This window comes from Lathyrus oleraceus, chromosome 7, assembly GCF_024323335.1.
Source record: "Lathyrus oleraceus cultivar Zhongwan6 chromosome 7, CAAS_Psat_ZW6_1.0, whole genome shotgun sequence".
Taxonomy (NCBI): domain Eukaryota; kingdom Viridiplantae; phylum Streptophyta; class Magnoliopsida; order Fabales; family Fabaceae; genus Lathyrus; species Lathyrus oleraceus.
Genome location: NC_066585.1, coordinates 190,294,474 through 190,366,562, shown reverse-complemented (window position 1 = coordinate 190,366,562; position 72,089 = coordinate 190,294,474). Strand labels below are relative to the sequence as shown.

General features: G+C 33.7%; 4 protein-coding genes across 6 annotated transcripts; 2 read left to right on the top strand and 2 right to left on the bottom strand.

Annotated features, from left to right (window-relative positions):
• The first annotated feature begins 7,323 nt into the window (after nucleotides 1-7,323).
• Nucleotides 7,324-7,728, top strand: LOC127102831 (secreted RxLR effector protein 161-like). Its single transcript, XM_051040159.1, has one exon. It carries the CDS (start codon nucleotides 7,324-7,326, stop codon nucleotides 7,726-7,728), a length of 405 nt encoding a protein of 134 aa, XP_050896116.1.
• A 30,054-nt stretch (nucleotides 7,729-37,782) lies between these two features.
• LOC127106145 (secretory carrier-associated membrane protein-like) lies at nucleotides 37,783-42,519 on the top strand. 3 transcript variants are annotated; one of them, XM_051043435.1, is made up of 14 exons: nucleotides 37,826-37,914; nucleotides 38,096-38,157; nucleotides 39,324-39,389; nucleotides 39,515-39,634; nucleotides 39,754-39,816; nucleotides 39,913-39,946; nucleotides 40,084-40,206; nucleotides 40,804-40,866; nucleotides 40,976-41,069; nucleotides 41,200-41,245; nucleotides 41,335-41,402; nucleotides 41,769-41,817; nucleotides 41,998-42,063; nucleotides 42,183-42,519. In XM_051043435.1, the coding sequence occupies exons 2-14, from the start codon at nucleotides 38,101-38,103 to the stop codon at nucleotides 42,267-42,269; spliced, it is 936 nt and encodes a 311-aa protein (XP_050899392.1). In that variant the 5' UTR covers nucleotides 37,826-37,914; nucleotides 38,096-38,100; the 3' UTR covers nucleotides 42,270-42,519. The 3 variants fall into 3 exon arrangements, with proteins under 3 accessions (XP_050899391.1, XP_050899392.1, XP_050899393.1); XM_051043436.1 differs by having other exon boundaries at nucleotides 37,909-37,971; XM_051043434.1 differs by having other exon boundaries at nucleotides 37,783-38,157.
• A 71-nt stretch (nucleotides 42,520-42,590) lies between these two features.
• Nucleotides 42,591-43,594, bottom strand: LOC127106146 (leucine-rich repeat extensin-like protein 5). Its single transcript, XM_051043437.1, has one exon. It carries the CDS (start codon nucleotides 43,509-43,511, stop codon nucleotides 42,846-42,848), a length of 666 nt encoding a protein of 221 aa, XP_050899394.1. The 5' UTR covers nucleotides 43,512-43,594; the 3' UTR covers nucleotides 42,591-42,845.
• Nucleotides 43,595-43,793: 199 nt separating this feature from the next.
• Nucleotides 43,794-45,651, bottom strand: LOC127106144 (PAP-specific phosphatase HAL2-like). The gene is made up of 3 exons (XM_051043433.1): nucleotides 45,148-45,651; nucleotides 44,391-45,072; nucleotides 43,794-44,274 (listed from the first exon to the last, which is right to left on the bottom strand). Exons 1-3 carry the CDS (start codon nucleotides 45,533-45,535, stop codon nucleotides 43,971-43,973), a joined length of 1,374 nt encoding a protein of 457 aa, XP_050899390.1. The 5' UTR covers nucleotides 45,536-45,651; the 3' UTR covers nucleotides 43,794-43,970.
• Between the last annotated feature and the right edge of the window lie 26,438 nt (nucleotides 45,652-72,089).

Sequence of the window (72,089 nt, the reverse complement as noted above, 5' to 3'; positions counted from 1 at the left end):
GTGGGGGAAATAGATATTTTATTACATTCATCGATGATTTTTCTAGACACATACATGTTTATCTCTTAAAGCATAAAGATGATGCTTTTAATGCCTTTAAGCTGTATAAAGCAGAAGTGGAAAATCAATTAAGTAAAAGTATTAAAGTTCTTAGGAGTGATAGGGGCGGTGAATACTTTTCTACTGAATTCAATGCATTTTGTGAAGAACACGACATAATACATGAATGTTCGGCACCTCGCACACCTCAACAAAATGGCATGGCCGAAAGAAAGAATTGAACATATCAAGAGATGATGAATGCCATGTTGATGCATTCTGAATTACCCCTCAATTTATGGGGTGAGACTCTATTATCCTTTTGCCATATAGTTAATAGAATTCCTTTCAATAAAACAGGTATTTCTCCATATGAGGCATGGAAAGGAAGAGCAACAAATATCAGTTACTTTAAAGTGTAGGAGTGTGTGGCTTACTACAAAAATATGGATCCTAAAAGAACCAAGTTGGGTCCTTGAGGGATAAGATGTGCTTTTGTAGGATATGCACAAAATAGTAAAGCAAATAGAATCTTAAATTTAGAGACTAATGAATCCCAGGATGTAGAATTCTTTGAAAATCTTATCACCAAAGATAAAGAATCAGAGTCGGCTGCAACTAAAGAATCTTGTGGAAAAGATTCCTCTCAGATTGTAGAAATGAAACCTGAAGGCACCTCTCCAATCATTGAGTCATAACCCGAGCCTAGGATAAGCAAAAGAGTTCGGAAAACAAAGAATCTAGAACCAGACGAAATTGATCCTCAATTTATTTCCTTTTATCTAGTTGAAGGAAATTGTAAGAATTTCGTACAAAGTATTCCGGTCATTCTTCAATTAGGAGATGATCCTAAAACTTACAAGGAAGAAATAACTTCAAGGGACTCCTCCTTTTGGAAGGACGCTATCCAAGATGAAATGGATTCAATTGTTTCAAACCACACTTGGGAACTTGTTGACTTACCAAAGGGATAAGGGCTCATTGGATGCAAGTGGGTGTTTAAAAATAAATATCATAGTGATGGTACCTTAAACACTTATAAGTCCAAATTAATGGCAAAAGGATTTAGACAAAAGGAAGGTATAGATTACTTTGACACATATGCACCAGTAGCAAGGACAACCACAATTAGATTGTTATTTGCCTTACCCTCTTTAAATGACTTTATAGTTCATCAGCTGGATGTTAAAACATCATTCCTAAATGGAGATCTTGATGAGTGTAAGACCCCAATTTTTTCCCTAAGATCCCTCATGACATCATATCATATCATACCATTGCCTCAAGGATCATCGTGCACCTTGCCTCCTTCCCTGTGGGTGAGTTAGCTTTTGAGAGTGGTTCTTGATCACCAAGCATGTTTGGCATATGTATATCATTGCTTTTCATTTGTTTACTAACCAAAAGTACAAAAATATGTCATCTAACCTTGTTACTTGCAGATGAAGCAACACTAGGTCAAGCAGTCACAAGCAAGCATTGAGCCAATAGATGGTGGCCATTCTTGAGAATTTGGGCACCATGATCATTCACAAGAGTTCATATGAACCATGACATCATTTTGAATCAAGATCTCAAGTGGTAGAGGCTTGAACTTCATCTGAGCATAGCTAGGTCAGTTGAAACCCTAGAAAAGTCAACACAAGTTAACTGTGCATTCAATCATGGATTTGAAGGTGGGAGATGGTTAGAGAGACCTTATTCATGTCCATACAAGTATCATTTGACATTTCAAACATCAACTTTGGAGAATTTGAGGTCAGATGAAAAATTGCCAAAAATAGTAAGTGACCTGTAATTTCAAACTGCCAAAAATGGAAAGGTCTTCTCCTCAAGTTTACATCACCAAAAATGCTTCAAATGAAATTTTGTCCAACATGAAAGTTGAATATCTTGCTCTCACCTTTCCAAAAAGTCCAAGAACATCCATTTCTCATTTGTGGTTGAAGAATTATGATCAAATCATTGCCAAGGAATTTTGAACTTCAAGAAGGCATAACTTTTGAACCAAATGGCCAATTGGAATGGTTCTTTTTGTGACATTTCCATCTTGATATTCTCTATCATAATCATGCATCACATTTCATCAATTCTCACCACAAAAATATTGCATTTTTCACTTGAATTTAATTTGAATTTTGGAGGGAAAGTATCAATTTGAAAAATGTGCATTATTTTCAATTCCAACCAATTACACTTGCCTCCAAACAGATTTTTAAGCTTGCTCCAAGTGAAATTCGGTACTGTTCCATTGCCATGCATGCATAAAGGGTGATTTTGCCATTTTGCATCAACATTCCAATTTCACTAATCCTTGGAGTTTTGGCTAATTAGGATTAAGAGCTTCATTAGTACATCATATATAAAGCTAATCATAACAGAAAATGCTGACAACAACTTCACAAACTCAGATCTGAAAATTCTCTCTCCAAATTCTCTCAACTTTTTCATCAATTTTCTTCATCTCTTTTGCTTGGTTCTTGGTTTGTTCATCCTCCACGAGCATCATTGAAGGTTTTGGAAGCAAGATCAAGGAGAATTCATCAAGATTCGTGGACTGTTGAACCTTGCATCATCCATGGCAACTGGAATTTCTGGACGAATCAAGCACAATTGAGCTACAATTCATCATCCATTCACCTATCCAAGCATTGTAGAACTTCTGTTTCAGCTTTTCCAAGCCAGAATTGCACGATTCCACTTCTGTTTCTCCAGCAAGGTTAGAATTCGATGCTCATAGTTCTTGAAATTGTTAGATGCATCTTGTAGATCTTTGAACATAGGTCACACTGAGCTTTGGATCTCTTGATTTCATTAAGTATTGAAGAAGTTATGTTGATTTGAATTTTGGCATGTGAAACTTGTTGTGCTCGATCTGTTTGATATAGTTAGAATTAGGTTAAACGAATGCTGGATTGATGATGTATGTTGAAGGATGAATCCATTGGTATGCGTTTCATGAATTTCTGTGATGATTTGTTCTTGAGGTGATGAACACGATGAACCGTATGAAGGTCTAGGGTTTTGCATTTCCAGATTTCATTTGATCCTCATAGCGCGCTTATGCATGTGTTTTGTTGTTTTTCGCTCATGTGTTGGTCCAAATGCCGGCTTCTGATTGGCCAGCGTTTCAATTAAATGAAACACGGCGTTTAACCTGGCGCCACAATTTGAATGCATGCGCGGTTCGAATCTGAGCCAAGGCACTTTCCAATTGGCTTTTGCATTTTATTCACTTATGTCTTCCATGTTCATGTATTACTTCATTCATGGTTTTTATTTTTTCTCTTCATTCAAAAAATCATAACTCCAAAAATAATGATCCAAATCACATGAGATTTTTTGCATAATGATCTTCATGATGTCTCCTATTTTATGATGATTTTTCCAGAATTTGTGCTCGGTTGGATTTTTAATTTGCCTAGGGATTGTTCATGCATAGGCTTTCTTGCACCTTGCTTGCCATATTGGTTGTGAAATAATGATGGTTGATCCAATGAATGTGAAAATTGACATGCATAAACTAGACATCCTTAGGGATCTTTTGGTGTTGATTTTGGATTTTTAGCATTTCTGGATGTTGAGTTATGATGTGATTAATGTAGGTGTGACAATGTGTGTCACACCATTTCTTGTCTGATTTGCTGATTTTATTTACCATGCCAAATAAATGCCAAATCATCTGAATTTTTGTGCGATACTTGATATACATGTTAGGATTGATCATGAATTTTTGTAGAATTTTTAGATTCATTTCCCATTTGTTTGAGATTTTCTCTTCTGGCTTGTCATGTTTGGACTTTTGATGAGTGTTGAACTTAGATGATTTGTGAAATGCTTATGCCTTATCATATGAGCTTGAAATTTTGCACATGTATTCTAGACACATTGAAGTTTGTCTTGGCTTTGGTTTGAGTCATTTATCACTTGTCATCTATGTTTTAGGATTGCCTTAAGTTGATGTATCAATTTGTGCTTCCTTTGAGATTGTTTGTGCATACCTTGACTTAGTGAATTTATTTGACATGCTTATACTTGTCCAAATGCCATGATTTTTGGTATGCTGATCATTTTATGTGTGCTGTTTTGCCATGATTTTTCTTGAGATTTATTGAGCCATTTTGGAATTAATATGCTTATGATCATTCTGTTTGCATCATTGAGCTTCCAACTTGCATACATTGACATGATTGATTTATGAAATGAATTTGATGAATGATTTTGACATGAGACCACTTAGATATTGTTCTTGATTGATTAATTTTGATTCTTGTAAATTTTCATGTTCTGTTTTGAATTATTCCTCCTTCTTTGACCCTAGGCCTTGTCCTAGTGGTTTGCTTCTCATTGTTGAGTTTGTTTTCAGGACAAGAAGCATATGGCCTTGAGGAGTTTGATTCACTTGCTCATTTGGATTGATATTTGATTGTTATTGGCTAGCCTTGACTTGTTTTGTAGGATGCTTTTAGCTCCCTTTGAGTTGAGCTTGTGCTTTGCTTGATGCATTGCTTGTGTACAGTTGACTGTCTGTTGTCTGTTGACTTTCTTTTTTGAGTTGTATACTGATTGTGTTGGATTGTTTTCAGGTACCTTAGTTTCTATAGTTCATTGTGAGCTTGATTTTGCTTTACTTGATAGCTTGAGCATTGAGGTATAATGTCTCTAACTCCATGTAGTCTGGAAGACCTGGCCTGTTATGTGGCCAGGCACCTGTCTGAAGTCCTCCTTAAGAGGCAATGTTTGTGATTGTTTATCTTTGTCCCCAAGCAGGAAAATACCTCATATGAGGCAATTGGTAGACAAAAGAGATGTGTAGTCCATCTCCTACTATTCTGTGTGTCATCCCTATGCTCACATTACATGTTGTAGCATTGTGGATCTTAACCCAAGATCTATAGAGTCATTAACTTGTGGAGAGAGTTCCAACTTTCTGAACTCCCACACCTTCTGATATTCAAAGCTCTCCCTGACCAGGGATAAGAGCTATGAGGCACACCCCTCATATCCTTTCATCTGCTTCACCTTAACTCTCAATGTTAAGGTTAAGAGCACCACTTACCCCATTCCAGTTGACTGTAAAGTCTAACCCTTGCTTGAGCCTAATTGCTTGTATATAGTGTGTGCTAACTGAATCATTGATTGCTTATTGGTTCATCTGTACATGTTTGCTTGTTTGCCTTTGTGCATTTATCATCATTAATTGTTTATTATTGCATGATCATCATTTCATATCTTCGTGACACATCTTTGTTTGTCCATTGAGGAATCAATAATAAGTCCATTCATTGGCCATTGTTCCTATGATTTGGAAAGGATTGAGTGTAGGACCATTTCATTGGCCACTTATGTCCTCTTTGCTTAATGCTTTTGTTTGTTTGTTGTATGTGAGGATGCAATTGTAAGACCATGTTGTTGGCATTTGTATTCCCATGATCATCTGTTGGAGATTAGAGTAAGCCCAGATAGATTGGCATCTGACATCCATGTTTTGTTTTGCTTTAGGAGATTGGAATAAGTCCATTTATTGGCATCTGATATCCGTGTTTTGTTTTGCTTTAGGAGATTGGAATAAGTCCATTTATTGGCATCTGATATCCTTGTTTGTTTTAGGAGGCTGGTGTAAATCCATTGATTGGTATCTGGTATCCACCTTTGTTTGTGAGATTGGTGTAAGTCCAGCAATTGGCATCCGATATCATTTGTTTTGCTTGTTTGTTATTGCTCATTGCTTATTCCTAAGGACACACTTGAATCATCTTCTATATGATTTCGAGAGGTGAACCTTTCTGAGAAGTTTTACACTCCATTCTCCATACCCTCTTTGTCCTAAACCTTTTCACATTTTGCTTTCAAACTTGAAAATAAATGTTGTGCAAACATCTTCATGTCTTTTCAAATTAGAAACCTGGACCTTAAGTCCTTGATTTTCAAACTCATTTTCTTAACACTCCTTTCTGAATTGAATCTTAATCATACCTTGACCATACTTTGTGAATACTCATAATCAATTAACTTCACCCATTCAATTGTTTTGATGGCTTTGTCCATTCTTGTTAAGTTTTTCATACATTAGCCATAGGTTTCAATTATCATAGTGGTTGATGTAAATCTTACCTTATCCTTAGTGAGTTGATTGTAAGTCTTCCATACTTATTATAGGGTTAACCCCTCACTAGTATGTTGAAGCCGTCCTCGCATGGTGGATTGTTGATTCAGGTTGAGTTTTCTCCCATTGGTAATGAAAAACCTTAGGGCTTGTGTTTTAAAATGAATTCACTAATTTTTGGAAATCTTTTAGCCGAACTACGGCGTTTTGATCCTTACCTTTCATGGAAGGTACGTAGGCAACGGGTTCATCCGTTCAAACACAAAAATAATAACTTGTATATTCTTTTCTCATCCCTTCCATCATTGTTTGCACAATATGTCATAAACAAATAAACTTTTTTATACAACAAGTGTGAAAAGGGCTCCCTAGGAGTACCTAGGACGTTTTGGGTGCCTAACACCTTCCCATTGCGTAATTAACCCCTTACCCAGATTCTCTGATCTTTTCATTAGTTTTCTATGTGTAAAACTTCTTAGGCTTTTGTTCGCTTTTTAGCCATTCCTTAGGATAAATAAAAGTGCGGTGGCGACTCGATTCTTTGTATGCTTTGCTTTTGATTTAGTCAATAAATCATAAAGTGACGAATACACCGCTACAATGAGGAAATCTACATGGAACAACCAGAAGGCTATGTGCTTCCTGGAAATGAACTAAAGGTGTGTAAGCTTGTCAAATCCTTATATGGCTTAAAACAAGCACCAAAACAATGGCATCAAAATTTTGATTTCATGATACTTTCAAATGAATTTATTCCTAATTCTTGTGACAAGTGTTTATACACAAAAGTGTGCAAAACCACTGTGATATTTCTTGTCCTCTATGTTGATGACATGTAGATAATTAGCAATGATTTGAATGGAATTCTAGAGACAAAGAGGTTTCTAACTTCCACTTTCAAAATGAAAGATCTTGGACTTGGTGACACAATTCTAGGGATCAAAGTTAAGAGAAATATTGGGGGTTATGAACTTAGTCAAACACACTATATTGAGAAAATGCTTGATAAGTTCAAACACCTTAAGTTTAAGGAAGTAACCACTCCATTTGATCATGTCGTCAAACTTCAAAAGAACAATGAAAGAGCAGTAGCTCAATTGGAATATGCAAGTGCAATAGGGTGTCTTATGTAATTAATGTAATGTACCAGGCCTGATATATCATCTGTAGTTAGTAAAATGAGTAGATTTACTAGTAATCCAAGTAATGGACACTGGAAGACAATCACGAGGATTTTTGGCTATCTACTAAAAACCAAAAACCTTGGCCTTCATTATGGTAGGTTCCCTGGCGTATTAGAAAGATATACTGATGCGAGTTGGATATCTAACGTTGGAGATCATAAATCTACAACTGGATGGATATTTACACTAGCTGGAGGAGCAATTTCTTGGAAGAGCAATAAACAAACATGTATTACTCTTTCGACCATGGAATCAGAGTTTGTGGTTCTCGCTTCCGCTGGTCAAGAAGCAGAATGGTTGAGGGATCTTCTGTTGGAAGTTCCATTGGCTAAAGACAATGTTTCAAAGGTGATGATACACTGCGATAGCCAAGCCACTTTTGCAGATACTCAGAAGTAGAGTTTACTGTTGTAAATGTAAGTTAGCTCTGAGAGTTACACTGTTTAGTTTCATCATTGTTTTGAAGTCTTGCTCTGATCCTGTAACATCGGGGTTGGAAATGTTTGTTTGCTTATTATGTTTTGTTGGAGCTCATTTACTTTATTATATTTATGTTGAAGTTGTTGAGAGTTTGTCATGATAACTCCATAATTTGATAGCAGTTTATATAATTTTGAAGTTGAAACTAAATGTCTAAGTTATATTGTTTTGTTTAATTGAAATAATATCGATACTGCCATAATGATTGAAGGTGGAAAGAAACACAAGAAATGGGGGTTTAAATAGGGTTACTAAAAATGAAATCTTTTTAAACCCAACACGATAAAGAGTAAACAACGAACAAAAATAATGAAACAATTATTTTCATCTTGGTTCACTGATAAATAAGCTACCTCCAGTCCACCCGCCAAGGCGATTCCGCCTAATCAACAAGGACTTAATCCATCATAATCAACTTATTACAGACATTCAAATACTAATTGTCAATATCTTCTTGAGTAATTCTAACTATACCCTGGTCACTAACGGAAAATAAACTCAATCAATGAGATTACAAGAAATGTGTTTACAAGATTGCTTCTAAGAAAGCAGATTACACAAATTTCAGTATAATGAATTATCACACAAAAACAAACAGAAGCTCTATGTGTGTTTTCTTTTCTCTATAAACAAGAATAATATTCAGTTCAACAAAAGTGTTGTATGCAGTAACGTAAATTAGTAGCTTGTTCATTCTTCAAAGTCTCCTTTATATAGGAAATTAAAAGATCTATTGGGGGTAGAGTTGGAATATCAAAATGCAGTTGTATCCTTGCATAACGGCTTGTGAATATGGGAAGAAAAATGGTACAATAATACAGTCTTTAGCCCACAAAATCAAGGTAGTGGAAGCAACATTTGATCTTGTACTGTGTACTATTTTCCTTACGTAAAAACTTTTGATCTTATCTTCTAATATTCAGAGACTTCTAAATGAATGTTGTTGAAGCATGTTTAGGAGGATCAAGAATCTGGTTGAGAGAAACTTCATAACCTTGGTCTTCATAGTCTTGACACAATTCCTCATAACTTGGTCTTCAGAGTCTGGTGACACAGTTCAGAATGTTGAGAGAGTAGAATCTTGAGAGCTTGATAAATCTTCAGAGGCTCTTCTATCAAAGTCATATTCAAAAGCTTTAGCAAAAAAATTCATTAGAACCATTGTCTAAGAGTGTTCCAGAACTTGACATAATCTTGTAAAGTGCACTTTTGTATCTCTTCAGAGTCAAAGTGTGTAAGTCAAGAATCTGATGACGTCACATGCCAAATCTTCAGAATCAAAACCTGTTAGCAAAAGCTACACACTAGACAAAACCATTAGGATACAAAATTAATCTCTAATGAATAATGTATTATTATCATCAAAACTAAAGGCCAAATGCAAAACCAAATCTTGTTCTTACAATCTTTCCCTTTTTGATGATGACAAAACCATGTATTTTGATGAACAATTTTTACTTGGTTAAATCACATAAAGACATCAAAGCGAGGTTTGTAAGCTCCCCCTAAATTTTATACTATTAAAATTACTTTTTCAGCTTAGAACTTCAGAGTTAGGTTTGCAAGCTCGCCTTGAATTTTAGATTTAAAATAATCTTAACATATAACATATCTCAATCAGCATGAAAGAAATAACTTCCCAGGACGTAGAAGCCTGGTTATTGAAGTATTTTAGAATTGACTTTGCTTGAGTATCAGAAAGTCTGGTTATCAACCTTGTATCAAAGTTTGATTTGTCAGAACTTGTATATGCTTGGTTATTGTCAGAGCTTGTATACGCCTGGTTAACTCAAATGCAAATCAGCTTGGCTAATGTCTTCTGAAGAAAAATATTAACTCCTGAAAAGCCTGGTTAAATAGAAGCATGATGAACTTATTCAAAGTTCCCATAATAGTTAATCAGAGTTAAAAATATGAATATTAAAGACAAATGTTTGGGTGTCAGAATTCCAACTATAAGCCTGGCATAGAAGTGCCTTTGAGTATCCTTAAGCACATGAATTCCAACTACCTACAACTAAAATTAATCCATCTTCTGAAGTTGTTACACAGAGAACTAACTTCATAGAGGTTTGCATTAGAGGTGCAAACTTCAATGAGAAGGTTCATTCTGGAAACAACCTTACTTTCAAACTGCAATAGTAATTCATCCAAATGTGTGGGGCGGATGTTGGTTTGAAAGGGGATTTAGTCAGAATAAAGACAAGATGTTCTATCAGGGACAACAATTATCTCAACATCTGACTCAAGATCAGAATCATTATAATTTAATTCTAGAAAGAGAGCGTCAGAGTTAGAGTCATGGGGTTCCGAGTGAGTGGTGTTTTCTGGTTGTTGGTTTTTAGATGGAATTGGTGAAGAAGGGTTTTATGGTTGACTAAGTTGGGATGGAAGGGATAGTGGAAGTTATGGTTGAGGTGTTGGTATGATGATGGACATAAGAGGTTCAAAAGGTGATCGTGTGGGAAATGGAATGGAACTATTTGGATTAATGGTTTGGGGAGAAGAAACAGGTGGTTCAACAAGAACTATTTCAGAGAGAACTTGTTCAGACTGAGCAGTTTTAGCATGAGTAATTATGGAAGTTGTTTGACGAGGATTGGTTATAAAACAAAAAGTATTTAGATTGGGGGTAGGTGGGAGAGTATTTGTAGATGGAAAGTACGAACTATTATCAACCGATTGAAGATGAGTTTTAGAGGGAATAAACTTACTTGAGACAGTTCCAGCAGAAGGTGTAGCACCAGCAGCTCTGGATTCTTCAACAGAAGTGTCCAGAGTCCCCCTAAAAGAACTAGAAGTCTTAACCTTCTTAGTCATTCCATCAGAATGCTTCTTAGAACTATTCCTTTTCCTCGAAATTTCAGAAGCCTTATTTTGGGCACCCGCTTGACAGCTATTAAGTTAATCTATCAGAACATTCAGAGGATCTGACTTTGAGAAGATTGCTAATCCATTTCATTGTGGAGTTCTAGGGCAGGAGAAATCATGGTAAATTCCATTTACATCAAAAAAAAATTTAAAATCTTTATTTTTAAATTCTCCTCCATGAACACTTCTGACTCTGACAATTTTGAGATCCTTCTCATTTTGCAACTTGGAAGCAGAAGGTAGAGAAGACAAAATATGACTCATCCTTGTGTCTTAGAAACTTAACCCATGTCCATCTGCTATAGTCATAAAAAATGACTAGTCCATACTTCTTACCATTGACAAAAGCAGTTTTCACTAGTTCAATAAGGTCAATATGCAGAAGTTCCAATGGTCTGGAGGTGGAAACAACATTTTTTGCTTTGAAATAATTTTAGAAACTTTACTTTCTGGCATGATTCACAAAGAGCATCTAAAGAGAACTTCATATTTGTCAGGCGTCTAACTAAATTAAGCTTATTTAGCTGTGAAATATTTCTCATGCTAACATGGCCCAATCATCTATGCCATGTCCATTTATCTTCATTCACAAACATTATACATTTTATGTTTTGGATTTTTAAATCAAAAAGTTTAATTTTGTAAATGTTGTTCTTCCTATTTTCATTGAAAAGAACTGAGTCATCTTTTTTCCTGACAACTTTACATGACTTTTGATTAAAAATAATGTCATAACCATTGTCACTTAATTGACTTATGGATAGAAGGTTATGCATTAATCCTTCAACTAATAAAACATCAGTAATAGAAGGGAGAGAATTGTTACTTACTGTTTCAGAGCTAATGGTCTTCCCTTTCTGATCACCTCTGAAACCAACAAAGCCTTCAGGCTTAACTTCTAGGCTTTGGAACATATGCTTTCTTCCTGTCATGGGTCACGAGTATCCAGAGTCTAGGTATAATGATAAGGATGTATAAAACATAAAGTATCTTATCCTTAGGTACTCACAACTTTCTGGGTCCTTTTTTGTTAGTCTTCCTAGGGTTTTTAACAAACTTGGGTTTCTGTGTAGGTGTTCGCAAGATTATGAGTCTATTAGATTAACTAACTGCAAGTGTATAGTCTATCGCATAGTTTTAAAAGATATCGATCCCATGGAGACCTAACTGTTAATCTAGCATTTCTAGTTGCTACGGTGTCTATCTAAGGCGAATGAATTAAGCAAAGGAGATATGAAATAAATAACTTAAATAAATTCATACAAATAATACTGGGATATGTCTCGCATCAAACAACAGTACTTTTGAATGTTTCTAAATAAATTGTTGTACGGGGAAATATTTTCTACTTTGAAAAGAATGTAATTGAACAGGAATTGTCGCTTTCGCGTATTCATAATCGGATTTGACTATCTAATTTATACCGTCCACTGTCACATGTGACCGACGCTTCTTACGTTAAAGTAGTAAATCCTATTTTAAGAAACAGACTCTTTACTCAGTTGAAAAGTAATTTCGATTGGAAAGTTTAACTTAAAAGGGTTCCATGCTTTTGCTCAGTTAACCGGATCCTAAACCTATAAACACATCCACAAATAGTTTTAAAACCTCCTTCTAGAAATATTAGACTCTCCTAGTTAATTAACAAAGTGATTTCACGATATTCGTTAATAAAAAACAAACCAATCTTATTCTTTAATGTCAGACGACTTTCGATCTTACCCGATGTTTTCACGGCTCTACTTTCACAGTGACTGATTAAATTAAGTTCAGAAGAATTGAATTAAAACCAAAATAGCCCACAATTGAAATCCTAAAGAAACAACAGTTAGAGTATCACCGAACGACGATCCTCACATCCTATCATCAATAAATTAGATGGACATGTTTATGACAAACATAAAAGCGTAGATTTGAAACTTAGAAGTAAACATTTTGGAAAGGTAATTGAATTGAAAAGAGCGGTTTGGAAATTGGTTATGAAAATGAAATAATGATAAGAACATGAGATTAACAAAATTAAAGTAATACGGTGTGAGAAATAAGACTTGAAAATAAAAGAAATAGTGTGTGACGAGGAAAGTAAAGTGCGAGTAAATAAACAAAGCGATAATAAAATACGTAATATAATAAAAACCTGCTCTAAATGGAAGCTTGAATCTAGTACATACAAAATTGCTGAAGACTTGTAAAAAATATAAATGGTGGGAAGATTAAAGTGCAGGAAAATAAAGTGCTCCAAACTTCGTACAAACTCAATGCTCTCTGATGCTATAACCCCTCGATGTGACGAGTTATAACTTTAATCAGTAATTCTAGTGCTTAAGATTGTGCTAATCATGGATACCTTAGAAAATGAAGCTTATACTTTATTTATAGTGTTCCAAATTCCAAAATATCAAGTGGTAAGTTTCTTTATTCGTGGAAGAAAATGTAGGAGTGCATGGAGAGAGTGGGAGACCAAGCAAGTCCATTTTCTAACCGCCTGGCCTTCACAAAGGATGGCGAAGGCCATGCCAAGGTGGAGAACACTACCTTCACAACGTGTGGAAGAGTGGGTCAATCTGTTCGTTGGTGAGTGGAACATGTCATTCTTCATATGGAATTCTCCATGGTGAATGCCATGTAGCTCGTCGTATGTGTAATTTCCCATTTTTTTCTTTGTTTTGCATCTGAATTGCTTCGTTTCTTCGCACATGGCTCCAATATGGTCAAATACCTGAAATGCAGACAAAATACCCACATAACACTTGAAATGGATGTAAAACAATAATTAAACATGTACAAAACGAGTCAAAATAACGGTGTAATTTGGTGTTGTCAGCATGATAATCATACATGTATGCATAGTTGAAATGAGAATGAGCTTTTTCTTTAGCCTTAGGTTTTGAAAAGGTTTTACCTTTAGGCATAACACCATTTTGTTTACCAAACGGGATAAAATAGAAATGAAGATTTTTTGGTTTATCATCTTTTTCAGAAGTAGATTCTTCATCAGAATCATAACCAATTCCTCTTGTTCCGTTTCTGCTTACGCCATAAATAATTGAAGCCATTACGCTTCTATTTAGGATTCTAGCAAGAAACTTTTGGAAGGATTTGTCATATTTCTTTATGACATCATCAGATTCTGTAGAGGCTTCTAAAAGATTTTCCTTCTCAAGTTTGGAACTCTTGCTCTGAAGCATTGAGTTATTGTTTTTCAAAATAAAGTTTTCTTCATTTAAACTTGAGAAATCTTTCTTAAGCTTACAATATGATTCTAAATCATATACATAGACCTTTTACAAATCCTTGTATTTTCTCAGAAGCTTTTGATACTTATCCAGAACTTATGTTAAACCGAATTCAAGTTCAGAGGGAAAAAGTTCATAAAATACCTCTTCAGAGTCTGACTAAGATTCTAATTTTGATTGAATCTTCTCAGCAAGAGCTTATGCGTATGCCATCAGTGCCACATTAGCTTGATCTTCCTCAGATTCATCTTATGAGGATTCCAAATCATCCCAGGTAGCCATCAGACCCTTCTTCTTCCCTCTAAAGTATTTCTTCTTTGTTTGTCTTTCTTCAGCTTGAGACATTCATTATTGTAATGATATGGCTCCTTACACTCAAAGTAGATAACTTTCTTGCCAGCACATGACTTCTTCTGTCCAGATGTAGACTCAGAACATCCACCTGTCCTTCTGGAGCCTCTGAACTTGCCTTGTCTTTTCTTCCAGAGTTGATTGACACATCTGAAAGAAGAGACAATTCATTTTCTTCTTCTGAATCCTCTTTAGAATCTCCATCTTCTTCTAAATCCTTTTCAGAATTTCCAAAAGACTTCAGAGAAACATATTTTATCTTTCGCTAGGGCTCATCTTCTTCAAGCTCAGTTTCATGACTTCTTAAAGAAATAACAAGTTTTTTAAGAGAGGTGTTGTTCAGATCCTTTGATAAATTCAACGCATTCACCATAGGTATCCATCTTTTAGGTGGACTTATGATGATCTTTTTCACATGATCAGTAGTAGAATACCCTTTGTCCATGACCTTCAATCCTATAACAAGAGTTTGAAACCTTGAGAACATGTTCTCAACAATTTCATCGTCTTCCATCTTGAACGCTTCATATTTCTGAATCAAGGCAAGTGCCTTGGTTTCTTTGACTTGAATGTTTCCTTCGTGAGCCATCCTCAAAGAATCAAATATTTACTTTGTAGAGTCTCTATTTGTTATCTTCTCATACTCATTATATGAGATGGTGTTCAACAAGATAATTCTAGCTTTGTGATGATTTTTATAATCTTTCTTTTGTTGTTTCGTCATCACTCTTCTTTCTATTTTGTTGCCACTAGCATCTACATGATATATGTAGCCATCAACTACCATATACCATAGATCTACATCATGACCAAGAAAGAAGCTTTTTATTCTATCTTTCCAGTAATGAAATCTTTCTCCATCAAAAATATGAGGGTTAATGTTATAGTAGTCTCTATCAACAACAGGAGCAACTGGAGGTGGGATAGTAGCCACTGTGTTTCACAAACTGGATCTTTACCTAAAACGGTTAAGTGTTTAATAATGTTATCAATATCAGAACCATGATTTGATACCAGTTGAAGGTGGCAAGAAACATAAGAAAAGGGGGTTTGAATTGGGTTTTTAAAAATGAAAGCTTTTTAAACCCAACACGTAAAGAGTAAACAACGAACAAATATAAAAACAATTATTTTTATCCTGGTACGTTGTTAACTAAGCTACCTCCAGTCCACCCGCTAAGGTGATTTCTCCTTATCAACAAGAACTTAATCCACTATAATCAACTGATTACAGACACAGAAAGACTAGTTGTCAATGTCTTCTTGAGTAATTATGAATATACCCTAGTCACTCAAGGAATGCAAACTCAATCAATGATATTACAAGAAATGTGTTCACAAGATTGCTTCTAAGAAAACATATTACAAAAACATCAGTACAATGAATTATCACACAAAAATGAACAAAATCTCTATGTGTGTTTTCTTTTCTCTATACACAAGAATAATATTTAGTTCAACAAAAGCATTGTGTATAGTAACGTAAATTAGTAGCTTATTCATTCTTCTAAGTCTCCTTTATATAGGCAATGAAAAGATTCGTTGGAGGATAGAGTTGGAATACCAAAATGCAGTTGTATCCTTGCATAACGACTTGTTAACATGGAAGGAAAAGATCCGTGTGTATGAAGTTTTACCATTGATGAAGGTGTGAAAGTTTGAGTGTTATTCATGAATTGATGAAATTTGTTGTTAAATTTAATGATGGAATTGCCATGGATCATGATGAAATAAGTGATGTATATACTGTTGATTTTGATGGTATATTTCACTGTTAATTCATGTTTTGGGGTCTATTAAAATTGGATGAATTGATTAAAATGATGAAGGAAAGTTAAGGGGTGAAAAGGATATCGAATATATGTTAAAATTTGGTTTCTTAGAAATTTTCACTAAGACCAATAGATTGGTCCAAGTGGACAATCGATTGGTTCACTCACTATTTTGAAAAAACATGTTGGCAGTGAGTTGAGACAATCAATTGTTCCCCTGGAGCAATCAAATGTCTCCTTGTTTTAGGGGGTTGACCCTTTGTCGATTTTGGCAGGAACTTATGTTTTGTAAGTCCAAATGAGACACCGTTTGAAATGTTAGAAAGCTAACACACAGAGCTACCTCATGGGATGCCTAGTGAATTAATTGAGTTATAATATTGTGACTACTGTATCAATGTTTATGATCATTGGTATTATTGATTAGTGAACTATTATTGTGTTTACCCAATGATGTATTATTGTTCTCGTGTATTAGCATGAATAAATGCATATGAATTTGCATTGGTTGAGCTGCTGCTATTTTGTGTTGGTTTTGTTTATTGATGTCGTAACATTGAATAATTGTTGCGTATGATGAATGATGTGGTGCATAAATGGTGAGAAGTGCATGGTGATTCTTTAGGTTAACTTTATGGTGATAATGCATGTTATTAAGAGTCATACATCATGATGTATGGACTTCGGTTCAGTTTGGTGTGCTCTGGCCCGATGGTATGGATCGAGAGCGAGTAGACGGTTCCGGTTGGGAGCTGGTGAAGCATTACCTATGGTGATGGTAACAAACTTTTGTATGCTCAGGTCTTATGGTTGGGATCGGGAGCGAGTAGTCGGGTTTAAGTGGGAATCAATGAAGTATTACCTATGGTGATGGTAAAGATTTGATATGCTCGGGTCTTATGGTGGGAATCAGGAGTGAGATGAACCTGAGTGTTCATGAATGGTACCACGTGCATAATGAGTCAGTTATGGAGTACATTTGCATACATGATTGCATATGTAGTTGATTGTTTATGATGTTTATGATTTAATCAGAATGTGTACAAGTTGTTATGAAGGGAGTGAGAATATATGGTTGTTGATTTATGTAAGTGAATATGTGTTTTTGTGATGTGTTCTCTACCTTATCATTCTTTACACTATTTATATTGGTTTATTATTCTCATCCCCTTTGCTTTCATGTTATCTACCATGGACATCTTGTAGATACTCAGGAGTAGAGTTAGCTACTGTAAGTGGAAGTTAGCTCCTGGAGTTACTTCATTTAGTTCATCGTTATTTTAGAAGTCTTGCTCTAATCCTGTAACATCGGGGTTGGGAATGTTTGATTGTTTTATTCAGTTTATGTTTTTGCTAATAAGGAGTCATATGTTATACTCTTAACATTTGAACTTATACTATAGTGGAGACTTTTGCCACATTATTTTAATTCAAATAAGGTATTTTAATGATACTTAATTATTATGAAGCATGCTTATTTGTTTGATGATTTTTGCTGTGATGATACCCTAAGTGAAGGTGAGCATGCGATGACAGGTGTATTTGAATATTTTACCTTATTTGATAAGTGTTATGGAACATGTGTTGCTTTATGATGAGTGACATACTAAATGTGTGCATTATGATCCATACTTGAGTTATTCTTTTATTTAACTGTTTTGGGGTTTAGGGTGTTACATAGTGGTATTAGAGCAGGTCAGTCTGTACGGTCAGGTTATTGTAATGATTTTTATTCCCTAGTACGCGACAGGTGTGTGAAACATTGTTGGTGCTCTTTTTTAATAACCACTTGACTGTAGGAGTGGGGTTGAAACAAGTGGGGGAAAAGCTTCTACTTCTCTAAGATGTTCCAAGTGTGGAGAGTTGGTTCTTCGAGTCGCAATTTGCAAGAGTACAAGTTGTTGGATAAGTCAGTGTTGTTTCCTGAGTTTGTTGAAGATGCAGATTCAAAGTTCATATCAATTGTTTCGACAAGACGATGTCATTTCCAGATATTGATGCAAGTCATGAGTTATTTGTGTCTGGTAAGCAAGTGGATGAGCTCGCGAAGGAAGTAGCCGAGGTGTTTATGATATTAGCTTCTATGAAGGTCGAAAGCAAAGTTATGATTTACAAATTGCCTATGGTGAACTATTTTCTAGAAGTGTTTCAGATGATATCAGTGATTTACCGTCGAAGTGCAAAGTTGAGTTTACTATATACTAGTACCTGGTACTAGTCCGATGTTGATAACTCCTTATAGGATGTCTGCTTCAGATTTGAGTGAATTGAAGAAGCAACTAGAATATGTACTTGAAAAGAAGTTCGTTCATCCAAGTGTTTCGCCGTGGGATGCACCAATGTTGTTAGTGAAGAAGAAGGACGGTAGTATGAGGATATTCTTTAAATAACGATAACTAAATAAGGTGACTATCAAGAAGAAGTATCCACTTACGAGGATTGATAATTTGAAGGATCAATTGGTAGGTGCTTGTGTGTTTAGCAAGATTGATTTGCGTTCGGTTACCATCAGATTCGTGTGAAACAGGAAGATATTCCAAAGACCACTTTTAGAATAAGGTATGGTCATTACGAGTATTCAGTAATGTCATTTGGTGTGTCTAAATGCGCCTGAAGTGTTCATGGAATATAGGAATATAATATTTCATATGTACTTAGTGCAATTTGTTGTCGTGTTTATAGATGACATCCTGATTTATTAAAGTCTGATGAAGAGCATGTGGAACATCTGAGAATTGTATTGCAGATATTGAAAGAGAATCATTTGTATGCAAAGTTATCCAAGTGTGAGTTCTTGTTGCAATAAGTTAGTTTCCTTGGTCATGTAATTTCTAGTGGAGGTATAGCGATTGATCCATCAAAGATAGATGTTGTGTTACAATGGGAGACTTTGAAGTCTGTTACTGAAATTATAAGTTTTCTTGTGTTGGCTGGTTACTACAGGAGGTTCATTGAAGGTTTTTTGAAGTTAGCGTTACCTTTGACTCAATTGACTTGAAAGAGTCAAGCCTATGTTTGAGATGTGCACTATGAAGAGAGTTTCCAAGAACTCAAGAAGAAGTTGACGTCTGCTCTAGTTTTGATTTTGCTGAATCCAAGTGAATCTTTTGTTGTATATTGTGATGCTTCAAAGATGGGTCTTGGTGGGGTGTTGATGCAGAATGGTTCGGTTGTGGATTACGCTTCTAGACATTTGAGAGTTTATGAGAGGAATTATCCTATGCACGATCTTGAGTTGTCAGTCGTGGTGTTCGTGTTAAAAATTTGGAGGAATTAATTGTTTGACTCTAGATTTGAAGTGTTTAGTGATCATAAGAGTTTGAAGTATCTATTTGATAAGAAGGAATTGAATATGAGGTAGAGAAGATGACTCGAGTTTCTAAAAGATTATGATTTTAGCTTGAGTTACCATTCGGGTAAGGCTAATGTTGTAGCTGAAACATTGAGTAGGATGACGTTGCATATGTCGATGTTGATGGTCAGAGCGTTAGAATTGATTGAGTAGTTCAGAGACATGAGTTTGGTATGTGAAAAGACTCCTAATAGTGTAAAGTTGGGAATGCTGAAGCTGACTAGTGGTATCCTTGAAGAGATCAAAGAGGGTCAGAAGATAGGTGTGGGATTGTTTGATTGACTTATGTTGATCAATCAAGATAAGGGTGGTGACTTCAAAATTGATGAAAACAATGTGATAAGGTTCAGAGATAGAGTTTATGTACCAGATGTACCTGAGCATAAGAAAAGTACTCTGGAGAAGGGTCATAGAAGTGGCTTGAGTATTCATCCTGGTGCCACTAAAATGTATCAAGACTTAAAGAAATTGTTTTTGTGGCCAAGAATGAAGAAGGAAGTGGCTGAGTTTGTGTATGCTTGTTTGACTTGTCAAAAGTCGAAGATTGAACATCATAATTCGTTGGATCTGATGCAACCACTGAGTATTCCTGAGTGGAAGTGGGATAAAAGTTTCCATGGATTTTGTTACAAGTTTTCCGAGGAAGACAAAGAGATGTGATTCCATTTGGGTGATTATTGATAGGCCGACTAAATTGGCTCATTTCATACTGATTAGGATCAATTATACTTTGAAGAAGTTAGCTGAGTTATATATTGAGAAGATTGTTAGTCTGCATGGTATTCCGTCGAGAATTATGTCAAATAGAGATTTGAGGTTCAAGTTGAGGTTTTGGTAGAGTTTGCAAGAAGCTTTGTGTACTAAGTTGAAGTTGAGTTTCTCTTATCACCCGCAGACTGATGGGAAAGTAGAGAGGACTATCCAATCCTTAGAGGATCTGTTGAGGGATTATGTGTTAGAACAAGGAGGTGATTGGGATAACTACTTATCGCTAATTGAGTTCACTTACAACAACGTTTTTCACTCAAGTATTGGGATGACCCCATTTGAGGCGTTGTATGGTAGGAGGTGTAGGACACCTTTGTGTTGGTATGAATCTGGAGAGAGTGTGGTGATTAGACTTGAGATTATGCAACAAACTTTTGAGAAGATCAAGATAATCCAAGAGAGGATGAAAGGTTCTTAGATTTGCTAGAAGAGTTACCATGATAAGAGGAGGAAGGCACTAGAGTTCCAAGAGGGAGACCATGTGTTTTTGAGAGTTACTCCAGTAACTGGTGTTGGTCGAGCTTTGAAGTCTCAAAAGCTCACGCCACATTTTGTTGGTCCATACCAAATCTTGTAGAGGATAGGAAAGGTGACCTATCAGATTTCCTTTCCACCAACGCTTGCTAATCTTCATGATGTGTTTCATGTGTCTCAGTTGAGGAGATACATTCCAGATATGTCTCGTGTGATCCAAGTGGATGATATATAGGTGAAATAGGACCTGACTATTGAGGCATCTCCTATGCGGATATAGTATCGGGAAGTGGAGTTGTTGCATGGTAAGAAGATTTCCTTGGTGAAGATAGTGTGGAGAGGACCAACTAGTAGGAGCATAACTTAGGAGTTAGAGAGTTAGATGAGAGAGTCGTATCCGACTGTTTCCTTCAAGTAGTTTTTTAGGGCGAAAATTTTCTAAGTGGGGGAGATTTGTAACACCCTGTTTTTGTTAGATATTTTTGTTTTATTTAATTATGCCTTTTGTGTAATTTAATTACTTGTTGTATGGTTATGGGGGGTAAGTATTCTTAAGGTAGAGGTATAAGAATATATATATATAATATATATATATATATATATATATATATATATATATATATATATATATATATATATATATATATATATAGAGAGAGAGAGAGAGAGAGAGAGAGAGAGAGAGAGAGTTTGGTATAGATTTTTAGAATAAATTACAATTTTAATTAATTATTAGAATAAATAGTATTTTATTTGAATTAATTAAATAAAATAGTAAAATGATAGAAGTGAGCCAATATGGAGAATTAGGAGAAATAGAAGGGAGCAAGAGTCATGGAGTTGGGGCAATAGTGTGAGTTAAGAAAATTGAGGGTTGATGAGGTAATTGAAAAGAATGGTGTAGAAAACCCTAAGGATGTATATTTGAAGTAAGAGAAAATTAGCCTAGGTTTTATCAGTACGTGTAATTTGAGAAAATAGGCAAAAGGATAGAAAAAGCTTTTGAAGGGAAAAGGGAGCTAGGCTTGAAGAATGAGGCCCATAGAGATTATTTCTTTTTTGCTAGAAATATAAGGTAAGGGTGGAGAAAGGGCTACTAATTTAGGTGTATTGCATGATGGGTAGTGATGGGAAGTCCTTTATCTCATTAGGGTTCTAAGCTTTCTTGTGATGATTTATTATATGATGAATTTTCTGGAAATTGTTTGTTGTTTTGTGTTTATAGGTGTTGTTATGATTAAATCAATATTTGAATAGTCATGAATATATATGTATGAAGTTCTGCCATTGATGAAGGTGTGAAAGTTTGATTCCTGTTCATTATTGATGATGAGTTTTCTTTTAAAATATTGATGAAATTGCTATGAATTATGATGAAATAAGTGTTGTATATGCTAATGACTATGCTAACATGATTCAGTGTTAAATTCGTTTTTGAATCAATGAATTTTTGGGGAAAATTAATTGGAGGCATGTATGAAAGTTTAGGGATGAGAGGGATGAAGATCGTATGATGAAAACTGGATTTTTGGAAAAAACTGCAGTGACATTCGATTGTCACCAAATGACAATCGATTGCACTAGTTGAAATTTTTGAAAAAAAAAATACACAATAAAATCGATTGCACCAATGCCTCAATCGATTCCCTAGTCTAGAAAAGTGATTTTTTGTGAAGTCAGTAGCGAAACATGTTTGCTGACAATTGATTGTCACCCTATGACAATCGATTATCATAGGCCAAATGGTGAAATTTTTTGTTTTGTCTTTGTTGTGAAACATGTTTCATTCTGTAAGTCCAAATGAGACGTCGTTAGCGTTAGAAAGTTTGAATTATAATCATGTGTTTTCTATGGGAATGTTTGTACTGACTTGTATGATCGGCTAGTGAATCGTTATGTTTATGCAATGATGTGTTATTGTTTTGGTGAAGTAACATGAATGAATGCCTATGAAATTACATTTATTGAGTTGTTATTGTTTGTTGTTGTTTATTAATATCGTAACATTGATTGGTTGTTGTGTATGATGAATGATGTGGTGCATAAATGGTGAGATGTGTATGGTTATCATTTTGGTGAACTTTTTGGTGGTAATGCATGTTGTCGAGAGTCATGCATCATGGTGTATGAAATTCGGTCCCATTTTGGTGTACTCTGGTCCTAGGGTGGGGAGCGAGAGCGAGTGGTTGATTTTATATGGGAATTGGTGAAGTGTTACTTATGGTGATAGTAACGATTTAATGTGCTCTAGTCCTATGCTGGGGATCAGTATCGAGATGAACCCGAGTGCTCATGAATTGTACCGTATTCATAATGAGTAATTTATGGGTACATTTGCATACACAATCCCATATGTAATTGATTGTTTCATGATGTTGATTGATTGGTTGAGAATATCTACTTGTTGTCATGATTTGGGGTGCGGGAATATGTTATTGATGGTTGTGTAATGAATGGGTGCTTGTTGTGTATTATCTACCTTAACATTCTTTACACAATTTATATTGGTTTGTTGTTTCTCACCCCTCCGCTTTCATGTTGTCCACCATGGACATCTTGCACATACTCATCAGTAGAGTTTGTTGCAGTAAGTAGAAGTTAGCTCTAGGAGTTACTTCGTTTAGTTTCATCATTATTTAAAAGTATTGCTCTGATCCTGTAACATCGGGGTTGAGAATGTTTGTTTGCTTATTAGGTTTTGTTGGAGCTCATTTTCTTTATTCGGTTTATGTTGAATTTTTTAATAGTTGGTCATGAAAATTCCATAATTTGGTAGCAGTTTATTTAATTTTGAAGTTGAGACTAAATGTCTAAGTTATGTTGTTTTGTTTAATTGAAATAATATTGATATCGCCGCAATAATACCCTATGTGAAGGTGAGTGTGTGATGACATGTGTTGTATGACACTGATATTCCCGATGCATATTCGTTAAATGTTTGATTTGTTAGAGGATTTGTTGTTGGTGACACCTTAAATTGTTGTGTAAAGCTAAATATATAAGTTTCAGGATTTAGGGTGTTACAATTAGCCTTAGCTTCCTAAAATTGTTGATTCCCTTCATAAGTAGAACATAGGGAATTGAAAATAGTATTAGCTCTAGATTTTCAATGATTTTGATGTACTCTGAATGAGGTAGAGAATCAACCAAGATGCCTCTAACTCTATGATGTTTTCTATAGATCTTTTTATGAGCTGGTGTGAGAGTTTTTCTATCAGACACCATTCCAACTCATTGAATGGAATATCAACGCCATCTTCTAGAATATCCCACGACTTATCATCAAGAGCTATGATATGAGTATAAGTCTTTCTCTTTCACCATTCAAACTCAATAGAGTCTCTACTGAAGGTTGGAGGTCTAACTGTGTAATTGTTCTTTTCTGAATTGCTATAATCATGACTTATAACAGCATATGGGTTAGGAGTACCACTTCTAGATTCATAAACACCAGACATGATTCAATATGTTTTTCTCAGGATATTTTTTGCACCACTGTTAAGTGTTAAGCATAAATCGTGCTCTGATGCCAACTAAAGGTGAGAAAAATACAAGAAGGGAGGGGGGTTAATTTGTGTTTTCTTTTTCTTTATTTTTAAAACTCTTGGTCACATTCTAAACACAAGGTTGTAGAACCTGATTCAGTCAGAGGTAGGCAGTGGATATGAAATGCAAGAAAGAAGAATAACACACAGAGTTATACTGGTTCCTCTCACAACTTGAGAGTAATTCAGCCCCCTTGTACTTAAAAGAGATTTTCACTATAATCACACAAGATTACAAGTTGCTCAATCACACAAGTAAGAGTCTTCCTTTGCTAAAACACTAAAGTAAGATACTTCTTTTCTCAAGCACACAAACAAGAGACTTTCGCTGCTCAAAGCACACAAGCAAGAGACTTCTATGCTCAAGCACACAAGCAAGAGACTTTCTTTGCTCAAACACTAGAGTAAGAGACTTCAAATGCTCAAACACTTAGTAAGAGACTTTTAACAATCTACCTATCAGATAAATGATTGTTGAGAAAATACACTTGATATACAATCATATCTGTATAAAGAATATAACACAAATAAATTCTTTAAGACTTAAGGATTTCTAAGATATACAAGGATAATAAATCATAAGTTTAACTTGTGCTTTTATGTTGACAAAGTAACTTTTCTTTTAATGTTAACTAATTTATTTTGCTTTAAGACTTTATCTCTTTAAATAGAAAATAAAATATTCGTTGAAGATGCAACACAATAAACTCTTTTGAGATGCTTCAAAAGAGACGTTGGGATGTTTCACCAAATAGTCACGGTAGGTGAAGGCTAGTTTGAAAACTCTTTCCTACAAAAGGAATTAGCAGTTATATCCCAATAGACTCTATGAAGAAAATAAAACTTAGGTCATCACGTGACAAAGTAGACTCAGAGGTTGATAGTGATCTATTAGAGTAACCTTGGTCCTTGCGCTTTGACTAACTCAAGTTATAATTGTCAGAAGCAGACTTCTCCAAAGTCTGGTCTTTAGAGGCTGACTCTTTCAGACTCTGATCTTCATAAGTTGACCTCTTAAGTAGTTGAATTCTTCAGAGTCTAATCTTCAACTTCTGATCCATCATATTTTGGTCTTTAAGTTTCTCATTGAATGTTCATAGTTAGAATCAATACTTGGATTCTACATGAAATTTTAGTTTATGTCCCACCACTTGAACATACATTAGTATATCCAATTTTTCTTTAAATACTTTATTATCATCGAAACCCAAGGGATATGGACAAACCAATTTTGTTCCAACATAGCATGCAAAAATAAGTAGACCCTTTCAAACGCGTCAAATCACTCGCTCGTAACACTTAAGTGTTTTAGTTCTCAAGAGTCATAATGATGATGCTTCTGAAGAGATGTTTGGAGTATGGCGCATTAAATGTATGAATCTCTTAAAAATTGAAATGACCGTTGTTGCAATTTTGAAATAGATAAAGAGTATGGTCGGCATTTGAGGCAAACATGAAAAACCATCACCTTGTTGCACATCGCCAAGGGCTTGATGGGCAGTTGTTCTTGGCCGACCATATCGACCTTGACCAAACACCGAAGAGGAACTTCACTTCTTCCAGAACCTTATCAGTACACTAGAATCACCCTATTAGCAAGCACAAGAGATCAGAGCCTCATGTGTATCGAACGACTCTCCGCAATTCAGTCCAATTTAATAGCAAGTTAGTTATTTCTCTCTACTATATATAGAGAAGGTGTCAAATTCAGGTAATAAGTTTCAAACATAATTTGAATTTACTCTTCTTTCTCGCATACTGACTTGATGTTGGAATGAAACTTACATGCCAATCCCTTCTCCCTTGCGTCAGAAGCTTATAACCATTATCACTTCCGATCTCCACTATATTTTTAGTTCTCGAACGAAACAGTAAGTACAGAATTTGTATACATTTTGATCAAATGTATTATTTTGGTCTTTAAAAAAATATAAAAATTATACCATCTTTATTAAATAAACTATTGTACATAGTGTTTATTTTTGAATAATAACTATATTTTGTCTAGATCATGACAAAAATGAAATTTAAAATTTGAACCGTATTCTATAATTTTTTGTTGTTATTTTAAGGGTTAAATATGTTTTTAGTCCTTATAAATAAACAAATTTTAGTTTTAGTCCTTATAAAAATTTCTTTCGAATAATGGTACTCATAAAGTTTTTCACCCATAACTTTGATCTTTGTCGTCTATTATCTCTAACGGAAGATGATGTGGCATTTGACTTCAAAAAAATTGTGTTTTATAGTGCAAATGCCCACACCAATAAACATAACCATGGCACCCACACCAATAACCATAACTATGGCCGTAATGAGAAACTTTACTTCATGTTCTTCTACCCAACACACCCCTCCCTTTTTCCACCCCCCATGCAAAAGAAAGATAGAAAGATAGTATATCAGAAACATCCGAAAGGAAAAAGGCATAGAGAACTATGTTGTATTATGTTATAGTAGTAGAGAGAGAAGAGAATCCTTTTGATATTGTCTGAATCTTCACAATGTTATCTCCTTGTAACTTTGGAACCAAGAACTAAATTAACACATTCATTTAATATGAAGCATGATAAATTCACCAACAAGTACTAATTCGTTTTATCCAAAAAGGGTGATCCTGTTTTACCCTTTATTCCAACAAGATAACGTCCTAACAATCATTTTACCAAACACCTTAGTTGCACCATTCAAACCACCACACGAAAGATAAAAATCTATAACACGTTCACATAAAACCACTTCATCACAAAAACCCATCTTCAGAATCTTCCCATGAAGCTTCATCCTTTTGTGTTGCTGAAAGTTGGAAAATTCAAATTTCCACAAAGTAATTGCACTTGTTTTGTCATTAGAACAATAAGAATGAAGGTAACATAGTGTCATACCCCAATTTTGTCCAGACATTTTAAATTTTCGGAAATTTGATTTCATTTTTAATTTGCACCATATGCACAACATGACATGCATTTCATCAGGAATAATACCCAAAATATCAATCAGAATAAATTATGGAAAATACAGAAAAATTGGTTAAATCGTTTCTCAAGTATGTGGAAAATCAGCGAGTAAAAAGTTTCAAATTTAAAACTGCAGACACCAGTATTATCAATCTACGGTTTGTGTAGTTCAACCTGGTGTGCTCATTATATTTTTCAGCGACTTTTTCAGTTGCATTTTGACTCTCCTGAGCTTTTTAACTGGTGAAAATTTATTTCGAAATTAAAAGAATCGCTGTATTTTTTAATAAGTATATTTTGTGATGATTATTTTAATGTGACTGATTTAATTTTCCGAGCAAAGTTTTTCCCGACTTTTATTCATTTTTTATCGTTATATTTTTATTCCTTTGACAAATTAATCATCAAAATAAAATAGGATTTCCCACGCTTTCGTTTTAATTATTTTCATATTTATTTTGAAGGATGAAATTGTTTATTGGATTTTAATTTTAATTTTTTATTTACCAATTATAAAAAAATCAAATGATAGTAATATGAGGAAAAAAAATTTAAAAAAGAGATAAGATAATAAAATATTTATATTTGAGTCTCTAACCCCCTGACACACACTTCCACGCTTCTTTGTCAATTGATTTTTTTGGTTTGGAGGAATATGATTACATTTTATTTGCCCTTTTAGATTTTTTTTTCTCTAATTGAAAAAATAGTAAAATTGTTAGTATCTTCTATTTTCAATAAACAAAAATATTTCATCACTCTTTCATTCGAACAATTTCATAATCATTTTCAAACAAAATCTCTCCAATCTTATTCATAAACAAAGTCTTGGTCCAACGCCAAATAATTCATTTCGAAACTGATTAAGTCATAACCACACAAATCCAAATCTTTTCTTCTAAAAAAAAATTCTCCCTTTTAACGTAAACTTGGGATGAAAAGGATATAGGGAGCGTTCGCTTCACTATTTCTCAAGTATTCGAACGATTGGCGCACACCATATTACTCGAATTCTTTTCACCCGATTAAAAACTTCAATCATAATATTCAAATCATTTCTTCTAAATCAACTATAAATTCTAAACCCTTTTAATTCTAAATTTCCGATAATAAAAGGATGGGAGGCGTTCGCCTCACTATCTCTCGATTGTTCGAATAATTGACGTACGCCATATTGATCGAATTCTCGTCGTCAAATTAAAAACACAATCGAATAAATTCAAATCACCTTTTATATCAAACACAATTTCACAAAATAAACTTTATAACTTAAGCCTTAATTGAAAGAATGGGAGGCGTTCGCCTCACTATCCTTTGATTAATCGAACAAGTGGCGCACGACACATTGCTCAAATCACTAACTCTCGATTAAAACCTGTAAATTCAAATTCAAATTATTTTCCCAAATTAATACAACCTCTAAAAAATTTATTTTTATAAGTTAAATTTCGGATGATAAGAGAATGGGAAGCGTTCGCCTCACCATCTCTCGATTATTTAAATAATTGGCACTCGCCATATTACTCAAATTATCGACTTTCGATTAAAATACTTTAAATAAACTTGAATAAAGGAATAGGTGGCGCACGCCTCATTATTTCTAGAATAAGCAAGTGGGAGGCGCACGCCTCACTACCATGCATATTCGACATCCGCAAACAAACTTTCAAAAATAATTTGAACGTAAAAGGAGTAGAAGACGGTCGCCTTACTATTCCTCGAAGGAATTGAACGATTGGTGTGCACCATATTGTTCAATCTTTCGTCTCTCTTCAAAATATCTTAACACATCAAATCTAATTTCTTGCCCCCGTGCGATCGAAATCAAACAAAACATCAAACATAATTCAACTTGTCACCCCCGCGTGACCAAAACTCTTTTCAAAATGAACACTGTTAATCCTTTCTAATACGCACAACAAACCAATGCTTAAGCCTCTGCCGAGAGTAGACAAGCCAACGTTTAGCCTTTAGAACGCGATCTACATAGTCGTTCATTAAAAAAAACACCAACCAAATCGTAGTCCCCGAACTACGAATGCTCTGATTTCCTTATTGCACCATAAGGATACGTAGGCAGGAGATTGTTGTATCTTCGCGAGCACACCAATAAAAAACCTCCCTTTTCCCCCTTCTGAGGTTCTCATCCATCTCTTTTCAATATTTTAAATTACTCGAAGAAAGCGAATAACATTCAACTAGCATTCAAATAGCAAATTAGACTAAAAGGTTCCCGTTGAGTACAACTGACGTGAGGGGTGTTAATACCTTCCCCTTGCGTAATCGACTCCCGAACCCGAATATGGTTGTGACGACCATTATTCCATTTTCTTAGAGGTTTTATCGATATTTTCCTATTCCTTCATTGGGATAAATAAAGTTCGGTGGCGACTCTGTTCGAACTAATATTTTTCCGCGTCCATCGCGAGGGATCGCATTTTTTCGAGGTGCGACACATAGTACTTGGTGAATGTATTATGATTTGAAGGTATTAAAGGTATTGTGAATGTATTTTTTAAATGAATAAAATTTATTCTTATTCTAATTTGAATCGATTAATCATAGTGATTCCTCCGTCAAAGTGGTGCACGATGCATTCAACATGTTTTTCAACAAAACCGGTTTCGAAAAGCACATTCTTCATGCTGCTTTTGTAGATCTCGAACCTACCGTCATCGATGAAGTTAGGTCTGGTACCTACCAATTTGGAAAGTAAATCGTAGATTTATACGTAGATCAGTGGTTTCAGTTCACTCTTGTTGGAACATCTCTTTGTTGATTATGGAAAGATGTCCAAACTTTGTTTCACCATCCACCCTTCTCCTAAAGTATACTAAATCTGAATCATATATCTATGTGTAGCTCTGTGCTTTAGATCACAATTTAAATTATGGGTTTCATTTGAAGATATTGTTGAAGTAAGATGATTTTTTTTTGGTTTGTTTGGAGGAGATTTGTAACCTAATCAAACTTGTGTTCTTTAGATTTTTGCCAAGCTATCTTCTATGTTCCGTGCCACATTGGCTTTTGTTAACGAACATTGATGGAAAATACCAAAATTGTGGTTGAAAAGAATTTAGGAGGACAATTGTTTAAAGGAATTTTTTAGAAAGACTAAACCTGCATTATGAGATGTTTATAGTGACCCCAAACATACTTTGTTGAGATATTAGATATAATCCAAGTTGAGTTGTGTGACCCAAGCCCAAAGCTAATTAGGATTTAGGGTTAGTTAATTAGTTTTGTTATTTTACTTAATAGCCAAGTCACTCAGGTGTATATAAAAAGACACTTTGTAATTCAGTTTTATTATAATTCAATTTAATAATACACTCCTTATTTCCTTATTCTCTTTCTCTCCTCACTAAAAGTGACTCAAGCACTAAAAAATTGGTATCTAGAGCTCTGGTTAGATTCTTGATCGTGTTTTCAAGAATCACACGTTAGAGATCGTGTTTTCGGGATCGTGGGTTATTGTTGATCAATCGGTGCAAAGATGAATAGTAACGAAAATTTACCAAACTCCCTTCCAACTCTTGATGAGAAAACAAACACAATCTCTATTTGGCTTTTATGAAACCCTATAAGTGGTTACTAATGGTGTTCATGCGGTTGATGAAGATGCAACTGACACACAAAGAATCACTCACAAGGATGCTAAGAAGAAGGATTGCAATGCAGAGTTTTACATCCAATCGGCGGTTGATGCAGATAATTTTGATAGAATCGCTCATGCTGAATTGGCGAATGAGGCATGAGATATTCTTGTCAAGTACTATGAAGGAAGCGATAAAGTTAAGGTTGTCAAGTTGCAAACTTTGCAACGACAATATGAATTGTTTTCGATTAGAGAAGATGAAAATATTGTAGGCTATGTGTCGAAGGTGCAAAAACTCGTCCATCTCATAAAGGGTTGTGGTGAAACCCTAACTGATAAGATGATACTTGAGAAGGTAATGCGTATGTTGACCTCTCACTTTGATCACGTTATCATAGTTATTCAAGAAACCAACAATCTTGAAACCCTAAAACTGGAAGATTTGGTTGGTTCGTTGGAGGCGCATGAGATTAGGATTGTTGAAAGGAAAGGAGTTCAAGACTCGATATAAGCACTACAGGCTCAATCATGGAAGACGAATGGTGGTTCCAACAAGTTCAACGGAAAAATTGACAAGACTCGGGGCAATAATTATTGGTCTAATCCCCACAAGAATAAGGTGATGATAGAGCTTCTGAATCCTCGAAAAGAGGAGAAGGAAATTCCCATCAGAAAGACAAAGAAGAGAAAAAAGATGTGTAATGCTATAAGTGTGAAAAGTGGGGTCACTTGGCCAAACATTGTTGGTACACGAAAGACAAGGGATCAACAAAAGGCAAGGATGAAGGAGCGAACCTTATACGTCAAGATTCATATGATTATGATGATATGGTGGTTATGGCTGCAGTTGCAGATGACCATGTGGAATCCAAGATCTGGTTCCTTAACTTAGGCTAATCGAATCACATGACTGGTCGAAAAGTATGGTTAGTAGGTTTTGACGAGTCAAAGAAGAGCAAGGTTAAACTTGATGATAATAGCTCATTGCAAGCTGAAAGTACTGGCAACATAGTTATTCAAAGGAGTAATGGAGCGAAAGCCTTGATCAAAGATGTACTATATGTCCCTAGAATGAAGTGCAATCTGCCAAGTGTTAGACAATTGGTCGAAAACGGGTTCTCAGTGGTTATGAAAGATGGAGCCTTAGAACTTTTTGACATCTAGAATAACTTGGTCTTGAAATATCCTCTGTCGAAGAATAGAACATTTAATACCATGATCAGTTTGACTGAGGTACAATGTCTAAAAACATTTGTCGACTATAAAAATAGTTGGTTGTGGCATATGAGGTTTGTCCATCTGAATTTTAGGTCACTCAATCAACCGATCACTCAAGATATGTAAATGGTATATCAAGTCTTTAGATGCCCGACAAACTCTGTGAAGGTTGTCTAGTCGGAAACTAGTCCATGAAGTCTTTCATTTCGACTATGCCAATGAGATCCTTAAGGATACCCGAAGTTGTAAATTTAGATGTATGTGGTCCTTTTGAGGATCATACCATTGGTGGAAACATGTATTTTGTTTCGTATGTCGATGAGTTTAGTCGAAAGATATGGATCTATGTATCAAGAGAAAGGACGAAGTATTCAAAATCTTTAAGAGGTTCAAGATGCTTGTCGAAAACCAGAGTGAAAAAAAGATCAAGGTTATGTGAACAAATGGAGGTGGAGAATACACATCCAAGATATTTGAAGCATTATGTGCAGGACATGATGTTAATCATGAGATAACTGATCCTTATGCTCCTCAACATAATGGAATAGCAGAAAGAAGAAACATAACCATATTGGACATGGCGAGATGCATGCTGAAGCAGAAGAATTTGCCAAAATTCTTATGGGTGAAGCTGTTTCGACTGATGTTTATATATTGAGCATGTGCCCTACAAAGAAGGTGAAGAATAAGGTTCCTAAAGAAGTATGAAGTGGAAAACGACCATCAGTGAGTCATCTGAAGGTGTTTGTCTCTATATGTTACAAGCACGTTCCTGATGTAAGAAAAAGGAAGCTTGATGACAAGAGTGAACCTATGATTCTGGTAGGATATCATAAGACTGAAGCATACATGTTATTCAATCCAGTTAATCAGAAGATTATGATTAGTCGAGATATTGTGATTGATGAAAATTCTTCATGGGATTGGAGGTCTAGTATTGCAATTGACAAGCCATTGATGAGTTATGATTTTGACAAAGCGAGTAATGATTTTGATGTCGAAGATATTATCGATATTCCAGCTGAAGTCGAAACTATTGCAAACATACCCCACACAGTCGAAGTCGGAGAGGTTATGGCTAGCACAAGTCATAAATCTGAAAGAACTAGAGCTCGTCCAGCAAGACTTCAAAACTATGAAGTGGTTGGTGATGATAAAGTCACAATAGATGGAGAACTAGTTCATTTTGCTTTACTTGCAGGTGCTGAACCAATCAACTATAGCGAGGATTTAAAGAATACTAAGTGGAAGTCTTCTATGGTTGAAGAGTTACAAGCAGTCGAAATAAACAACACATGCGAGTTAGTCGAATTGCCAGCACATACAAAATTTATTAAAGTGAAGTGGATGTTCAAGTTGAAACACAATGTTGATGGGTCGATAGCAAGATATAAGGTGAGATTGGTAGCTCAAGGATTTATTTAGCGATCATGACTTGACTACTCTAAAGTCTTTGCACCTGTCACAAGATTGAAAACTATTTGACTAATGGTATCCTTGGCATGTAAGCAAGGTTGGTCTACATTTTACTTAGATGTGAAATCAACATTTTTGAATGGACCTTTAGCTGAAGAGGTGTATGTCACACAACCTCCTAGGTTTGTGATTCACGAGGAAGAAAAGAAAGTATACAAGCTGCACAAAAAGCTTTATGGTCTCAAGCAGGCACCTAGGGCATGAAATGCGAAGATCGACTCATACTTGGTCGAATTGGGATTCATCAAATGAAAATCTGAGTATGGTGTCTATGTTCAGGTTGTGGCACAAGATATAACAATCATCTGCTTATATGTCGATGACTTGCTAGTAACTGGAAATAACTTGAAGAACTTGTCAAATTTCAAAGAGCTGATGAAGAAGGAATTTGAAATGTCGGATCTGGAAAAGTTATCATACTTCCTAGGTATGAAATTTCAAATGTCCAAGCAAGGTATGATGCTACATCAAAGAAAGTATGTCAAGGAGATACTCAAGGAGAGGAAGACAAAGTCGACGCAACTTTGTTCAAATAAATTTTCGGATATATGAGATATGTGTGCAACAGTCGACCTGATATATGTTTCTCAATCAGATTAGTGAGCAGATATATTAGTGAACCAAGGGTGTCACTCATGAAGGCTACAAGAAGAATCCTGAGATACTTAAAAAGGTCGAAAAACTATGGAATTTTATTTCGACGAGACTCTGAAAGCAAAGACGCTATGATTACTTGTTATTCAAATGTTGATTGGTGTGGAGATAAGGAAGATCGAAGAAGCACTACTGGATATTTCTTTCAAGTATTTGGTGCCCTAGTCTCATGGTGCCTGAGGAAACAACCTGTGGTGACATTATCATCGTGTGAGACTGAATATCCAGCAGAATCCTATGATACATGTCAAGCAATTTGGATGATATCTATGCTAAAAGAGATCGATGTCAAAGTGAAAAAAGCTTTGGTACTGCAGATTGACAATAAGTCAGCCATAAATCTTGCGAAGAATCCAATTTTGTAGGAAAGAAGTAAGCACATAGAAGTTAGATTTTAATTCTTAAGGGAGAAGGTGAATCAAGGTGAACTTGAAGTAAGACATTGCTCAAGTGAAACACAATTTGCCGACATTTTCACCAAAGGTTTGAAGATCGACAGGTTCCTAATATTGAGAAAGAAATTCTGAATAGTTCAAATCGACAATGATTAGTGTGTTTTGTCAACTTAGATTATATGGGGGATTATGTTGAGATATTAGATATAATCTAAGTTGAGTTGTGTGGTCCAAGTCCAAAGCTAATTAAATTAGGGCTTATAGTTTGTTACTTAGTTTGTTATTTTACTTAGTAGTCAAGTCACTTAGTTGTATATAAATAGACATTTTGTAATTCAGTTTTATTATAATTTAATTCAATAATACAATCCTTATTTTCTTTCTCTCCTCACTAAAAGTGCCTCAAACACTAACGTATTTAACCTTTATTTTAATAGTAATGCTAACTTGTGTCATAGAGGCATAAATTAAAAACAAAATAAAAAAATGTTATCTTTGAAATTGTGTACTAATTTTAATAAAAATATATAATTAAATTTTTTAATACTTTTTTCAATACAAATTTACTATAAGTAGGTTTTTTTAGCATTACCCTTATTTTAATTACAATATTTTAAAATGAAATCTGATTTATTTAAATTTGATTTCTTAAATTTGATTTAAGAATTTGAATTGAAATTAAGTCAAATTTAATTTAATTTAAATTTAAAAATAAGTTATTTAATTATTTAATTATTTTAAAAAATAATAAAATAATAAATAGTTTTTAATGGACATGCACCAACATCATTGTAAAATAATTTTAATGTATGTTAGGTTCTCATTTTAGAAGAGTTTCAAATAATTTTAGAGGTGTTTGATTCATAAAAAAACATAATTAACCACTTCCATTATACTTTAAATTTATAATTTATAATTTTTGTATTTAAAAGCGAATTTTAAGCTGTAATTTACCTTTCAATTTCAATTCACTTTGAAATAAAAATATGTAAATATAAATTATATTAATTTTGATTTATTTTTCAGATAAATGATTTTGATAAAAATATAATTTTTGATAAAATACTATAATGAAAGTTGATCGAATCTCACTTAATAGAATGAATAATTCACTTTTAATCTAAATTAACTTTGTAAAATTTAATTAATTCAAAAGTAATTTTGGTCTCCGTATAATCAAACGCACACAACACAATTTCTCAATAAGAACATACTCATCGATAATATTACAAAGTTTCTACTCAATTTTTTATACTATTGTAAAGCTAATGAGTAATTAAATGGAAAAACCGTTCTTTGGTTTAGCAAAGTTGTTATGTAAAGCACACTTCTACGATGCTATTTCAATTATTTGTTTTTCCTCTCTTTTAATTCTTTTTTAAATAGTGTGCAAATTAATACAAATGTGGGTATAATAAAATTTGATAGGACCCACTAAATATTGGGAGAATTATATGGATATATGAAAAATGTAGTTAAGTTATTTAAAAAAATTAAAAAATTACAAAAATATAAAAAAGTAAGTGAAACTTATTTAAATAACTCATGTGAATATGATGGATGTGAGTGCTCTAAAAAATCATCTTAGAGCATCTTCAATGGAGGTTGTTTGATACATACGTGGATTTATAAGTTGCGAAATGTGACTTATTTTACAATTGGAGTAGGTAATGTGACGTTCTTGTTGCTTACATTTTTGTATAAGTTGTTTCATGATGCAATGCAAAAAATGTGTTGCTTATCATTAAATAATATTAATCTTGATAATTGGTGGAATCAAGTATTAATTGATTGGGTCAAATATAGATTCCTTATTAAAATCACCACCAACAACAACTAAGCTTTATTCTATTAAGGAGGGGTGTCTACATGGATTAATTATCTGCATAATGTTCTATCAAAGATCTTTCTTATTAACTTCTTAGTGTTTTTAGATCTTCCACGTCGTTTAATTGTTTGTCTTCTCTCCATCTGACCTACATTCCTAATTATAGAATATATCAGTCTTCTCTTTACATGTCTAAACCACCTAAATCTATTTTTCACCGTCTTCTCCACTATAGACGTTACCTCAATTCTCTCTCTCTCTCTCTCTCTCTCTCTCTCTCTCTCTCTTAATAATTTTATTTTGTCGAGTCTTACCACACATTCACCACAACATCCTCATCTCTATTACACTTACTTTATACTCGTGTTAATTGTTAACCGTCCAATATTCTGTCGAGTACAAAATTGCAAGTGTTATCGCAGTCCAATAAAATTTCCCCTTCAACTTGAACAATATCTTTGCAACACATAAATCACCTGATTTCCTTCTCCATTTCAACCATCCAACTTGAATTTGATGGTTTATAACTCCTTCTATTTCTCTATCATTTTCTATTATAGATCAAAAATATTTAAACCGTATGAGTTGCGGATAATATGGTCTCCAACTGTTATCTCTAGGTTAGAAAACTTTTTCTTTTGTTGAACTTATATTCCATATACTCCGTCTTACTTATGCTTAAGCGAAAATTACGTGTTTCTAAAGCTGATCTCCAAGCTTCCAACCTCTCATTTAAATCATATGTCGACTCTCTAAAAAAACTATATCATCTGCAAAAAAACATACATCTCGATACTAGCTCTTAAATGTATTCCGCGAGTACATACAAAATTAAGGTAAAAATGTAAAGACTTAGGGCCTGTTTGAAACACTTTCCAATTTTAGTTCTTAAAATTTGTTTTTCAAATCTATTTTAAAAAACTATTTTTAAGAAGAAAATTAACAAAAAATTTGTTTGATAAGGTAATTTTTAAAAACTGTTTTAAAAACATGAAAATGAAAAAACTTGTTTGATAATCTAATCTTTTAAAATCACATTAATGTTATTAATGAAAATTATAAATTTTTTATGTTTTTTCTTCAAGTTTTATAATACTAAAAACTAAAAAGTGAGAAGGAAAACACAACTAAACTGTTTCACTTTTTTACTTTTAAAAACTGAAAAATAGAAAAGAGTTTTTAAAAACACTTTTGCAAAACATTATATTCAAACAAGTTTTTAAATTTTAAATTTTCAAAAACTAAAAAACAGTTTTTAAGATGCATTTCAAACAGGCCCTTAGAGTTTAGAGTTGAACCTTGACGCAAATCAATTCTAATACGAAGATCGTTCATCTCTCTCCTATATATTCATACATCAATACCCCTTCTTACATAAAATTAGTTTATATTACTTAAACATTGCTTAAATATATTATGACAATTAGTTTCAAACAAAATAGTCTATTATTTATCATCCAACTAATTTTAATATATCTAACTACTTTGAATATGAATTGGATGTAAAATGTACAATTATGAACAATTATGAACAAAAAGAATATATATTTTTTCTTTGGAAATACGCGTTTTTACATATAAACTAGATTTTCATATCCGTAGACCGTAAGGTAGCAATTTCTGTTGTTGATGACTTGTATCTTATGCTGACCAAAGACAATTCTTTTGTATCTTTTACCTTCTTTGCAACCTTTCCTTTTCCTTCTAGTTTCTATTACAAGTTTCAAACTTTCAAATCTCAACTCTCCAATTTTCATTTTTTTCGGTTACCCATTTGATTTTACTTCACAGATCTCATGGCTGGTCGCTATGATACCAACCCCTTTGCTGAAGAAGAAGTTAACCCCTTCTCTGTAAGCTTCTTTTTGTTTTGTTAAACTTGTGATTTTATTTTAACTGGGTATGTACTGTTTTGTCTTGATCTTGATTTGGGACTTCAACTTTAGTTAAATTATTGTTGTTTTACTTGTTGATTTTCGGTTGACTTGGTATGTCTTTATCATGTTCCTGTGATTTGCTTGTAGATGCAGATGTTGTAATTGTCAAGTAATTTTTGTTGAGTTAGCACAAATGGATTATCCTGTTTGTAGTAGGGTGGTTCTTGAGATTTTAAAATTCGTTGTTTATGGAATCGTTGAAATACCAACATGTAGCATCAAATATCACAACTTGAAACCGGAATTCATGATGATTTATTTAGAAAAGATTGTGAGGGACGGTCTCTTCTTTAATGGAGGATACATAACTGTGTAAGTATGTAACTATAATTGGAAATTATCTGTATTGGCTCTCATACTTTCACTAAATTTTGATTTCGTCCCTCGATTTCAACATTTATCTTAAAGTAAGAAAGAATGTGAAAAATAGATTTAGGTAGTTCGGGCATGTAGAGAGAAGACCTGTAGATTATGTGGTAATGAGAGTAGATCAGATGGAGAGTAGTCAAACAGTTAGAGGTAGAGGAAGACCTATGAAAAACTATAAGGGAAGTTATTAAGAAATATATTGAGATTAACGATTTGGATACAAGCATGGTTCTGGATAGAACATTATGGCGGAAGTTGATCCATGTAGCCGACTCCACTTAGTGGGATAAGGCTTGGTCTTTGTTGTTTGATTTCAACGTTTATCCTTACAATATCAAATTGAATTCCCGTATTGATGATGATGTGGTAATGCCCTTTTTGTTGTCATGGCATGAAATTATGATGACTTGCTCTTTTATTTACTTTACTCGTACTAGCATCATAATGTTCCATCTCTCACCTTACAAGTCAGTTTTGTGAGGGTGAAGTTCAGTCCAACCCTAAATTAAGATTGTATTAGAACCTATCCAAGATCCATTGGAATATTTGCTATCAGACCACTCAAGTCATGTTCCTATGTATGATCTATCTGATTTTAGGGGATTAGAGTTTATGATTGAGGATTTTAGAACTCAATTTTTTGGACTTTGAGATAACTTATTCCCCGCTGACATATTTACTATGTTTTCCTTGATTTTGGTTTCATCTAACAGGAACCAGCTGTAAGGGGAAAAACATCAAACCAATCAAACTACAGTGGTGGTGCATTTTACACAACAGTGAGTTTGTTAATCAAACAGCCGTTTTTTTTGTAAGATATATAGTACATGTGAGATACCGATAAACAAGTTCGTAAATCAATTTCAACTTACCTTATGACATACTATTGTTTTTAAAATGTCAGAATCCTGGAAGTGTTCCATCTGCCACAAATTCAAGGCTTGCGCCTCTTAGGCCAGAGCCCGCTGATTATAATAACTACGGCTTTGGGGAAACAGTTGATATACCTCTTGATGCATCAACGGTATGCATATAATTGAGTTTGTCGAAATTCTCAGTTTTTTTTTTCATTTACAATGTATTGCATTATTCTTGTGAGAATTGAATGAGTTTTTTTCTGATTATTATTTATTTCAACTTTAGGATTTGAAAAAGAAGGAGAAGGAACTGCAATCCAGGGAGGCCGATTTGAAAAGAAGAGAACAGGTATACAATGGGATTTTCAATTTCTTCATCATTTAACTATGAATGTCAGGAAATTGACATGATTTTTTTTTTTATAAATTATCTATCCAAATGCAGGAAGTGAGACGGAAAGAAGAAGCTGCTGCACGAGGTAAATTACATACCTGTCATATATTTGTTGAGAATGATTCAGTTGTTTATTTGGCTATCTATCCCTTTTATATTCAATTGTTTACATTGCTATTACTGCTTAATTCTTCTAATGGGCATTTACATTTTGTTCTGCAGCCGGAATTGTTCTCGAGGAAAAGAATTGGCCGCCATTTTTTCCAATTATCCACCACGACATTGCTACTGAAATTCCGGTTCATCTTCAAAAATTGCAACGTGCTGCATTTACTACACTGTTAGGTATGTAATCCTCTTTTATTGGAGGCGTTTGTTGTTGGTACCAATTACGGTATTGTTTTTTAGTCAGAAGAAGTTATTAAGTATTGTCGGCTATGAAGCACGGACACCTAGGAGTAGACGTGCCACGGTGTCCGACACTTGTACGACATGAGTCGGATAAGTCAGACAAGTGTTCCCAAAATATGATTTTTTTTCTTTGCTACGACACTATTTGAATCGTTGTCTGATACCTATATAACACTCATACAACATGTGTCGGACAATTAAGACAAGTGTTTCAAAAACAAATTGTTTTTCTCTTTGCTTCAACGCCCTTATACATATTGGACAAATCTCACATATCTAAAATGGTTAAACATATAATATATTGAAGTAATATCATCAATGAAGAATTAAAAACATTAATTTTGATTAGAATATTTTTAACTCTCTTAATAATAGATAGATAAATGAAGCTCAAATACTATATATGTAGCGGTGTCGAAGTGTGTGTCCGTGTCGTGTCCCAGTGTTCGTGTCGGAGTCCATACTTCATAGATTGTCGGAGTCATGTTATATCACGGTCGTCGGTCATTGATTAGAAGTTATATTATGCAGGAATAGTATTGTGCCTTTTGTGGAATGTTATAGCTGTTACAGCAGCATGGATTAAGGGTGAAGGTGAGTTTAGATATATAAAAGAAGGTTTTATTCGGCTATTTAGCAGTTCAAATTACAAATCTGACATTCAAAATCCCATACATGTGAATCATGGCTTTGTTTGGTGTAGGTGTAAAGATATGGTTTCTGGCCATTATCTACTTCATAGCAGGGGTACCGGGAGCATATGTTCTGTGGTATCGTCCATTATATCGTGCTTTTAGGTATAAAAAATCAAAGCTTACTTGCATTTAGCTATTTTCTCTAATAATTTATGCAACTGCAACAAGTTGAGATTTCTTTTATATAACTTTAGATACTCTTGATTCTAAATATGCTCCTTTTTCATTGCAGGACAGAAAGTGCTTTGAAATTTGGATGGTTTTTCATGCTCTATCTGGTACATTGTTTATACCTCTTAACGTGCATAAGTTATGCTTCAAAAAACGGAAGAAATCTAATCATCTTTGTGTCTTCTTCTGCTTACAGCTTCACATAGGGTTCTGCATTTTAGCTGCTGTTGCTCCTCCTATAGTTTTCAAAGGAAAATCCCTCACGTACGGCAACTTACTATATGCACTCAATTTAACTTGCCAATATTGCTTCTTCGACGTTATTTATTGTGACGAGCAGATATCATTTAAATTTGTTTTCCTTGCATATGATAAGTTTCTTTAAGAAAAAAGTTAAATGACGAATCTTTCAAAGAAAATTTGTAAATTTTTGACATCTATATCAACACTCTTCACCTGATTCGCCTAATTTGAAATCTATGTGGTCCTATAATACCAAACCTGTAGGCATGTTGGTGAGAGTGATGTAAAATATCGTATTAAATGTGTATGTGTTCATCTCTTCAAGTGACTGAAGTTATTATCAGTATTTATAATCTAATGTTACACTGTCTACTTACGCTGATACAGGGGCATTCTCTCTGCCATAGATGTGCTTGATAACCATGCGTTGATTGGGGTAAGAATACTATTTTAATTGTCACATTTTATCAATTTTAGACATGCAACACAATTTGATACTTCGATATTTGTCGCACGTCTCTTAATAATCGGTTTTATTTAAAATATTGCTAACGTGACCAAAGTAAGCTTCTAAATTATTAAATAGTTTATTTTATTTTTCTGCATTTGCTTGTAGATTTTCTACTTCATTGGATTTGGATTATTCTGTGTTGAAACGCTGATAAGCATTTGGGTGATTCAGGTTTGGTTACACTGTTTCCAAGTTTCCAATTTTTTTTAATCACAAGCTGCTACTATATTCAAAAGCCATGGTTTTCTTACAACATACAGCTTCTCACTTTTTCTTTGGTTGGCATGCAGCAAGTATACATGTACTTCCGCGGCAGTGGTAAGGCGGCTGAGATGAAACGTGCGGCTGCAAGGGGTGCAGTGAGAGCTGCATTCTAAATTCTAAAGATAAATCATTTTGTGGAGAAGGCAGTATAATATGGATGACTTTTGCTTGGATCAATATTTTGTATATTACTAGCCACAAATACTGTGAAGAAAAATATTAGATTGTGATTTTTGTGTACAAGTTTTGTTTATTCATATGTTTCTCTGATTACCATGTTGCCTATTTATATGGTTTGTTAGAGTACATTATAGCAGTGGCTGGTAGAAACATTCAATAGTGAAACTCATGTCATTTTCTAGATATGATGCTTTTCTCAAGTTTTCTGACAGGTGTGTCATATTGATAGATACTAAACAAGAGAATGCAAAATATGACAATTAAACTCTCAAACAATTCTTAGATAAATACAAGTCAAGATTCACATAATTTATTACAGAGAAAGAGGAGAAAAGTCCTGATCAAACTCTTCTCAGCAATGTCTCATAATTTCACAAAACTACATATATAGATATGAGAATACAAAAAGCAGATATATAATAAAAAGCAAGTTCCGACTCAGATCAACCATGCAACATAATTTTATTTGTGTTGTAAAAGGGTATTGGAACAATATATGGTGGATTTCCTCAACAATAAGCAAAGCATTTCTTTTTGCAATCAATGGTGCAGCTACCACCTCCACCACCTCCACTGTATCCCTTGCTGGAGTGACTGAACGATGAAAAACACCCTGCTGGACATGTGACCTTTTTCTGGTAACAAGGTCCTAAGTCTTTGCAGACAACAGTTGGTCCCATAACACCGTTTATGGAGTTCCCTCCACTTGGACCACTATATCCGCCTCCGTATCCTCCTCCTGGGATGGTGTTGTCGAAACCTGGTATGCCAAAACCTCCTCCAGGTCCAAATCCAAAGGAGCCACCGTTGCCATTTCCACCGCCGTTGTTGTTGTTGCCAGCAGATGGTGAAGGTTTGGTTGATGATGGTGAAGGTTTGATTGACGGTGGTGAAGTTTTAGCAAATGGTGAAGCTTTGGTTGATGATGGTGAAGGTCTGGTTGATGGTGGTGAAGTGTTAGCAAATGGTGAAGGTTTGGTTGATGACGGTGAAGGTATGGCTGATGGCGGAGAAGGTTTGGTTGAAAATGGTGAAGGCTTGGTTGATGACGGTGAATGTATGGTTGATGGCGGAGAAGGCTTGGTTACTGATATGGATCTGCTAAAGGACACAGAGGTAGTAACCGTCAGCAACATACTCATGATGAGCAAAACAAGGACGATTCCATGTTTCATTTTTTCTTTCTTTGTTGTGTAACAAAATGGAAGAAGAGAGTGTATGTTTTTGGCAAGTGAAACATTTAAGATATGTTGATAGTAGGGAAGGAATCTTAAAGTGTGTTAGTGAAATGAAGGAAGAAAGCATGTGAAGTACACGCGGCGAATTTATGATCGTTTTGTTGGTTGTCTGCAATTATTATACTTGCTGACTTCACAATCACAGCTGCAGATACTAAAACTAGTTTCTTCAATTTCCATTTCCCTTGGTCCACATTATTAATGAGTGTGCAATTATGGTTGAAATATGAACAACTGCTGCAATGTTACAATTTACACACACACAAATAGTTACACCAAGTGGTTTATACAATGCTGTTTGCAGTAAAACAGAACACGAAAGCTCAAACATACGTAATTCACAAGATCATAACGTGTTTACATATACATGTAGATTATTATAAAGTAAGTTTGAACTCAAAGGCTGGAAGAGGACCAACTAGCGTCAACAGCATCTATGATTTTTTCGTGTAATATGGATCCGGCACAAGCAACTATACCGCGATCGATCCCTTCCACATATGAGCCTTCGGAGAAGTCCAATGAATGTCCCTTAATATCTGTTACTGTGCCTCCGGCCTCTTGTATGATGATAACACCAGCAGCATGATCCCATATTTTCTCCTTGTGACCACTCCTTGCAAATTGCATGAAGGCCTCAGCGTCCCCACAAGCTATTGCCGCATATTTCACCATGCTGTAAACTCTTAGTGGCTTATTACTGCATACAAATAGGATGAATATGAGCTTTCTTATAGAATAAAAACTATTATGTTATAGAAAACCTTTTCAGCTCTGTATTTAGCAATAATTATTGGATCTTTCTTAGAAATGCACCTGAGACCAACACTATGAGCCAGTCCATCAATAAAAGAGTGACTTGAATCATCAGTCTTCTCAACTGATTGGCACAAAGTGGCCAATCCTAGGTTGTCAATACAAGAGACAGAAACCTCTTTTGCATGGTTTGGCCACACAAACTTCTTATTCACATGATGGATCAATGGTTGAATCCAAGCCTTGCCACTACCCTTCTTAGCATAAACCACACAACCTTCATTCCATGTTTCAGATGTTAAAGGAATCAACTTGGATATAATTCTATGATAGCTTTTCTGATAACCAAACCAATCCTTTCTCATAGGGTAGTTCGGAGATCCAAGAACACCAACCACCACTTCTGCATCCTCTATAAGCGATAAACCTATAGCATATTGATCACCACTTACGAATCCCAATGTCCAAAACCTTCCAGAAGGATCCCGAATCGAGGTGCAGCGACTAATGATTTCAAGAACCTCTGAAGTTCCAAGAGGTGATTTTAGTTTTACTGCTTCAAATCCAAATTGCGGCGCTTCAGATAGACATTCATTCACAATTTTCACCACAGGTTCTAGCAGCTCAGATGCATTAGTGTTGGAGAGAGTATGAACATCATCGTCTTCGGCTAGAATCGAGATATTTTCACCTCCTAAATATGCAGACAATATACAGCTGACAATTGCTTTGACACACCAACCTATATACAAAGTGCATACAATTCAGTTTCAATCATTGATTGTAAATATGAATATAAATAGGAACATTCATTCACCTGCAACGGCGACCGGAGAACTACAATCCTTAGATTGTACCTGATCATTGCTACTAGGCTTGGAAATCAAAGCGTGTCGCACTTTCTTACTTAGAGAGCAAGCCATCTGCACTGCTCTGACAGCAACGTCCAATTCTTTGGAATATTCCTCTGACGGTGTCACAAGATCAACCATTTGTTTGTCCTCCTTTTTCAAGGGAGGCGAATAATTTTGTTCGAATTTCGACACGAAACCGACGTGGCTTGAGAGGTTCTTATTATGATGGAGGGACAAGAAGCATGGAGTAGCTTTTGGTTCTAAATGGGTGAACTTGAAGTAGTTAATTCTCTTTCCAAGTTTCAATATATGTGGTATGTTAGCACCTAACATGGAACAATATAAAGACATTTAGAGTACACAACAAGTTATTGGAATGGTATTATCAGTTACCAGAATGACATTGATAAACCTATGAGAATGTATTATCATTATTTATAGGACTTTTGTTTCCTAGCAAAAACCATTATTCATTTCATGTCATTTTCGGCAGTACAAAAGCAAAATGTATCAAATACCTGAAAATTTTGTATGAGTATATTGGTTTTTGAACAAAAAGAAGTAACTTCACAAGTCACAACTAATACAAGAGTATTTGTTGAAACCAGGGGAGGCCCTACGGGGGTGCGAAGAGTGCTACTGCACAGGGCCTCCGACTTTTTAGGGCCTTGAATTTGATAGATAGGATCAATATAAATATAATACTAACGAATATATATCACTAATTCCATTTTAATATCTGATTGTAGTATATTTTTACTTTTATAAAAAAACGCCACTACATTGTTTTTAAATTTAATTTAATATTGTAATTAATTTAACAAATATTTTCTTTTATTAATATATTGAAGTATATCCTATCCAGCCGCCTATAATATATTTTCATCTATTAAATATCTAATTTTAAAATATCAGGGCAACCTGGTTGAAACTATTAGAAGTAATTCATATTTAATTGTACTATTTTCTTAGCCCCTAAGTTTGTTAGAGGGTATTTTAGTATTTTCTCTTATTCTAGTAACCCTAGTTTTAGCTTATAAATAGGGTGACAATCATTGTAACTTTTATCATGTTTTGTAGCCGTCATTCTTAATAGAATATTTCCATTCATTCTACCTTTGCACCAACAATTGGTATCTAGAGCTCCGGTTCGGATTCATTGGGAAACACGGGAAACACGAGTGAACGTGAGGTCTTGTGTGTTTGATTTTGATTCTTAGATTCGTGTTGAATCTTGAACAAAATCTGATCAGAATTTTAATTCTGTGGGTTGGGAAACACTGTGTGAGAAATCTGAGTGTACTGTGCAAGGTAGAAAGATGAACGGAAACGGCAACATGAACACCAAACTTCCAGTATTTGACGGTAAAAACTGGAATCGTTGAATGATCCAAATGCGTGTATTGTTCGGTGCTCAAGATGTTCTAGATCTTGTCACTGATGGTTATGTTCCGGTAGCAGCAGATGCGACGGATGAACAGAAAAACGCGCAGAAGGAAGTAAGGAAGAAGGATCAGAAAGCATTGTTCTTCATTCATCAATGTGTTGATGTAAATGTGTTTGAGAAGATTGCAGATTCAACGACAGCAAAGGCTGCGTGGGACACACTGGTTAGATGTTATGGTGGTGACGCATCAGTGAAGAAGGTGAAGCTTCAGTCCTTGAGAAAGCAATATGAGAATCTCAACATGAAGAATAATGAGAAAGTTTCTGAATACATCTCCAGAGTGATTCTGATCACTAATGAGATGAAAGCGTGTGGAGAAACTCTTTCTGAAGAAACAATCATGGAGAAGGTATTGAGATCCCTTACCTCTCAATTTGATTACATTGTGGTAGCAATAGAACATTCCAAAGATCTAAGCACCATGAGAATTGAAGAGCTGCAGAGCAGTCTAGAAGCGCAAGAGTTGCGTTTGACTGAAAGAACTTCTGAAAGGGAAGTAGAGCAGCAGGCTCTGAAAGCAACTTCTGATAGGAGGTATCAGAAGCAGTCAGAAGCCAGGAGAAGATCTGATGGTGGTCAGAAGTCAGAAAGCTCAACCTCTGATAGACAAAAGAATGCTCAGAAGGGAAAAGAGAAGTATGACAAGAAGAAGATCCAATGTTACTGTTGTAAGAAGTTTGGTCACTTTGCTAGAGACTGTTGGTCAAACAAGGAGAGAAAATCAGAAGAAGCAAATATAACCAGAAGTTCTGATGACGAATCTGTGCTATTGATGGCCTCTGAATCTGATGATTTGGATCTGACAGACTGGTGGTATATGGACACTGGCTGTTCAAATCATCTTACTGGAAACAAGAAATGGCTGGTTGACTTTGACTCTGAAAAGAGGACAAAGATCAGATGTGCTGATGACAAATATCTTAATGCAGAAGGTATGGGAAATGTCAGAGTGATTCTGAACAATGGGAAAACAGCATTGATTCAGAACGTGTGGTATGTACCTGGCATCAGAAGCAATCTGATGAGTGTGGGACAATTAATTGAGAAAGGTTTTTCAGTTACCATGAAAGACAATCTTCTGAAGCTGTATGACTGCAATCAGAAGTTGATTATGGAGTCAGAACAGGGAAGGAATAGAACATTCAAGGTGAATGTCAGAACTGCAGACTCAGAATGTCTTAGTGCAACAAGTGCTGAGAAGGAGAGTGAGCTGTGGCACAGAAGATTTGGTCATTTGAATTTTAGAAGCTTAAAACATCTGAATTCAAAGAAGTTGGTACATGGAATTCCTGCAATTAAGAAGCCTGAAAAGTCATGCAAAGTTTGCATGGAAGGAAAACAACCACGATTGCCATTTGCGTCAGAAACTGCTCCAAGAGCAAAACATGCCTTGGGAGTTGTACATTCTGATGTGTGTGGTCCATTTCCAGTAGCATCGATTGGAGGGAATAAATACTTTGTGTTATTTGTTGATGAATTCACAAGAATGACATGGGTATCCCTTATTAAGTTTAAACACGAGGTGTTTGATGAATTCAAGAAGTTCAGAATGAAGGCTGAGAATCAAAGTGGTCAGAAGTTGAAGATTCTTAGAACTGACGGTGGAGGTGAGTATAACTCCAAAGAGTTCCAGAAGTTCTGTGAGGAGAATGGAATTGAGCATGAGGTTACTGCTCCTTATACCCCTCAACACAATGGTCTTGCTGAAAGAAGAAACCGCACTTTGCTTGATATGGTGAGAAGCATGTTAAAGGAGAAAAAACTTCCTCAGAAGCTCTGGGGAGAAGCTGTTGCCACTGCAACGTATGTACTCAACCGATGTCCTACGAAAAAGTTGAAGAAAATAGTTCCAATACAGAAGTGGACTGGAGATAAGCAAAGTGTTAGTCATCTGAAGGTGTTTGGTTCTGTTTGCTATAAACATGTTCCAGAAGCCAGAAGACAGAAGCTGGATGATAGAAGCAAAGTGATGATTCTGATAGGGTACCACAGTACAGGTGCGTACAAGCTCTATTGTCCAGAAACCAACAAAATTGAATTCAACAGAGATGTGATTGTGAAGGAATCAGAATCTTGGAATTGGGATAAGTCTCAATCTGATTCTGATGTTAGAACTTCTGAAGAAAGGTCAGAGTTAAGAATTTCTGAAGTTGGAGTAAACTCTGACGTTGATTCTGATTCTGATAGTGATTCTGACTCTGGAGAAGACTCAGAAGATGAAGGTGACTCTGATGATCCAGACTCTGATGATCCAGACTCTGATGACCCAGACTCTGATGGTAATCCAGATTCTGGTGGCAATTCAGACTCTGGAAATATGCCAGCCCCTGAAGATGGTCAAAGCTCTGGAGGAAGTCAACCATCTGAAGCTAGAAACTCTGAAGCTCAAGACTCTGAACAAGTTCAGAGACCACAAAGAATCAGAAACATCCCCAGAAGATATGCAGAATTTGACATGCTGCAAGACACTGAAGTAGACTCTGAAGGAGAAGTTATTCAGTGTGCCATGTTAGTAGACTCTGAACCCATAAGTACAGAAGAGGCTCTTAAGCAGAAGCTCTGGCTGAAGGCCATGAAAGAAGAACTTGATGCTATAGAGAGAAACAAGACTTGGAAGCTGACAGAACTTCCAAAAGACAAGAAAGCCATCAACGTCAGATGGGTTTTCAAGCAGAAGTTAAAGCCAGATGGTTCAATTGGCAAACATAAAGCAAGGTTGGTAGCCAGAGGATTTCTACAGAAACCTGGGCTGGATTACTCTGAAGTGTTTGCACCTGTAGCAAGACATGAAACAATCAGAATGGTGATTGCAATAGCTGCTAACAGGAATTGGCCTCTGATGCATTTAGATGTAAAATCTGCATTTCTGAACGGTCCATTAGAAGAAGAAGTTTACGTGTCACAACCTCCTGGATTTGTGAAAAAGAATCAGGAAGGAATGGTGTACAGATTATACAAAGCTCTATATGGATTGAAACAAGCACCCAGAGCTTGGAATCAGAAGATTGATTCATTTTTCAAGAAGCAAGGCTTTCAGAAATGTGAGATGAAGTACGGTGTCTATGTTCAGCATACTTCTGAAGGAAATATGACTCTGGTATGTTTATATGTTGATGATATACTACTGACTGGAAGTTCTGAACAGGAGATAGCCAAGTTCAAGAAAGTTCTGATGAATGAATTCGAAATGACTGATCTAGGCAAAATGACATACTTTCTAGGGATGGAATTCAGATACTCTGAGAAAGGTATTATTTTGCATCAGCTCAAGTATGAATTAGAACTTCTGAAGAGATTTGAACTGAAGAATTGTAAGATTGTTGTCACACCTTCTGATACAAATCAGAAACTGGATTCTGACTCTGATGGAAAGGATGTGGACGCTACAACCTTCAAACAGTTGGTTGGTTCTCTGAGGTATTTGTGCAATACCAGACCTGATATTTGCTATTCAGTTGGGATGGTTAGTAGGTTCATGAGTAAACCTAAGTGGTCCCATTACCAAGCTGCTGTCAGGATTCTGAGGTATATCAAGGAAACTCTGAAGTATGGAGTATTATTTCCTTCTGGAAGAAAGGATGAGTCAGAACTTCTGAGTTATTCAGATTCTGATTGGTGTGGAGACAGAGTTGACAGAAGAAGTACGTCTGGGTACTTATTCAAATTTCTGGGAGGTCCCATTTCTTGGTGTTCCAAGAAGCAACCTGTTGTGGCGTTGTCAACTTGTGAAGCTGAATACATTGCAGGTGCTGTTACTGCATGTCAAGCTGTGTGGATTCTGAATTTATTGCAGGATCTGAAGATTGAAGTAAACAAACCTCTGAAGCTGATGATTGACAACAAGTCTGCAATCAATCTTGCCAGAAACCCAGTGTTGCATGGGAGAAGCAAGCACATTGAGACCAAGTATCATTTGCTGAGACATCAAGTTCAGAGGGGAGTGTTAGAAGTTGTACACTGCAGCACTCAGAAACAGTTGGCAGATGTTCTGACGAAAGCTATCAAGACTGATCAATTTCTCAGATTAAGGGATGGAATTGGTGTTACAAGTTTTGATGGAATATGAATTAAGGGATGGTATTAGAAGTAATTCATATTTAATTGTACTATTTTCTTAGCCCCTAAGTTTGTTAGAGGGTATTTTAGTATTTTCTCTTATTCTAGTAACCCTAGTTTTAGCTTATAAATAGGGTGACAATCATTGTAACTTTTATCATGTTTTGTAGCCGTCATTCTTAATAGAATATTTCCATTCATTCTACCTTTGCACCAACAGAAACACAAACAAAAATACTATAAGTTGGTTGCTATAAGTCATGTATATTATATTTTGAACATAATTGTGTGGTTTAAGTTAGAAATAGGTTACTGTCAAATCAGAAGATAGAAACTATGGTAAGTGGGGACATTTTAGGGAAGTGCTTTTATCCCCCCAACCTTTTCTTAAAACACCTTATTTTTCATTTTTGGATTGATCAATCCAGACAAAACCGTATTTTTTTTCCCATTTGGATTACAATGGTATATCCCAAATATATTGATTTTAAGAAAATGGTGCAGGAGTAAGAACATCTTGACCTTTTGTTAGGAGAATTTTCTCTTCATCTCGAATATATATTAGAGATCTCTAAAATGCCAATAAAGTTTTTTTTTATGGATGGATATATATATATATATATATATATATATATATATATATATATATATATATATATATATATATATATATATATATATATATATATATGGACGGAATCAAAAATTTTATGTTCTGAGATAATATATTAATTTTTAAATTTGTAGCATAATAGATCTACGACGAATAGAATTAAAAATTATAAATATATATCATATTATAAAATTTATCTTTAAAAAAATTAATAAAATTTTATTTTTTTTATGTAATTATTTGATTTCATTATCAACAATAGTTTTTATCTATCTAATTTTATATATAAGTAATTGACGATGATATGAATAGTTGATCGTAATTTTTTATAATGACATCTTAGTATTAAAATAAAAATATATAAAGCAATTTAAAAGAAAAAATATTTTAGTAAAATATTATTTTAAAATTAAATAAAAAATTAATTTAACTATATTTTAATCGAACATATTTTAAACTCAAAATTAATTTTTAAAATAAATAATTCACAAAAGAAACCCCAAACAATTATTCATATATTTACATCCTTTTAAATTATTTTTGTATAATAAATTGATCATTTAAGTTTTTTTTTTATAATAAATTGATCATTTAGATTGATTTCAAACTTTTTTCTTCATGTTTAAAATATTTAGAATATTTAGAGATTTCTCATTGCACTTCATCATTTTCATAACCACTCAAAATAATTACATCCATAATTTACACATTTACACTTTTAAAAAAGACTAATGATACACATGTTTGATAACTTAAAGGACGGAATGACAAATCTATTACACAAAAATAATTTAAAAGACTTTTGATATAATTTTGCCTATATATCATAGAATTTTAAATTATAAATTCATAAAAAAATACTCTTTCAATTATTTGATAAATTACTATTTTTAAAATAAATATTTTTTTATCAATTATTATATAAATATATAATAATATTTAAAAAATTAAAAAATTAGTGAGGGCACATGCCCCCTTACCACATAATCTATCTATCTATATATATATATATATATATATATATATATATATATATATATATATATATATATATATATATATATATATATATATATATATATATATATATATATATATATATATATATATATATATATATATATATATATATATATATATATATATATATATATATATATATATATATATATATATAAAGTTAGGGTTTTTTTTAAGATAACCATAATTTTCAATTTAATTTTTAAAATAATTTATTTTTCAAAAAAATTACTGGAATAATCACCTTTCTAAACATATGTGTCAGATGAACTGACGCATCAATTTAAAAGGAAGAGGAGGCGCAAACACCATTGGCGCATGCTTTAAAAGCAATGCATGGAGGCGCCAAGGCTGTTGGCGCATGCATGTGCTTGCGCCCATGCTTCTGGTGCATGCATGTGATCACATGTGTGGCGCCTAGCCCTTTGGCGCATGCATTTGATACTTCTTCTATAAATAACTCGTCATTCATGCATATTTTTCACACAACTTTTACTCTACAACCACATTTTCTTTCATTCAACTTCAATCTCCTTCAAGTTTTTGAGTTCTAACAATGTCTATTCACATTCACAAGAGAAATGTCGATTTAATATTTTCCGTTGTCGCGTCTCCGAAAAAGATTCGACTTTGGAATATAGATTTGTTCGAAAGTCTTAATCGGACGTTAGACCGTTGGTTAAAAGGGGAAATTGCTGATGGTGAAAGGATTAGAAGGATTCAATGGCTTGAGTCAACGTTCAACCAAAATGGAGAAGTGCATGAATGAGTGAATATTAAGACTGACAGAGACGTTCGCAGGATGGTGCATAATATGTTCAAAATTGTTTTGATGGTTGTAATCACTTAGTTATAGTAATGATATTTTAATTGTTGTAGTTGTTTGTGTTGTTGTTTATGTAATAGTATTTTTACACAAACTTATAATATGAAATCAATTTTGTTTTTTATATATTGCAAAAGAGGTACATGTGAATTTATCTTGTTGTGCTCGTTCCAACACTAGGATAGTTAGTACGATTGTGACCTGGCTGACGGCATGAACTACATAACCTAACCATTTTGTTCTTTGTATCCATCTCGGTTCGAATACGGGTGCTGTTTGGGCGACTCTTTTTCTTTCTTCGCATAACTTCGTTGTGCCAGACAATGTCCCCTTGATATTCTGGTCAGTAATTCTCTTTTGCCACTACTGAAAAACTAATTTTGTAAACATTTGATAGACTTATGACTTTGTAAACGTCAAATAATAAGTAGGATGGATCCCTTCAAACCTTTGAACATGTCGCAGTGACATGGGAGCAGGGCGTACAAAAGGCTTGAAACTTTTCGTAGTCGCACCAACCTCTATCTAGTTCCACTCTGTATTGTCCCATCGACATGCCCTTATTGTGATCCATGGACTCAACAATACTACACCAACCTTTAGTACGGCCAAACACCGTGACCATGTGTATGTTTGCTTTGGCAACTTCGTGTCTAATGAATTTCATTGAAGCATCACTGAACAACAGTCCATATTGCAACACTTAACTCCATTTGGAATGTCCGGTCTCAAACAGCGCCCCTAGCCTGAAATATGTTGCCTGCACTAAAGCGGTTATAGGTAGGTTTCGAATACCTTTGAAGATAAAGTTCATTGATTTCACAAGATTTGTTGTCATGTGGCCCCAACGTTGACCGCTGTCGTATGCCCTAGTCCACTTCTCCAATGGAATACTGTCGATCCACCATACTGCATCTGCGTTTGACAATCTTATTTCTTTGCGGTAGTGTTCGAAAGAAGGTTCTGATAATGTGTAACCTGCGTTGATAACCTTCTTGCGCAACGTTTTGTCTTTGATCTCCCGCATAAAATTTTGAGCAATGTGTCTAATGCAGAAGATGTGCGTCGAAGGAGGATCCTGCCAGCCATTATCAATGTTTTTATATGCACTAATGATTGAAGGGTGTCAGTCGGAGATCAAACATAAGTTAGGTTGAGGTGTAACATGCAATCGGAGATTTCTTAAGAAAAAACTCCATCCCTCAGCAGTCTCTCTTTCAACAAGGGCAAAGGCGATTGAAAAAATGTTGTTGTTGCCATCTTGTGGCACTGCCATGAGTAACGTTCCTTTATATTTCCCGTACAACCATGTACCATCAATTTGTATAATAAGTTTACAGAAAGAAAAACTTTGATGCATGGTTGATACGCCCAGAAGAGACGGTGGATATTCCATCTCCAATAGCACACATCCTGTCTGGTGTATACGCCGACAACGTTTCCAACTTGACAATAGTCCCTGGAGCATACTGTTTAAGAGCAAACATGTATTTTGGAAGTTGTTTGTAAGACTTCTCCCAATTTCCATACACTTTTTCAACCACCTTTGTTCTAGCTATCCAAGCCTTCTTATATGATGGTGTGTAGTGGTATTGTGCTACAATATGCGAGATTATTGTACTCACCTTTAACGACGAATTGTCGCTAATGACAGACAAAATTTCATCGCATATCAACTAAGAGTTAAGTTTCCGATGATCTTGCATTGGTTTTGTGAGCATGCATGTGTGAACTGGACCCATGGATCCAATCTCCCAAGAACCACTCCTCTTCCGGTACGAAGTTGACAACTTGACAAGGCAGTGCTCATTTGGACAATAAATTTTGTACCTCAATGCATTATTTCTATCAACTCTGAAATCATCTGATAGTTCCATGTGAAACTTTTTAATGGCTTTTACACAATCTTCTTTTATGCAAAATGTGTCTCCTTGTTTCAAAGATCCTTGCATTTGCATATAAGGATTGTACCATATATCTGATGAAGGTTCATCGGAACCCAAATTCAAGTTTGTCATGTGTTGAGGTGGATAATATACATGACTAAATGGTAATGACTCTTCTTCTTCATCATCATTCACCATTGAATCAACCAAAATCTCAGCTTCTTCTTCTTCCTCATCTATAACATTCACCTCAGCTTGTTCATCCTCATCAGTTTCACTAAACACTTGTGACAGATCAATAAACTGAGATACTTGTTGTTGTTATGGTAATATATACAATTCTATATCATTGTACCCAGATTGTTCGTGATTGACAAACATATGATGAACATCGTCATCATCTCAAATCTTTTTCTGATAAAACTTTACCTGGTTGTCTGCAAACCACACCAGATTTTTATATATGATTTGGCCCACAGGACTGCACTGCAATTTTCTTTTCTATTCTTTATTTCAGATGTGAATTAAAGGATATGTGGTTTTGGAAATATACTCAACATAGTCTCGTACTCGGTTGACTACAAATTCATTCTTGCTTTATTGGAGGAATGGAGATCGAGACCCACACATTTCACCTTTCTTTCGATGAGTGTATCATCACACTTGAGGACGTCTACATGTTGTTGGGTCTACGTATAAATGGTAAGGCCGTGAATGGTAGAGTTAATCAGGATAACTCTATCTGTAATGAATTATTGGGTGCCCCTTTGTGTGACGACCAAGCTGAGGGAGAGTCATCCGGTCAAGCTAGGGGGGAAAGGTATATATTTAAAATATCTCAAACAATATTATGCGAGTATAATATTGTCCGAAGAATCAACAGAGTACGAAAAAATAATTAAAACTCGGTGTTATATTATGATTTTATTTGGTAATTTTTTATTTCCAGAAAGTACTGGTAATACGGTAAATATTATGTATTTATTGTTGTTACGCAACATTAATAAGGTAAGCACATATAGTTAGGGTTCAGCTGTATTGACCCATCTATATAGTGCGATGTGTAAAAATGCCAAAAAAGTACCTGTACTTTTTATTCATGTGCGTATTTGCTATAAGCACGAGGTTGGTCAAGAATATTGTCACTCGGCCCGGTAAATAAGAACCCATTCATTTCCCTGTTTGCAACAAAGTAAGTTTAACACTTTACTATTTAATTAATTAGACTTTATATTACAATTAACTGTAAATAATATTGTAGATGTTTGATTGACTACATTTTGTGGTAAAACACTAACTGGACTATAATGTCTTGACTGATGTCATGACATGCTTTGGAGATGTTTGATTGGCTGCATTTTGTGTTAGAACATCTAACTGTACTATGATGTCTTGACTGATGTCATGACATACTTGAGTAGTATGCTGCAGGTTTAGCTAGTACAGGATGTACTGAATGTCAAACTAGATGTTATGACATTCATCCTTGACAGTAGATATTGAGGTTTAGAATAGTTGGTTGTTCTGCTTCAGTTCAGTATGTATCTCAGTCTGTTTATCAAGGGAATAACAGACCTGGCATAAGGCCATTGTGTAAATGTCAAACTGGATGTTTTGACATATATTACTGTAAGCTGATATTGAAGTATAGACTGGTTGGTCTGCTACAGTACATCATTTAGCACAGTCTGTTTTCAGGAAAATAACAGACTTAGCATATGGTATATGTTCTGGTCGTCAAACTGAATGTTGTGACATTCATTCCTGACAGCATATGCTAAAGTGTAGGATGGTTAGTTTTTCTATTTCAGCATTTTTCTCAGGCTATTCTTCAGGAGTCCAACAGCTGAGCTAAAATCCAGGAAACTAACAACTGACCTACAATTAACGAACCTAACAAATAGCCTATTTGTTAGTATCATAATATGTGGAAATTAGGTTAACTTGCTTAACCTTAATTTTAGGAAATACAAGTGCATGGCCCAAGTGCTGCAATATAAAAGGATGACAATCCTTCTTTCAGAACTGGTGGGTTTTAGGCGTGAAGATTTTATTGGTCCATCATCCTTCACTGCTGTATTTTTGTGTGTGTCTTGTATTAGGTGTATCTTGTGAGCCAAGCAATTATCACCTAGATGATTGCATTGGACTAGGGTGTTCATTGAGTTGTAAGTGTTGTGTCACTCTAAGCTTTTAAGCGTGAGTGTTGTGTATCTTGATTAAAGCTGTTAAGCACAATCAAGAGTTGTTTGAAGTGTGACTTCACCATTAACTTTAATCTAATTAAAGGTTGTAATCACTGAGGTGATTGAGGGGGAGTGAGTAGGAACTCTGATCTTAGTGTAAGATTGAAATTGCATTGGGTATGTATTAAGTGATAGGATTAAATAGTTGGTTTAAGGTCTGAATTAATACTACTAATAGTGGATTTCCTCCCTGGCTTGGTAGTCCCCAGACGTTGGTGTGTGTGACACCGAACTGGGTAAACAATTCCTTGTGTTATTTACTGCACTTACTTTTTAAGTTCTGCATAATTCTTGTCTGCGCAGAATTGGATGTCATAACATCCCGTGTGACATCAAAAGTCTGTTAACTAGAATTTCAAATATTTTTCAATTGTTTATGATCTAGGTGGTCAGTTAGAGAGATGAACTAGAATAGGTGTCTGAAATATACTATAGTAGTCTATCAAAATCTATTGGACCACATTGGACCAGACAATATACTTCACAATTTTATTTTAATTTAAAAATACTTATCAAAGGGAATATTTTTGGTAATCTAATTTATAATTTGGGATAGAAGTAATAAACATTTATAGAGTTTAACTATGTTTAAAATATGTTAAGTGAAACTCCCATCTATTTATTGGTTCCCATTTTTCATATAAAAAAAATACAATAAATGGAGGGATAGACAAAAACATCTGCATCACAGTATGATAGCTCGTCATGCCTATGTTTGGAAAACTTTACTTATCCATGTATGTCTACATTTTATAAAAAAATATCAATTTTATTTTTATATATTTTTAATTAATTAATAATTTTTTTTTTTAAATATTTTTTTAAATTTTATTTTGCGTACCGAAAGAATTTGCAAAAGAGTTTTGATAATATTTTTTAACTTTTTTTTTGTGTATCAGAAGACTTTACAAAAGAGTTCCGATACACAAAAATTGACTACCATAACTTTTTTGTAAAATCCTCCGGTATACAAAAAAAAATTAAAGAAATACTTAAAAAATAGTACCGAAACTCTTTTGCAAAGTCTTCTGATACACAAAAATTGACTACTAGAATTCTTTTACAAAGTCTTCCGATACACAAAAATATATTTAAAAAATACTACCGGAACTCTTTTGCAAAGTTTTCCGATACACAAAAATTGACTACCGGAACTCTTTTGCAAAGTCTTTCGATACACAAAAATTGACTACCGGAACTCTTTTACAAAGTCATCCGGTATACAAAAATTGACTACCGGAACTCTTTTACAAAATCTTCTGGTACACAAAATAATATTTTAAAAAATTCTTGAAAAATGACTACCGGAACTCTTTTGCAAAGTTTCCGGTACACAAAAATTAACTACCGAAACTCTTCTGATATACAAAAAATATTTAAAAAATAACTACCGGAACTCTTTTGTAAAGTCTTTCAATATATATTTTTCAGAAAATAAAAAATAAAATTAATTACAAATATATAATAATAAAATTAGTATTTTTATAAAATATAGAGGTGTAGGGATGAATGGAAGGGTATTAGATAAAACTTTTTTTTTTAGAAAGAAATCACGGGTTGACCCAATCCAACCTTTTAAGACTCAGGGTACTTCGTATGACTTAGGGGAGCTTAGACAGAAAAATATGCCATCCTCTCCACTACAAACTCATGCAGAATCAGAATTCTAGAGCTTATTATTACTTAGAGCTTATAATCCAGATGGTTATTAAAATAAATATTTATTAAAAATATTTGCATTAACTATTTTTTTAATAAAAATAAAATAAATTTAAATTAATTTATATTATAAATTATTAAATTATTTTTGAGAATTTTTGAAATTAAACTAATTTTTTATTTATAAATAATAATATTATAATTTTTTTTAATAAGTTCTATTATCATAAAACTTATAGTATAAATAAACTAAAATAAAATAAGATCATCCCAACATACCTATAGTATATTATTTTGTTATGTTATTAAAATAGTTTAAAACTTTTAATCTGATTTGACAGAATTAGTCGTTATTGATTGATCGTATAAAATAAATTTACATTCTTAATGTATCACTCTTTTATCTAATTAATAATATCGGATAAAAGTTAAAATAACAAAAGTTATATAATTAATAAAGTTTCATCTGATAAAAATATATTATTTTATTATATTATTAAAATAATTTAAATTTTTTAATCTATTTAACAGAATGGATGATCGGTATTGACTGTATAAAATAAATTTACATTGGATCACCCTTTTCTCTAATTAATAATATAGGGCAAAAGTTAAAATGGCAATGCTACTAATATTGGACAGAAGTTAAATAATATTATTTCCATGAGTTTTGATTGTTTGGAATGATTTTTCTCTCGTTGGATGTTTGAGTATGTTTTAAAGAAGATTTGTCCCGATTTAAGCAAGGTATACATAATTATTTTTGTTGTTGACATAAGTACGGTCTACATAAACTTGTCTCATACAATTTCATGAAGTATACATACTTATCCTTTCTTTGATTGCTACATCCTTAGTTCTCGTGAACTCAATTTCACGACTATTATCGACCCATTTTGGAGCATGAATGAACCACTGTTTTTTCATGGATGATGTTCACATTAATAAGATTTGAGTCATAATGAGCTAAGCTAAGCATCATAGTAGTGGTAAAACGAGATCAACCATCTGACATGTTTGCTTTTCCTATATTTTTTTTTGAGACGGATTAAAATTTTAAATCTTTATTCTTTAATATATTCATCCGTCTTCACCTGTATTTTTGAGAACTTTTACCATCGCGAGTATTCTTATAAAAATTTATAATTTTTAAATTAAAAAAAAATGCAATTTCAAGAAGTCTGATCCATCCCACCATCATTAAATTATTCAAACAAAATTTATGTTAGAATGTTCCGTCCCGTCTTGTTTTTACAAAAACAAGTCTAAATATGACAAACATGCATGTCAGCATGTGTGCAAATGCAGTACATTTCATTTCTATTTTTCATTTATTCATTTATTTATAACATTAATCATATCTCAACTCATTGATCATTCTATCTTTGGCTGCAATCGGAAATTACCAATAAGAGGGCCAATTAAGTCAATAATTATGGCTCATCGCAAAATTCACAACATCCATCAATTAGAAGTATCTCTATGACAATGATAGATAGAGTTTTAATAAATTTAACTTTAATAATTTGATTAAAATAAAATTTAAAGTAATAATTTATTAATAGAAAATTTAAGAGCAAAATCTTCGTTTGAGGAAACTTTAATTAAATTATTAAAACGGGTAGTTGGTTGTGGGGTGACAAAATTTAATTTTAAATAAATAAAATGAATATAAAGTAATTTATATTTAAATATTTTCATATAAAATTGAATAGAATAATACATTTTAAATAAAAATAGCATTTAAATTAAAAATTTATAAAATATAACTTCAAATTACAATTAATTTTGGATACATTAATTAAATTTGAGAGAAATTAAATATATCAAAATTGACTTTAATACAAATACACACACACATATATAATATATATATATATATATATATATATATATATATATATATATATATATATATATATATATATATATATATATTAAAATGACTTTCAAATAGTATAAATTTCATAGTTACGCATTTTTTCCATTCGCAGTTATAAATTACTATTTTTTTTTAAATTTCATTGTATAAAAATCCTTACTATGATAATGACCTATACAAAAAATAGATAATTGATCATAACTTGTAAGATTCATGTTTATCATATAAGATTCAGTTTATGATAATCTTCATACTGTAACTTGATTTAACACACGGTACCGAAAGTTAAAACAGATTCATTTGATATTGCCATCATAATTATCGACATCCCGAGAGAGAGAAAATTAAAAAGCAGTTGGATAATAACACGAAGACTAAAATATGTATCCTTTTATGGATATAGTAACAATTACAAGTATTAATTAAGCACTTCTTACTTATAATTCCTCATGACGTGTAGCATATGCAAGTATGATCTCATCAATTCCGTTGCCTGTTAAAGAAAAATTTGACTCAAAATTAACGAGACAAACTCTTAGTTATAATGTAATTTGTTAGAATCAATCATAACTACATTATAAAAGAGAATAAATTTTGGTTCTTTCACAACTATTCCCCAAGCCCTTGAGAGTTTGTCAGAGATATCTTTACTCGGCCACAAAATCTGAGTACAAAGAAGTCTTCGATAACATATCGTCGTTCTTGAAAATAATACATTAAATGTCTTTCTTTTAAGACCGTTTATAATGGGGTAGTTGAAAAAATTACTAAAGAGTTGAATGATTGTAATAGGGTGTGAGTTGAATGATCGTAATAGAGTGTTGAATTGAATGACGTGAATTATTTGGTGTTTAAAAGATTCAACATGTTGAATGAGGAGAGAGTGAGGTTTTTTAGATTTTTATCTCATCCTAATTATTTGGGGTTAATTATTTCATGGTAAATCATTTTTAAAAAAAAATTCACCAAAATTCATCATTATTTTGGTTTATAAATAAAGACTTGCGTCAATCAATAGTACTCACACCTAAGTTGAATTAATTAATCGAATTGGGACAATATTTTTCTTTAATAGAAAAAAACTTAATTTGAATGAACTGTTTGCGTTCGCTGAATCAGAACCTAGTTTTATTTTAAATTCTACATTGCCGGCATCGTGGTTCTGCCTTTTAAAGTATATATTTTATATTTTTGAAAATTAAGAACTTCTAATTGATTAAAAAATCATTTCCGGGTGAAAAACAGATTTAAAGGTGATATCGACTTTCGCTCGCGTAGCACCAGAGTTCAAACTTACAGATGTTTACTGTCGTAGCACATCTATTCCTATAAACTCTATTTTTGAAAATGATTATTTTTACAATTTAAAATAACCTTTTTTGCCGCACATGCAGCCATTTTTATGATAAGAGACTATGATCCAACTACGATCTATTAGATCATGTTCTTAGACATCATGATGCAATCATATCACATATCAACTGATTGGGTATATTTTTAGGCTTTCACAGTTTTGGATTGTATATTCATAATGATATCATGAGTGCTTTAGGGCGCACTCAAGATATGTTTTCAAATACCGTTTTACAATTACAACCTGTCTTTGCTCAATGGATACAAAATCCCATGCTTTAGCACCTGACACAACAACCCCTGGTGCAACAACAAGCACCAGTTTGACTTGGGGCGGTGGTAATTTAGTGTCAGTGGGCGGAAAATAAATAAATAAATAAATAAATATATATATATATATATAGTTTAATTGAAATACACTGACAGTGTAAAACCGTCAGTTAATCATAGACGTCGGATATTAAAAAAAGTTTGACTTTTATTTTAAAAATCTATAAAGTAATACAAACGGATGATGGTGATGAATCGACGGTGTAAAACTTTTTACACTGACAGTGTATAGCAATTATATATATATATATATATATATATATATATATATATATATATATATATATATATATATATATATATATATATATATATATATATATATATATATATATATATATATATATATATATATATGTAATACTAGTAGATGATGATGATATATGAGACTTAAAATTTAAAACAATAGCAATTGGAATTGATTAACCAATTAACAACAGTAATAACAATATTAAGACTTAAAGTAAATAAGTGCAGAAAAATTAAAGGAGAAAATGCTTACGAAAAATAAACGCAGTGCGGAAATTAAAAATCGAAAAACTTGAAAAAAAAACCTTTAGAATTAAAATGACAACAAGCTTAAACAGCGAATGATCCAAGTACAGGCAGAGAACTTCAAAATACTTAAAGCAATGGTGTACTTATTGTCTGATGTGAACAATTATGTACTTTTTACACACATAATTTATCTGCCCACTTAATACTAGAAATTTGGATGATAAAAACCTAAAAATTAAGCCTATATATAGTGTTCCAACTCTGAATGGACTGCTAAATTCATGTAGAAGTCAGTTGAGAAAAATGTGTAGAAGTGAATGAAGACCAAGTCAGTCTGTTGCTAAAATCTTGGGCACGAAGGCCATGACGAACGCCACAACTTCATGGCGAACGCCATAAGTTCAATTTGGGGAACATGGCTGACAAGGGGGCCATGGCGAACACCACAAGCTAGAAATGTCCACTTTGAATTGCTTAATGCTGATGTTTCCTTTTTTCTCCACTTTTGACCAATTTTGCTTCATTTTCTCTTGTGCCAACTCCTACTTGGAGAATATCTACAACACAAACAAAACACCTACATAACACTACATATAAACATAAAATGAATATAAAATGTATGTGTATCGAGTCAGAAAATGCTATAAATTTTATGGTCATCAGTGACTCCCTTAGTTAGGGGTGAGCCCCTAAGTTAGGGATGAGTCACAAAGTCATTAGCAGATGTCCCTTGTAAGTATGAGAAGCAATCTAAGAGAAGGGAAAGGGGAAGGGGGGGGGGGGTGAATTAGATTTGATGGATATTTCTTGTTTTTATGCAAAGCTTTTTATCTTTTAATTTTTTCGGAAATGAGTGATAGTGTTTATATTGAACTTGAATGTAAAGGATAGAAAATTAAAATCATAAAAGTAAAAGACACGTATGATTTATACTAGTCTCCCTTATCAACCAAGGGTAAATCTAGTCCCTCCAATCCTTAGAGGATTTTTCAATATGGTTAGATCTTCCTATAAGTATTCAACAAGACATTCTTACAATCTTCTAATACACATGCAAAAGAAATAATTATACTTTCTTTTACAACACCTTATTACCATAAACTTGGTGATTAAGTTACAACAAAATACTTTGAATAATTTTGAATAATGTTGGTCTTGGCTTTATTCCAAGGTTAATCCTTTGATCTTCTCTTTCATAATGTTACAATCCAAACTAATGTGTTTCAAGTGCTCAAAATGTATGGAGAAACTTTTGAATGATTTGAAATTGATGCAAAAAGTTTCAACACTTTAAAAGGAATGAATACTTAGAAAATATGTTTGAATTGATATGAAAATATTTTTTTTCCAAAGAGGTAAGGTGTGTTTCTGATGCATTGAGACTTATATACATCCTAAAACACCCATTTGAAATGATTCATAAGTTTAAAATCAAAACATGAAGCATTGCAATGGGTGGCAAACATTCTGATCATGAAAAGAGGCATTGCTTCAACCTGGTAGTCGAATACCAATATATGGTAGTCGACTACCGCTTATTCCAACGTTCAATTTTTCAAATGTGAACACTAGAAGTCGAATTCCAATATATGGTAGTCGACTACCACCACTTCCAACACCAAAAATATGCAATTTTTTTAACCTGATAGTCGAATACCACTTTCCATTTTTGCTTAAAATACATTTATGATGTTTGGCTTCAAGAATGATTATGAATGGTTATGTAAGAAATGTTTAGACGAAGTGATATATGAGTTTTATGAGCATTTGAAAATTTTAGCATGGATTGCAACATGTACCTTATTTTTGATTTCTTGTCTCAACACTTGAATGCCATTGTTCATTCAATCTTGATCATCTTCATTTATGAAGTGCATGATACTGTTTGGTCATTTTTCTCCGTTGATGATTTTTGTCTTCATCCAAACTATAATTGATACAATATGTATTTACAATCTCCCCCTTTTTGATGATGACAAATAATTTAGACATTGTGTTATTGATATGATTTGATATAAATCTCTCCCTTAATGTATGACTTCCCCTTTTATGCTAAAGCTTGTAATCATACAACCTTGTAAACTTGCAATTTTTTATAATCCAGACAACCATAACACAACCAACCTTTCTTCCTCTTTTGAAATTATCAAAAGAAGAAAGGGAATGAGAGTACATGCATCCAATATATCATACATTTAAAGTAATAGCACTACAACAAATAACGCTTTTCATGACGAAACTTTCACCTCGAACAATAGAAAACCGAGGTATAAAGGCAAGACGCGCTATTTTTTATTATTTTAAAAAAAATAAAATAACCATACATTCTCTCGGTTTTTCATAACACCGAGGTAAAAAATAACTCAGTACAAACTTTGATTCCAAGCTATCGCAATTTATGATTTTATTTGTTTATAATTGTAAACAAAATGTTCCAACCCTTTGGCTTTCTATTTAACCGAGGCATAAATTACTAATATTTTACTATAGAAGCACTCGTTAAATAAATTTTACCCTAATCCTTACTAATATGAAGTCGTCGGGACTCGCAAGCATCATTCTTTGGGATGGATTGTAAGACAGAAAAAATCTTCAATGTTCTTCTATCTTGAACAAAACATCCTTTCTGCCCTTGCAATCTATCTCACATAATTGTATTGATGTTCTCGTTGTTGTATTTTTGGAATAACCCTTAGTTAAATAAGAGAGCTTAATCTTTGAAGAGTACTCAGTTGATAGATTGCAAGTGCAGAAAATGATTCTTGCTTCAAGTTATACAAAGAAGGGAACTTAACCAACAAAGAAGGAAGCTTAACCAACAAGGAAGGGAGCTTAACCTTTGAACAAAGAAGGGAATGCAATTAAATCTGGATATCAGCGAAGATATTCAGTAATAAGAGCAAAAATTTGCTGTAAACAATTTATTTTAATATTCTATGTAAACAATATAATTTAAAAAAAAAAGAGTTATTCACCTCGGTTTTCGTCATCACCGATGTGATAGTTAAAAGGAGAAGATAAAAAATCTCGGTTTTATAATAAAACCGAGGTGTTTAATAATCATATGTTACTATAAAAATACTCGTTAAATAGATTTTACCTTATGACTAACTTATATGTAGCAGCCCAAAGAGAGGAAATATTCACCACCGTCCATTTGATCATGAGTTGCTACTATAGATCTCTAAGATGGACTGGAAGTGCAGGAAATAAAAGTTCTCATTAGGAAATATATATCTAGCATCTTGCATAGGACCTGAACATGGAAAATAAAAATTCTCATTGAGAAATAGATTTTAAAATGTATTTTTAATATTCTGTGTAAATAATGTAATTTAGAAAAAAAGATTATTCACCTCAGTTTTCTTCGTGACCGAGAGGATAGTTAAGCGTTCTTTTTTACTATATTCAACGCCGTTAAACAAATCTTTGTTGTCCATTTAATGTTTATCAATGATTAAGAATCTTCCATTAGTGATCCGCGTGAAACCTAAGGGACATCCATTATAAAGGCATGATGAATATTGAAAATCTAACCTATATGGAACATGAATCACTTGAAACATAAAGACGTTTGGAAAAGTTCTCTAAGATGGATTGCAAGAGCAAAAAATTACTTGGATTTAATGTTTGTTTTCTTAAATATTAATTTGAGCATAAAATCATATATTTGGATATTGATTTTATTTATCTAACCCTTATTTTATTTGGCTTTCAGAATCAAATGCATGCAAATCCCTGTAGAATATATTTGCAGGAACATTTGATCTTCACCCACCTAAGGACTTTGATTTTTATTTAGATTTATAGAGAATTTGATTTTTATTTTAATATTCAGTATAAATACTTTAATATTTTGGGTAAATAATGTAATATTTTGTGTAAACAATATAATAAAAGTGAAGTTGTTAGGGCTCAAACCCATGTCCATATAACTTTACATCTTAGTTTTATTTCCACCGAGGTGATAAATGACGAGTTTTTATGTCACCCTTTGTTACCTCGCTTCTTTAACCGATGTATTATGCATTTCACATATGACGTAAAAAAACGTTTTTTGTAGTAGTGTAGACATGCATATTTTACAATTTATACAATACAACCAAAGTAGTAGACAACAACATATCCATACATAATTGATACTCACTAGTACAAATAAATAAGTAAACAGAGTATAATAAATCATAATACAACTATAACTGATATTGGAATGCAACAAAGAATAGACAAAGAAAACCAATCTTCATGATTTTCAAACTCCTATCGATATCCAATATTTTCCGGTTGCTCAATCCTAGATGAAATGACTTACTTTTCATTATGAGAATGAGAGAACCCATAAGTAATCTCATTCCTCATTACAGTCACTAACCTTTGTATGCGAAGAAGTTTGTTCATAAGAATTTTATTAGTGATGATATGAGGTTCAAAATTCTCTAAGGAAAAACAAATCGAAGGTGCTAGTAAGATATCACTTATGTGAATGGAAACTCTCGTCATTATCCCAAAAGACACCACTTTTGTCTAACACACTTTTATCAATCAAATTTTTATATTCCTTTATCTTCACCACTAATTCTCCCCTTAAGTCAAAATTGTTAAGAGCAACGATCTTAGTAATTTTATGAGCATAAGGTGATCCATTTGTTTTCTCACTAGATATCAACACAGTGGTTTTCACATTATGCACCCAATTTAAAGGAATGTTGTTCTTTAGGGAAAACAAAATATGGAGATCAAACCCACTTATTTGGGAGAAGTTTGAGGATTTAGGTATAACCAAATAACATAGAAGATATTGTAGTATTTTATCCTCTAAGAACATGTTTCTAGCAGAGATAATGTGTTTATTTATAGAGGCACCTTTATCCAATCATTGTTTCTTAGAAATTATTTTTTCATTCGATAAATTACATAAGAAAATATAAACTTGTTTATTGTTAAAACCTTCCTAAACACAGATTGTTTCAGGATGAATTATAGAACCTTCACTAGAGAGATCAAGAAAGGTACCTGTTAGTGCATAAGATAGAACAATATGGACCCCTTTTATCCAAGAACATAGGTTATTTTCTTGTAATTTCAAATCACAATAAAATGCTCTTAGTAGATCAGAATAAATGTCACAAGAAAATTCAAAGAAAAATTTCAAACCTTATATTCTAAGTAAATCCAGAAAATAAAATTAAGAGAATGCAAAAAAAAATGAAATAAATTTCTACAAAATTGTTATGCTTTATATTTGGGAAAAATTTTAACATGGTATTCCACTATCAAATGTTGTTATTCAACTATCAATGCAAGCTGAAGAAAATTGGGAATTTTTCACTTTGGTAGTTGACTTTCAGAATGTGGTATTCGACTTCCTCCCCCTAATATTTGGAGAATTTATGTTTTTAAGTGATGTTTGACTCATATACTCACATGCAATCTTATGCAATCATGTAATAAAATTATGTATTTGTCAAAAAGTATAGATGTGTGGCACCTCTATGTTGATAGAGGTGGCCATATGCTTTAATGATTTTTGGTGGTTTAGAGTTTGCTCACGGCGGTGAGAAACCTTGTTCGATGGTGTTTTTGGTTATGGAGAGAGCAAACTCACGTGAGGTGAGAAGCTCTGCATTCTTAGGGTATTTTGTGTAAATTCCGAGTTGTCCTTCTCAACCATAAAGTTGAAGTATTTATAGAGGCTAATGGGTCTGCATTTAAGGGTTTCTCGGGAATGACGACTGCCCACCTAGTCATTGTAGTGGACCGTTGAATCCCTATTTCATAGGAAAACATGGTTTAGTCTTCTGACTCTGGATTCTCTCTGACCAAGACGTGTCATTTCCCATGTTTTGCAAAACTGGGCGAGTGAGGAGCGTTTAAAGCAAGGTTACCCCCAATTGCAGGCAGTGTAAGGATGCTTCCCCTAATTAGAGGCACAATCCCATCTCCCTTTGTAGGTATTCCACAAGTATATCACTACATAGTCCCTCAAGCACAAGGACTTTATAAAATGGAGAAGTGCTTTAATCATCTACGCGTCGATGGCGTTTGTCTCATGAGACTCCTCGGGAGAGATTATACATTGAGCCCGTCATATGAGACTCTAAGTTGCTTAGAAAAGGCGTTGAGTCTCTTGGGCAAGACTTTGGTCCAAACTCTCAGGCAAGACTTTTAGGTTAACTTTCCCATGCCATACTTTGGTCGAGTCCTTCAGGCGAGACGTTGGACTGGATCCTACCTAAGGAGAATTCAACTCCTTCAAGCGAGGCCTTTAGGTGAGGAAAATGCCTAATGTGTAGCCCATTTATATTACCCATAAGGGCGGAAATGATATTCCTTTGGAAATCCAGCATATTTGTATTTCCTTGAGAGGTGGCAATGATCTTCCCGTGGAAGTCCAACATATGCATATTACCTTAAGATGCGACGATGATCTTCTTATGGAAGTCCAGCATACATACTAGTAAAAACTAAACATTATCCTTGCTCATAAATATTCAAAAGTTCATACATAGGTGGGTGATGTGCCCTCTTTGAAAAACTCATAAATAACTTAACTATAATAATATTTTAAATGGATGGAGTTCCAAGTCGTGGGGATGAGTCGCCCATCCAATTCTTGTAGGTTATATGATCAATGTGACCACTTCTGGAATATACGATACAATGTTTCTTAGTTGGGTTGAAATTTTCCCTACTACACAGGCAAAGCCACTGATCTCAGTACCAAGTCTCCCTCATGTATTTCCCTTGACATCTGTGTGACGACGAATTCACGATTGTGGGTGTCGTCTTTTACTTCTTCAATAAAATCAACGACACACTTTAACCCAATATCATTCACTTCCTGGTTGAATAGAGAACACCGCCATAAGGGCGTCTCGATCTCTATGAGAAGTATAACATCTTCCCTGTATATCATAATGAAGGGAGTCTCCTTGGTAGTTGAGTGAGAAGTAGTATGGTATGACCATAATATTTCATAGAGTAGTTCAACCCACAACCCTTTGGCATCGTCCAACTTCTTTTTGACCCCTTTTAAGATATCTTGTCCTTCTAACTTCTCTTTATAAATAAAAATAACCCTAATCCTCGTAGTAAGTCTTAGCACACCCCCACCTCTTACTAATCCCATATTTTCTTCCTTAGTTTTAATTAAAATATATATTTCTCCTCAAAGTAATAATTTTCACATTATTTCTTAATTAATTTAATATTAACTAATTCTTAATAAAAACTCTACCATCCAATAATTAAATAACGCAATTATAATATTTATTTAATTAAATAAAAACACACCAAAACTCAAAATATTATAAAATAATAATATTAAAAATATTAAAATAATACTAATAATATTAAAACTAAAATTGGAGTGTTATAGATCTTCTCAATTATAAAATATTCAACATTAATTTTTTCATCCGATGTAGGATTCATACTCACACTTGATCTACCAATCACACTTGATCTACCAATAACACATATTTTGAATTCATTTTATTAATAATAAAAAAAATCAATGTTCAAATAGTATAACATAAAAGTTCTCTAGATTGTCCAAATCTAGAAGGTATGTGTGATTCTTAGGTAATCTTAGTTTAAATTCAATATTATTATAAATGGTAATATGAAATAGGTTATCACGTATCAATGTAAACAAATTCAAATTCATTCTAACTGTCATTAATCTCTTAAAACTTTCTCAATTGTATCCATCCTTTGATTAGAATAAAGATGTTGAAAATCGAATCGACCCAATAAAAAAATACAAACCGAATCAAACCAAATCGAAACCACAAAAAATTGAATTAAATTTGGATGTGTTTGAGTCATTTTTTAACAAAACCGTTCGGTTCAGTTTGATTTGCGGTTTGTATTTTGAAAACCAAATCAAATTGAATCAAACCACATTATGTTACAACTCAAACTTCACTTAACCCACATCCAACTCAAATCTATTATGCCTTAACCTAACAATTATGAATGATTTTATCTTCCTCACGTTTAAGGTTGTAATTTCAACATTCTCAAATCGTGTCTTCTTCTCCAGGTACATCTCACCTCTTCTTCTCTAATCTCTACAATTTTATATTCTTTTCTTTTCATTTTCTCATTTTTATGTTATTGTTCTCTATTCCAATTTCGTATTTCTCACCCATCTTTTTCGTTAATCTCTCATTTCTTCTAGTCTTTCTTTTTCATCTTCACTAATCTCTCATCTCCTATATTTTTTTTCTCGTTATAATGTTTTTGATATTGTTTTATGTTTAGCATTTCACTTTTGTCTAATTTGTTTTTATGTATAAATAGGAGGTTGTTGTTCAAATATAATGAATTTTGTTGTCATTTGGAAATATATGAATAACTAAATACAAAATTATGTTGCCCTTTATATGTGTATGTATGACTTAATAATTTTAAAATTAAAAAAAAACCAACCGAATCAAACTGTATTTGTTTGGTTTGGTTTTATAAAAGTCCACCTAAGCAAACCAGACCCTAATTTTTTTTATTGCGGTTTAGATGACTTTTAAAATTAAATTAAAACCGTCAGCACCGCAAATACCCTAAGATTGAATGGATGCTCTCGGCTGATATTGAAAGTTACAGTAGTTCGGTAGTTAAGAGTATCAACCAATGGCCATTGGTTGATAGTTGAGTTCATTGTATAAACTATTCACAAATTATATTGGAACTTATACAATGATAAAAATGAATGAATTTTAGAAAACAATAAAAGTAATAGATAGAAGAAGTAGTACTTAATCTTAACATAATTACTTGATAAGTTGTGAGAAATTATTATGGGCTAAATGTAAAGATAAAAATATGACTTTATTAACTGAACAATTGAAAATAAACTCCACTGCAGTGGAACAATAGAGGTCATTCATTACACTGAAATTAATAACAAAAAGTGAGCTAGGCAACATATTGCAGCAGTTATACCAATACAGCGCTTTAAAAGGAGTCATGCCCAAACTGCCATGAAAAGAGGTGTTATACCAATATTCTGCCCACGCCAACGCCTTATACCCCCTTGGATTCGTATTCTGAAAGGTAAAACAACAAAGGTACCTTTTTACACATTT

Excerpts from the sequence above, each read along its gene's own strand:
- LOC127106146 (XM_051043437.1), bottom strand. The coding sequence starts at position 43,511 with ATGAAACATGGAATCGTCCTTGTTTTGCTCATCATGAGTATGTTGCTG.
- LOC127106145 (XM_051043434.1), top strand. The coding sequence starts at position 38,101 with ATGGCTGGTCGCTATGATACCAACCCCTTTGCTGAAGAAGAAGTTAAC. Across the intron at positions 39,817-39,912 it reads ATTTGAAAAGAAGAGAACAG|GAAGTGAGACGGAAAGAAGA; the intron begins GTATACAATGGG and ends ATCCAAATGCAG. Across the intron at positions 42,064-42,182 it reads TAAGCATTTGGGTGATTCAG|CAAGTATACATGTACTTCCG; the intron begins GTTTGGTTACAC and ends GTTGGCATGCAG.
- LOC127102831 (XM_051040159.1), top strand. The coding sequence starts at position 7,324 with ATGAGTAGATTTACTAGTAATCCAAGTAATGGACACTGGAAGACAATC.
- LOC127106144 (XM_051043433.1), bottom strand. The coding sequence starts at position 45,535 with ATGTCTTTATATTGTTCCATGTTAGGTGCTAACATACCACATATATTG. Across the intron at positions 45,073-45,147 it reads TTCTCCGGTCGCCGTTGCAG|GTTGGTGTGTCAAAGCAATT; the intron begins GTGAATGAATGT and ends CTTTGTATATAG. Across the intron at positions 44,275-44,390 it reads GCTCATAGTGTTGGTCTCAG|TAATAAGCCACTAAGAGTTT; the intron begins GTGCATTTCTAA and ends ATTTGTATGCAG.